Genomic DNA, 72089 nt, shown 5'->3' on the forward strand with positions numbered 1-72089 from the left:
TCTTATGTTGGGGTAATATGGCACTTACATTGGTGGGACAAGGCTGTAGTGTGTACACTGATATCATTACGTCAACATAAACTACCTTACGTTGACCTACCTGAGCAGTGTAGACCAGGCCTTAGACAGGGTGTGACCATGCACATAGCCCACACAAGGGAGCAAAGATGCGCCTTACTCCCCTGGATGGCCACATAGCCAGGCACAACAGTGAGCCCTATGGACCAGACATTCAAAAGTGCTCAGCACCCAGACCCTCCCACTGTGACACTTAAAGCCAGACTTGCTGAACCCTTGAAAATCTGTCCATGTGTATAGTTCCGAGCAAAATGAGACCGTAATCTGAGTTGGGGGCCCCAGGCAATGGGAGAATACAAATACAGTAATTCGTTGCTTAACGTCATCCCCGTTAACGTTGTTATGTTGCTGATCAATTAGGGAACATGATCATTTAAAGTTGTGCAATGTTCCCTTATAACATTGTTTGGCAGCTGCCTGCTTTGTCCACTGCTTGCAGGAAGAGCAGCCCGTTGCAGCTAGCTGGTGGAGGCTTGGAACCAGGGTGGACCGGCAGCCCCCCTATCAGCTCCCCGCTCCCCTGAGTTCTTGCCCTCTGCCTTGGAGCAGCTTCCCAGAGCCTCTGGCTTGCTCTGCAGGAGGGTGTAGAGGGGTGCTAATGTCAGGGTGTTCCCCTCCCCCGCATCTAGGAGTGAAAGTAATACTCAACACTTACTGGTACAGGGGCCTGCTTGGGCCCCCAGAAAAGGCGGGGCCTCAGGCGGAAGGGGTGGGGCTTGGTGGGTCAGCATCCCCCAGCTAGCCCATCCGCGCTGCCCGGCCCGCACTGCCTGGGGCCCCAGCAGTGATTTAAAGGGCTCAGGGCTCTCACTGCCGCCGCTGCGGTAGCAGTGGCTGGAGCCCCGGGTCCCTTTAAGTTGCTGGGCCCTGGCCAGCTGCTCCTTTTGCCCACCCCCCCCGTCGGCAGCCCGGGGGGCCAAAAGGGGCGACGACGTTAAAGCGCTGCCACGGCAAAGGACCCTGCTTAAAGTGCTGCCACAGCAGCGCTTTAATATCGGCTGTTACGGGCCAGTACCGGCGGCTACTTTTTACCGGTATGCCTGACCCATACCAGCTTACTTTCACCCCTGCCCCCATCTCCACAGAGCAGGGGAGGGACATGGCAGGGCTCAGGACAGAGGGAGCTTGCTGGCAGCAGCTGCTGTCTCAACTTGCTGATCTACTTAAAAGGGCAATGCACTTAGAGTGGGTTCAGCGTACTTAAAGGGGCAAAGCATGTCTCTCTCTCTCACACACAGGGTGTGTGTCTCTGGCTCTCTCTGCCATGCTGTCTCCCCTCCCTCCCTTCATGCTGCCTTGTTGAGCGTGAGGCTACATTAACAACATGTTAAGGCTTGAGGGCTCAGCCGAGTGCTAGTTCATCATTGAGCAGTAAGGCATCCCCTTTTGTGGTGGTTAACACCCATTTTTTCATGGTTTGTGTGTATAAAAAGATCTTCTGTACTTTCCACAGTATGCATCCAATGAAGTGAGCTGTAGCTCACGAAAGCTTATGCTCAAATAAATTGGTCTGTCTCTAAGGTGCCACAAGTACTCCTTTTCTTTTTGCGAAAATAGACTAACACGGCTGTTACTCTGAATCCCACCCTCTGACTCACCACCACAACCAAGCTTCACAATCATCATTGCCGTGTACAGTATTAAATTGTTTGTTTAAAACTTATACTGTGTGTGTGTGTATATAGTCTTTTGTCTGGCGAAAAAAATTCCCTGGAACCTAACCCCCGTATTTACATTAATTCTTATGGGGAAATTGGATTCGCTTAACATGGTTTCGCTTAAAGTAGCATTTTGCGGGAACATAACTACAACGTTAAGCGAGGAGTTACTGTAAACAATGTTTTAGTTGAAGGTCCTTTCAACAAATGTGCAGCACAATATTCCTTCCTTGGGCATTTTAACAGTCGTGTTTTACTATAATATGTAATAGTGGTTTTTAGCACCATGTATTTAGGCAGCCTTAACTGTACTAGACATGCTGCATTATATTAATAGTGCTTCACATTGTTATTTAATAAACTCCAGGAAAAAATGTCAACCGGCTGATTATGCTTTCAGCTTGCACTATACCAGTGAGGAGCAGCTATACTGCAATCTAATAAAAAGAGCTTGTACAGCATGGAGTTGAAAACACAATGTGACAGCCTAGAAAAGAATTCTATTGCTTTTCCGGAGGTAGCGTACTTTAAAAAACAATTTAAAATCTCATTTTCAGCAGATGAGGCGGGGTGACATTGATGAGCTGTCTGTAGAGATTGCATCATTGGTATCTGTGGATGGATCCCTCTTCTGAAAGTTGCAGAGTTCATCTTTTCAGTGGCAATATCCCTTTCCTAATTGTGCAGCTTCCTCTTTGCAGAGAAGCAAAGGAAGCTGAGTCTTCAAGGGTATGACACTCCTGGGAAAAACAAGCAAGCAAGGAGGGGATCTGCAGGGAAAAGATTAAAAAGGAACACTAGAAAAGAGATGGGCTGAAGGAGCAAGGCTCTGAAATAGGAAAGGGGTAGGGAAACAAAGAGAATGAGAATCAGGGGTATGTAATTGAGAACACAATTGGAATACCTTAAGAAATAAGGCAAAACCTAGGGGAAAGAAAGGCAGGCAAAAATGGACATCTTTTACGTCTCCAGAGTTTCACAAAGAAACAGACTGTTCAATGAAGGTTTCAAAAGAGTTTCTAACGTTTGTCTAAGTTGGACGTTTTCAAGTTTCTTATCCCTCTTACATGGATGCTGGAGTTCTCTGTGTGTTTACATCCAAATTTACTTACAGTGTAAGTTTATTTAGATGGTCCAATGAGATTGCCATCTTTTAGTTACAGCTGCATAGAATGCTTAGTGCAGTTGAGTCCCAGGCAGGGTTTTGGACCTATAAGTACAATCAATATACTTCTAATAATAGTTTCTGAAAATATGGCTTTGGGTAGGGAGGAAAAAATATCTGTCTTCTAGATTTTGTAAAATTTTACAAAATGGATCCATTTTAAGACTGTATGATCTACTACTTATGTATGTGCTTAAACATTTGCAGAATAGCAATAGCTTTAGGAGCCAAATATGATCACTAGCAGGGCTGTCCCTGGGGGGGGGGTGGGCATGACGGATTAGTCTCTTCCGGGACCGACCACGCTGGCCAATCACACTGGCCTACAGGGCGCCCCAGAGCACAGGGCCTGGAGCAGTTGCCCCGATTTGCCCTACCCAAGGCACAGCTCTGATTCCTAGCATTTCCTATGAGATCAACACTGGTGATTTATTTTTTACTCCAAACAGGAATTATTCAGCATGTCTGAAGTGTATTTCTTAACTAAAAAAAGATGCTTGCTGAATTAAAAAGGAAATAAAGAGAAACCTCCTTACTCCTAGCATTTATATTATGAACCCAAGGTACAAGGGGTCAAGTTGTTGTTTGATCCAAACCAAATCACCCAGGTTGAATCTGGAAACTAAACTTTCCCAGAGACCAGGAGCATTGAGAGCCAGTGATCTGATTCAGTCTATTTCAGAGATATGACATTTGGATCTATATCCATATACTTCCTCCCCACAACTTCATATTAGTTTGGATCTGTGATTTTGCTTCAGACCAATCTGCAGTTGCAGTTGGACCATGATTCACCTACCATTATAGTCACGGCAAAGACTCAGCTGTTTCAGTGAGAGTGGAATCAGGCCCTTGTTGCCGGCACCCAGTGCCGAGAGGCTGAACAACAGCTTGAGTGGTTCGTTACCCGGTGTGCTACACCCAATAATCACAACGGGGTGGAGAAGCAGAAAAGTTTATTTGCAGCTGCAAAAAGGTACAGGGAGAATAAAATCTCAAATCCTGCACAACAGAGCAGGAAGTTACACAGGCTTTTATACATCCTTTTTCCCAGCATACTTATCCAATAGCAAGCTGCTCCAAGTATCCATATAGCCAGCCAATCCAGTTCCCAGCTAGTTCCCTGATTCTCTGTATCATTTGTTAAACTATACATAAAGCTGCTTTATTCAGCATTGTTCTTCCATATCTCCCCTGTTTGGCCTTGCTTAGTTTCAGGCAGTCTGACTCTGCAACATACTGTTGCAGATTCTCAGCATAACTGCTGTGTGTGCCTCCAGGCGGGGGGGCCAAGGACACCGGGGCCTAGCACACAGAGCTGCTGCGAGTGCCTCCAGGCAGGAGGGGGGAGGGCAAGGACACCGGGGCCTAGTGCGAGGGGGCTTCATCGACACTTGTGGTCTTCCATCCCCTCGAGTTACCTAGTGGCCATGCCCCAGTGTTCCCAACACCCTGATGGGTAAAATAAAAATATTCCAAGATTCAGCTAACGGTCAAATAAGACATTCTTGCAAGAATTTTAGTTCTTGCCGTTTTCACTGGGGACACAAATAACGCACAAAAAAACCCTTCAGGGTATTTTGACACTTCTGTTTTTGGTCCTGGTTGGAATGTTCTGTGTGCAAAAATCTCACAGGTGGGATTTTCCCAAGAGTGCAAAGTGTCTACCTCTTTCTGCTCCCTCTGAAATAAATGGGAGTTTCATCAGAAGCACTGTGAGGCCAGTGCTGAGTGCTTTTGAAAATACCACCACAAATGTATATTTTCAAACTGCATTTATACAGAAAGCCACATGTAACTACCTCATTCATGAATGCAAAAAATAAAATCAGTGTGTGTGTGTAAGGGGACCGTTGCCCCCTTACTAACAGTCAGTGGGGGTGTTTTAGTTGCTAGCTCCCAGTACTAAAAAGGGGGAAGGGTCGATGGGGAATCAGGACCCTGAGACTGAAAGCCCCCAGGAACAATGGGGAGAAGCCAATGCTCCAGGTCAGCCTGAATGACAGGGCGGGCAGGCTAATCACGGAGTCAGGAGGCCAGGGAGGTCCTGTCCTCCGTGTGAGCTGGAATTGCCTGGGTCAGACAGAGTGGGGCCGAGCTAAGGAGAAAGCAGGGGCCCAAGCTGAGCTGGGAAGCGGAGCTGGGCCAGATCCAAAGAGAGCAGCCCCTGTCCTGGGAGCAGAGCAGCAGCCCCAAAGCCAGAGGCACAGCCCAGAGAGAGCAGACTTGCCCTGGGAGCAGAGCTGCAGCAACCAGAGCCAGAGGGGCCAGAAAAGCAGCCCAGGAAGCAGGTCAGTGCTGGGAGCAGAGCTGTAGCAACCAGAGCCAGAGGGGCCAAAGAAGCAGCCCAGGGAGCTGGAGGCAGAGCAGCCGTGCTGAGACAGAGTGGTGGAGCTGGGGCTGGAGCAGTCCAGAGCTGGGTGTGGTGAGCAGCTGGGGAGAGCGAGGGGGGATCCTGGGCAGCGGGCCCAGCACAGGGGGAGACCTCAGCCAAGAGGCTCTGCAGGCCAGGCTTGGATCGTAACCCCGACAGGGCGGGGGCGGCACTGGGAAGAAGGGTTCTGCTACTTAGAGCCTGAGAGCGTGAGGCCACCACCAGAGCGAGTGTCCAGCCCACAGCACCCCTGCAGCACAGCCGGGGCCAGAGAAGGAGGCCTGGGACTCACAAGGAACAGACTGTGAACTGCCCTGACATTCCAGAGACACTGTTTGTGATGTTCCCTGCCACAGAGCGGGGTGATGTGTTTCCTTTAACCTTTCCCATTTTTCCTTATTCTTTTTAAAATTAATAGTTGATTAAATAACTTGCATTTGCTTTAACTTGTATGTAATGGTCAGTGGGTCAGAGAAGTGCCCAGTGCAGAGAGAGCACCCCGGAGTGGGGACGCCCTAGCCCCTGTCCTAGGTGACCACAGCAGCGTTGGGGGTTGAGTCCCCCCAGGAATCCTGGGCCCAGCCTTGTTGGGGTTATGAGGACTCTGCCAGACAGGAGAATGGCAGGGGAGTCCTCAAGGGCAGGGAGGCCACTGGGAAAAGGAAGTGGGAGCGAGGACTCAGATCCTTTCGCTAACCCACTTCACCGGGGTAGTGCAGAAGCCAGGAAAGTTCCCCACAAGAGTGGGACTATTCCCCCCCACTTACATGTGCATACAATCTGTTTTATTTGCACTAACACTGGCATGGAAGCGTGTCCATATGAATATATACATGGAGAGTTAGAGTCCAGCAGGGAAGCCATTTTGAGAAAGATTTTAAGACAGTGGAGAGTAGCCTAGTTCTGACATGCATCCTTAATTATAATGCAAAGACTGCAGTTAATTTTCTTCAAGTTGTTGACAGAGTCAACAGGAATACTTTTTAAAAAGGATCTCTATTGTACTATTACTTGCACTAATCTGCTACAATTATTTTGCTGGCTGAGACAATTAGTAAATAATTGCAAATTTCTCTTTAGTCATTTCCATCAGTGCTATTTTAGATTCAGAGACACATTGTTAGCTATGGCAGCTTATGATTAATTCTCCCTCCTTTTCCCCCTAACGAGGCTTAGTGCTCCCAGAAGCTGACTTAATCGTTATTGCATATTGATGAATTGCAGGCAAACAGTACTAATTTGGCAAAAAATATATAAAAATTGTTGGGGAGATCCCTGGGACTGTAAGATGCCAGCAGAAGGCAACTGCATGAGGACGAGAAGCTTGGGTATTAAATATACTGATTTACACCCACCTTGCATGTGAAGTAAATGATCATGATTAACCAGTGTTATGAAACTTTCTAAATGAAATTGTGACATTAGCAGATCATGAAACTTTCCTGAAGAGAAAAAACTAAAGATTTCCTGGCAAGCTTTCCTGATGAACTGGAATGCTGATGATTTGTTTTTCCAGGTGGACAGAATTTCAGAAATAATTATCTTAGTACATTTTCCATACAGAAAATTGACTATGTCCAATCATCTTTCCAAAAATAGATCTTAACTAACTTCATAATACTTCACAATCTCAGAGCACTTTGTAATTGATAAGAAACTTAGCCTCACAGCACCCTTGAAGTGAAGTTGTATGGTATTAGCTTCATTTCATTTGTAACAGATACAAAAACAGGCCGAGATTAAGGTTCAAGTTTTCAAGAATGGCTTTTGTGCACATGCAGAGCCTGAAGTCAAGAGGAGTGGCTGATGCTCATCACCTTGGGGGTGGGAGGAGGGGAAGATTAGAGAGTCCGTTTATCACATAGGAGTCTATAAACCCATCTTTTTAAAAGTGTTGGCTTAGATGTTTCTCCCAGGGTAACACAACACACCAGGGACAGAGACAGGAAAAGAACCCAGATCCCCTGACTTCCAGTCCTGTGCTGCAATAAGACTAATTTCTGGGGACAGAGAACCCATTTTGGATGAAACACCAAATTTATTAATTGCCCGTGACTTCTAGTAAAAATGTCCATAACAAAATCGAAGCCTTAATTGTGAGATATGAATGAGAAGGAAGTCAACAAGTGGGCCAGCAATGCACTGAAGAAGCAACTCAGATGGCAAGTGGTAAAATGGGGATGTATCTAATTGTGTCTGCAACAACTCCTGCCAGCCTCTGAATATGACATATGGGAAGGAATTTAAGAGCAGAGGAGACCTTCGCTGCTCACAAGGGTGCTGTCTTGCAGAAAGGTATATATGGGCACTGCTGTGTTGCATGCTATTCTTGCCAGTCCAACTCTGGTTGGCACCTATTCCTCTTTGAAACTTGTACATCTGTTTGAGAGTTGGCACAGTGCCACCCAACAGATGGCCATGAGTATCAGCATGCTGGAAAGCGATTATATGCATATATAAAGCCAGATTTACTTTAAAAAAAAAATAAAAAAGGCAAGTTGCGTAAAGCTTCTACATTCCTGGTTTGTTAAAATTAAGACAACTCTGAAGCTATCCCAAAATAGCTCACAGAGCAGTTCAAAGTGATCTTTGGGCTCTGCTGTATCAGGGTTAGTTATTCAAAAAGAAAACATTATGAAGTTTCCATCTGTGGAAAGTGTGGTGCTAAGCAAAACCTCATAGCACTCTATGTCCTCCAATTCCTCCTGAGGACCAGGACATGCTGGATGGTGGTGGGGAAACTTAGTAACGTGTGCAGCACTCCTGGGTAATCTTGAATCAAGATCTTATCCTGGTTACAGATGCCTCCTAGCAGGGCCGAGTTAACGCTCCTGCGGGCCTGGGGCAATTAGATTTTGTTGGGCCCCTGTACATAAGTCTTTTTCCTGGGAGGGAGTTTGGTGCAGGAGGGGGTGTGGGGCAGGGGATTGGGACGCAGAAGGGGGTGTGGGGTCTGGGAGGTAGTTTGGGTGCAGGAGGGGATTCTGATCTGGGGCAGGGTGTTGGTGTGTGAAGTGCAAGCTCTAGCCGGGAGGCGCTTCCCACAGGCAGCTCCTGGAAGCAGCTGGCTGCTAGCACGTCTCCAGGAGCATTGTCCAGGAGCTGGGGGGATGGTGCTACGGGTGGGGGCAGCGCGCACAGCTGCCTCCCCCTCCCGCCCAGCAAGGGGCCACAGAGACGTGCCAGCAGCTAGCCACTTTCGGGAGCGGTGTGGGGCTATGGTGCCCCTTTTAGCAGCCTGGAGATCGCTGGCTGTGATTTATTTTTGCAGGGCCCTCCTTGAGCCAGGGCCCTGGGCTGCAGCCCCCAAAGGCCCGCCTTAATCCGGCCCTACCTCTGAGAGTTCCTTGCTCCTGCTTCCCCTACAATACAATAGGAGGCTTGGTACTGTCAGCTTATCTGCCCAGGATATTAAAGAAGGTAAACAGGGTATTTTGCCTCCCAGGATTTAGGCACTACATATAAATTGTGCCAAAGCAAACAAAACAGCAGAACATCTCATTTTCCAGTGGCAAACTGGTGAAATTCATACCCCAAACGTTCCAAGGGAAAAATCTGTAGCTTGTCAGGTTAAATGCCTTCTCTACCATTACCATTTCATTTGGAAAGCAATATTTTTTCAAAGGCAGAGTTACCTAAACTTTTCTCCTTTCCTTGTCCTTGTTTTCAATTTTTCCTTGAGCAGCGTATAGCACAGAAAGTGATTTTCCTGTTCATTGCTGCTGTCCCTCCTTGCTGCCATCAACCTTGGTTATTTTATTGCTTGTTTATCTGCTTATTTCAGCAATCATACTCCCTCCAAGGCTTAAGTTTTGTTTTAGATCTGAATGCTCCCTTTGTTCTAGTAGCTGTCCACAGTTCACCCCCCATACCGATTTGTCTTTTGTCACACAGATCTATGCTATTTGATTTCCTCTGCTTTACCACACTTCTTTATAGCTGGTCTAATCTGATGTCAGGTTCTCTTTGTGGAAAATTGATTCTGCCAGGCTTCTTTGAACAAGTGACTAAGTGCTCCATTCAGCAAAGGGGCATGACTTTCATATCATCCTTTGCAAGAAGTGCTGGAATTACTTCTCCAGCTACCTTATACCTAGGCTCCTAATCCTTATACTCACTATCTCCTCCTTATGTCTCATGCTCCTGTCTTCCTGTTTCTTTCCATGCTGCCTGGCAATCCCTCATGTCATGGTGCACAGAGCAACCTTGCTCTTTTCCCTTTAACGCTTCCTGAAAGCAACCCAGTAATGCAAAGCTCACCTACACACTAACCCACCTCGTTGAAAATGGTGTCACAAAAGAAATCATGCTGTTTTCCAAGGGTCTGATCCTCAATGGGAGTTTTACCATTGAGTTCAATGACAGCAGGATCAGAAACTAAGGCCTTATGTACATAGGGGTGTTAGTGGTGTTCCTTTGCACTTACGTCAGGTTCAGAGCATTAAAATGACCTGCATCCACACAGCACAATTCTTAAAGTGTATTAACTGGCCAGTTAATATGTATTCTGTAATCCATTTTTAAAGCAGATTAAGTTAATTGCAGATTAACATTCATGTGGGAGCATGTCTCCTCACTAGCTTGCTGGTGTTCCAACTGTCACCCCACACTGCTTTGCATTATTCCAAAGACTGTCCTGTCTGTTTACCTGTGTGCCTTCTACTGCTTTGGGGGTCATGATGCCCAGATATCACCTCTGTTTAAATGCTGGCACAAAGCCAGGATCAATCTATTTGCTGCGGCACATTCCTGGAGTCACATATCTCAACATTATACCTTAATATAGCAGCACTACCCCACACTTCAGTTAGCTGCCTCGAGCCATGTGTACACAATTATGGTGGCTTGACTAACCCACAACAATTTGTGCACAAAAACTCACTGTGAAAATACTTCCTGGTTTAGACAAGGCCTTAGAGCTTCATGCTTCTCTCCCCCTGGCAATGTCTGCATGGAAGGGAGCCTTGGCCCACAGAAAAGGGAAATTCTCCCTTTGAGAAATGTGCAGGGTCAGGGGATAGAACCCTGATTTCTTTTACTAATGTGAGTGCTGTAAAATCTGAGTCAGACCTGTGAGCTAGAAAGCTTCAGATTTAAACAATATAGTAAGGAAGTCTCAAATCCTGCTCTCATATTGACCTCAGCTAGAGATGTGAGCAAAAGCAGAATGTACACCTACACCTCTTCTTGCCTTGCCTATTAGAGTTATTGGACGTAATTCATTACAGGGGAGGGATAGCTCAGTGGTTTGAGCATTGGCCTGCTAAATCCAGGGTTGTGAATTCAATCCTTGAGGCGGCCATTTAGGGATCTGGGGCAAAAATTGGGGATTTGTCCTGTTTTGAGCAGGGGGTTGGACTAGATGACCTCCTGAGGTCCCTTCCAACCCTGATATTCTAGGAATCCAGTTTTATGCTACTAGAACTCTATTGAAGGAGCCACACTGACATAAAACTGGCACAATGGAGAGGTCATACCCCATATTCTTTCAACATATTCTGTCCTTTCAATCCTTATATCTCTTAGGCTACCCAATTAAGAGGCAGTGGAAATATCTACTGCGCTTGAACATTTTCAGTTTTACAGAAAGATATTATCTCTAGTGAGGGAAGTAAAACCTCTCTTCCATGCCCCCAGTTTGACATACGAGTCATTCAGAATGTACAGGTGGCTGTGCTCTTACACATATGAGGAGATCAGCAGCAACCTCACTGCCTTCCTAATGCAACACCTTTCAAAATGGCCTGTCCACTGTATGGGATTTAAAAATAAAGACCACTATCCAAGCGTAGAGGAGTGGAGTCACCACCTGTATGTGCCTTTGTGGCAGGTGTAGCAGACTCCTCCTCTAGCACTCCATCCTGAGCAACAGTTGCACCAGCGCTGTAGAGGTCTGCCTTATCTTGTGACTTGGCCCTCTGGACACCAAGTCTCCCCCCTTCTGAGGTAGTCAGCCAGAAGTCCAAACAAACAATAGTTCCGGGCCCTCAAGCCAAGCCTTTGGCCTAAATTCTGACTCGCTAGTTCTTCTACCCCTGGCCTCGAGGGTTTTCATAACATCCTTTCTGGCATCCAAGAGGGAAACTCAAGGTCTCCCCCTCTTCTCTGGATCCCACTCAAGGACCCTGTAGTAAACAGGCAAGGTCTGTCTATTCAGGCCCCCTATTCAGGTTCCCTGGGCTATTCCCATCTCAGCCTGTCTGCAGACCTTTCCCACCAGCCCTTCCTGGGCTCACTGCATTCCTCTCAGACTCCCTAAAGTCTCAGGTTTTACCCTTCCTTCAGGGCTGTGGCTTGTAGGATTATTCTCTGGAATTCTCCTACAAATCCCAAACCCGAACATACAAACTTAAGTCACTTCCTCCCTTCCCAGGCTTGAACTTTAGTCCTTCACAAGTGTCAAGGTTCCTTCCCCACTCTGAACTCTAGGGTACAGATGTGGGGACCTGCATGAAAACCTCCTAAGCTTACTTTTACCAGCTTAGGTTAAAGCTTCCCCCAGGTTCAAACTATTTTACCCTTTGCCCTTGGACTTCCACTGCCACCACCAAACGTTTATCTGGGTTTATTTTTATTAGGAAAGCATTGTTTGGAAACATCTTTCCCCCAAAATCCTCCCAAACCTTGCACCCCACTTCCTGGGGAAGGTTTGGTAAAAATCCTCACCAATTTGCATAGGTGACCACAGACCCAAACCCTTGGATCTTAAGAACAATGAAAAGCATTCAGTTTCTGAAAAGAAGGATTTTAATAGAAGTAAAAAGTAAAAAAGAATCACCTCTGTAAAATCAGGATGGTAAATACCTTACAGGGTAATTAGATTCAAAACATAGAGAATCCCTCTAGGCAAAACCTTAAGTTACAAAAAGACACACAGACAGGAATATCCTTTCTATTCAGCACAATTCTTTTCTCAGCCATTTAAAGAAATCATAATCTAACGCATATCTAGCTAGATTACTTACTAAATTCTAAAACTCCATTCCTGTTCTGTCCTCGGCAAAAGCATCACACAGACAGACACAGACCCTTTGTTTTTCTCCCTCCTCCCAGCTTTTGAAAGTATCTTGTCTCCTCATTGGTCATTTTGGTCAGGTGCCAGCGAGGTTATCCTAGCTTCTTAACCCTTTACAGATGAAAGAATTTTTCCTTTGGCCAGGAGGGATTTTAAAGGTGTTTACCCTTCCCTTTATATTTATGGCAACAAGCCTTCCCCAATCCTCTGCTCCTCAGCCGCACACCAACCTCCCAGGATTGTCTCACCACAGACTTGCCCCTATTTTGAGGCTGACCAAAGGTGCTTGTTCCCCTCCTGTAGCTTTTCTCAATTCTTCCTTTTCCTGGCTTCTATCAGATTATTCTCAGAGAGCGGCAACTCCCAACCTCCTCCTCCCAGGTCTCTGAGGTTTCTCATTCTTTTTTGGAAACCTGACTCCTTTTCAGATGGACCTGCTAATTGATCTACTTAACACCCCTCCAGGTGCTGGTGGGTGGGTTAACTGAGCTCTCAAGTTACTGTTAACCCTCTCAGTACCAGTGTGAGGCTTACTCCCCATCATACCAAGGCTTTAGGCAACCTATTGTGGTGTTAAGGATGTTAAAGTGCCAGCAGCAAAGTAGTTATTTCAGCAGGAACTCAGCCAGCCAGATAACTACAGAAACCTTTCCATCCCTCAGCATTATGTGAAGCATATCCTCAGCGCTCTCCTCACACCCTATCAAACAGATGGCTTGTGCAGTGTCCCGAGAAGGTCACCATATTTATACTAGTCCTTCTGTTCATGCTACCACTTGGATTTGGAAGCATTTTACAACTGCTTTGTTCACATGTGAATGACAAACCCATTATATTTAGACACAACACACAACATTTGGGGATTACTTTTGTTTAAATGAAAGGAGCTACACAAAATAAAGTTGATTTGATTGTGCATTCCACTCAGAAGTCGGGGGAGCAAGCACATAGCAAGAAATATTGGTATAAGTGGGAGTTATTGATTGTGTGTGTTCAGGGGAAATTCTGAGCACATGAAGCATGCAGAGGGTGAAATATATTTCTAAGTGGGTTATCTGAGGGTACATAAGGAAAGTAATTGTGAATTCTTTCTATGCGTGGCACATTATCAGTCCAGGAAAAGACAGTCAAGACCTGGGCTGCACTTAAAAACCTCTATAGCTATGTGGTTAAAGGTGTAAATTTTACCTACTTAGGGTTTCTCTTCACTGTAGCATTAACTTGAGTTATTTATGCTCAAGTTCCTACTCTCAAATCACTGTGACCATACCGTGTCCACACTGATACACAAAGGAAGGAAAAGTACTACTGTTTATACACCTTATAGGGTTCTAAATTAACTGAATCAACTGAGTTAAGGGACTAGCACATTATTGTGCTCAGTGCACAACTACAGTAAAAAAAAAGCAAATGAGAAGTTAAATTGTATAAGGAACAGGATGGACGATAGTATAGAAAAAGTTATAATGCCATAATATCAATTGTGTGGCCAGTACTGCATCCCATCTCAAAAAGAAATATTGCAGAAATTGAGGGGGTTCAGAGAAGGAAAAGGAGAATTAGGGGCATGGAGAAAACTCATATGAAGAGAGGTTGAGGAGACTGGGGTTGTTTACCTTAGAAAGGAGACATAAGAGGGGACATGATGAAAGTATATAAAAAACTGAATGGTATAGAGAAGGTAGATTGGGAACTTCTGTACCTATTTCTCATAACACAAGAACAAGTGGAGACAGTCGGTGAAACTGAAAAATGGCAAATTAAAAACTGATAAAAGGAAATACTTTTTCATAGAACCATGGAATCATAGAAGATTAGGGTTGGAAGAGACCTCAGGAGGTCATCTAGTCCAACCGCCTGCTCAAAGCAGGACCAACCCCAACCAAATCATCCCAAGCTGGGTCTTAAAAACCTCTAAGGATGGAGATTCCACCACCTCCCTAGGTAACCCATTCCAGTGCTTCACCATCCTCCTAGTGAAATAGTGTATCCTAATATCCAACCTAGACCTCCCAAATGCAACTTGAGACCATTGCTCCTTGTTCTGTCATCTGCCACCACTGAGAACACCCTAGCTCCATCCTCTTTGGAACCCCCCTTCAGGTAGTTGAAGGCTGCTATCAAATCTGCCCTCACTCTTCTCTTCTGCAGACTAAATAAGCCCAGTTCCCTCAGCCTCTCCTCGTAAGTCATGTGCCCCAGTCCCCTAACTATTTTCGTTGCCCTCCTCTGGACTCTCTCCAATTTGTCCACATCCTTTCTGGGTGGGGGAGGGGGGAAACTGGATGCAATACTCCAGAAGTGGCCTCACCAGTGCCAAATAGAGGGGAATAATCACTTCCCTTGATCTGCTGGCAATGCTCCTAATAATGCAGCCCAAAATGCTGTTAGCCTTCTTGGCAAAGGGCACACTACTGACTCATATCCAGCTTCTCATCCACTGTAATCCCCAGGTCCTTTTCTGCAGAACTGCTGCTTAGCCAGTCAATCGGCAGCGTGTAGTGGTGCATGGGATTCTTCTGTCCTAAGTGCAGGACTCTGCACTTGTCCTTGTTGAACCTCATCAGATTTCTTTTGGCCCAATCCTCCAATTTGTCTAGGTCACTCTGGACCCTATCCCTACCCTCCAGCGTATCTACTTCTCACCCCAGCTTAGTGTCACCTGTGAACTTGCTGAGGGTGCAATCCATCCTATCATCCAGATCATTAATGAAGATATTGAAGAAAACCAGCCCCAGGACCGACCCCTGGGGCACTCTGCCTGATACCAGCTGCCAACTAGACACTGAGCCGTTGATAACTACCCCTGCATCCTTGAGCAGTATTTGTATACTCCTCCCTAGTCATCTGTCCAAGTTTCCTCTTCTTGTAAACTTCCTTTTTGTGCTTCAGCTCACTGAAGATTTCTCTTTTAAGCCAAGCTGGTCGCTTGCCACATTTGCTATTCTTTCTGTACATCAGGATGGTTTGTTTCGGTACCCTCAGTAAGGCTTCTCTAAAATACAGCCAGCTCTCCTGGACTCCTTTCCCCATCATGTTATTCTCCCAGGGGATCCTGCCCATCAGTTCCCTGAGGGAGTCAAAGTCTGCTTTTCTGAAGCCCAGGGTCCATATTCTGCTGCTCTCCTTTCTTCCCTGTGTCAGGATCCTGAACTCGACCATCTCATGGTCACTGCTGCCCAGGTTGCCATCCACTTCTACTTCACCTACCAATTCTTCCCTGTTTGTGAGCAGCAGGTCAAGAGGAGCATGGCTCTTAGTTGGTTCCTCCAGCACTTGCACCAGGAAGTTGCCCCCAGCACTCTCCAAAAACTTCCTGGATTGTCTGTGCACTGCTGTATTGCTCTCCCAGCAGGTGTCATGGTGATTTAAATCCCCCATGAGAACCAGGGCCTGTGATCTGGAAACTTCCGTTAGTTGTCCAAAGAAAGCTTCATCTACCTCATCCTTCTGGTCTGGTGGTCGATAGCAGACACCCACCATGACATCACACTGGTTGCTCTCACCTCTAAACTTAACCTAAAGACTCTCAACAGGCTTTTCTCCAGTTTCATACTGGAGCTTTGAGCAATCATACCGCTCTCTTACATACAGTGCAACTCCCTCCACCTTTTCTTCCCTGCCTGTCCTTCCTGAACAGTTTATACCCATCCATGACAGTGCTCCAGTCATGTGATTTACCCTACCAAGTCTGTTATTTCAATCACATCATAGTTCCTTGACTGTGCCAGGACTTCCAATTCTTCCTGCTTGTTTCCCAGGCTTCTTGCGCTGGTGTACAGGCACCTAAAATAACTAGCCAATTCCCTACTTTCTTAGTATGAATCAGGAGGCCTCCCCTGTTGCACCCTCCTCCTTGTGTTTCCTCCCGGTATCCCACTTACCTGAGGACTTAGGTCGCCATCCCCCGGCGAACCTAGTTTGAAGCCCTCCTCACTAGATTAGCAAGCCTGTCTGCGAAGATGCTCTTCCCTCTCTTCGCTACATGTAGCCCATCTCTTCCTAGCAATCCTTCTTCCTGGGACAACATCCCAAAATATTTTTTACACAACATAATTAGACTATGGAACTCATTGCTACAGAAGTCAAGAATTTAGCAAGTTCAAAGAGGGATTGAGTGATTATATGAATAACAAACATATCCAGAGTTACAATAGTTAATACTAACAAGAAGTACTGGAGGCAGATAAAACCTCATGTTACAGGGTATAAGCCAGTCTCTGATTACTGAGAATTAGGAGACCACCTTCACAGGCGGCAGATGCCAGTGAGGTTTCTTGAACCTTCTGCTGGCAGCATCTGGTACTGGCCACTGTAAGAGACAGGTCAATGAATAGATGGACCACGGGTCTGACTGCGTGCAACAACTCCTATGTTCCTAGTCAATCTGAGAGTCAGGCTTATTAGCATTGTATTGACCTGGTTTCCTCATTACTGGTGGTAAATTTTCCATACCATGGCCAATGGACTTTCTAACAAGCATCTTTTTCAATACTGCTCTTACTGAATTTTGGATCAGTTCACAGTAACATGACAGCAAAGCAGATGGTGCAAACGCCTATATCCAAAACACAACCCAGTCATTACTTTCCTTTCCAAAATCCAGATATGAATCATCCCCCTCCCACAGGAAAAAGCTTTTGTACCAACTTCAAGTTCTCTTAAATGTACCTTCAAAGCGAAAACTTGCAGCAGAGTCCTCCTCTGCATGTATCAGTCTAGAGCAGGGATCGGCAACCTTTGGCACATGACCTGTCAGGGAAATCCGCCAGTGGACCGGGCTGGTTTGTTTACTTGCAGCGTCCGCAGATTTGGCTGATCGCAGCTCCCACTGGCTGCGGTTCACTGTTCCAGGCCAATGGGGGCTGTGAGAAGCAGTGGCCAGCACGTCCCTTGGCCCGCACTGCTTCCTGCAGCCCCCATTGGCCTGGAACATTGTACCGTGGCCAGTGGAAGCTGTGATCGGCCGAACCTGCGGACGCTGCAGGTAAACAAACTGTCTCAGCCCGCGAGCGGATACCCTGACGGGCCGCATGCCACAGGTTGCTGATCCCTGGTCTAGAGGTACAGCCGACCCTTAATAGGACCCAATTTTTGGGAATAGTACTTAAGCCATTTAGATCTCTAGTACTTAATTAGCAGACACAGTTTGATGGCAGAACTGAACTGTGGTAAGGGAGAGTGAGGAGAGGAAGGTGGGAGGAAATAAAGATAGAAGGGGTGTAATGATTGTGGGGGTCTGTCAAGGTTCCTCCCCCACTCTGAACGCTAGGGTACAGATGTGGGGACCTGCATGAAAACCTCCTAAGCTTATCTTTACCAGCTTAGGTCAAAACTTCCCCAAGGTACAAAATATTCCACCCTTTGTCCTTGGATTGGCCGCTACCACCACCAAACAAATACTGGTTACTGGGGAAGAGCTGTTTGGAAACGTCTTTCCCCCCAAATACTTCCCAAAACCTTGCACCCCACTTCCTGGACAAGGTTTGGTAAAAAGCCTCACAAATTTGCATAGGTGACCACAGACCCAAACCCTTGGATCTGAGAACAATGAAAAAGCATTCAGTTTTCTTACAAGAAGATTTTTAATAGGAGTAAATAGAAGTAAAGAAATCCCCTCTGTAAAATCAGGATGGTAGATACCTTACAGGGTAATTAGATTCAAAACATAGAGAATCCCTCCAGGCAAAACCTTAAGTTACAAAAAAGATACACAGACAGAAATAGTTATTCTATTCAGCACAATTCTTTTCTCAGCCATTTAAAGAAATCATAATCTAACACATACCTAGCTAGATTACTTACTAAAAGTTCTAAGACTCCATTCCTGGTCTATCCCCGACAAAAGCAGCATATAGACAGACAGAGACCCTTTGTTTCTCTCCCTCCTCCCAGCTTTTGAAAGTATTTTGTCTCCTCATTGGTCATTTTGGTCAGGTGCCAGCGAGGTTACCTTTAGCTTCTTAACCCTTTACAGCTGAGAGGAGTTTTCCTCTGGCCAGGAGGGATTTCAAAGGGGTTTACCCTTCCCTTTATATTTATGACACGCCCCCCAAATCTCAGCTAGGGTGAAACACTGGCTGGGATTTCTTCCTGGAGCTCTAGGAAAAACAGAGTTAATAAGACACATGCATCTCTAAATATACTACCAAGTACATAAAGACTAACAATATTTTCCACATCTCAAGGAAGATTTTAACCAGTTGATTCTGGGAAACTTTCATGGGAGAGTGCATCAGCCACTTTGTTAGAAGCTCCTGAGATGTGTTGGATGTCGAAATCAAAATCTTGGAGAGCTAAACTCCACCGAAGAAGTTTTTTGTTAGTTTCTTTGATGGTGTGAAGCCACTTCAGTGCAGCATGGTTGGTTTGCAGGTGGAAACGCCGTCCCCAAACATATGGGCGTAGCTTTTCCAGAGCGTAGACAATGGCGTAACATTCTTTTTCACCGACTGACCAGTTGTTTTCCCTCTCAGACAGTTGTTTGCTGAGAAACACTACAGGGTGGAATTCTTGATCAGGTCCTTTCTGCATTAAAACTGCTCCCACTCCACGCTCGGACGCATCTGTGGTTACTAGGAACGGTTTGTCAAATCTGGGGCCCTTAGTACAGGGTCAGACATGAGTGTCGCTTTAAGCTTGTTAAAGGCCTTCTGACAGTTGGTCCACTGAACAGCATTTGGCTGTTTCTTTTTGGTTAGGTCTGTCAGTGGGGTGGCGATTTGGCTGTATTGCGGTACAAATAATCTGTAATAACCAGCCAAGCCTAAGAAGGATTGAACCTGTTTCTTTGACTTTGGGACAGGCCACTTTTGGATAGCATCCACTTTGGCCTGTAGGGGGCTGATAGTTCCTTGGCCCACCTGGTGTCCAAGGTAAGTCACTCTGTTTAGGCCTATTTGACACTTCTTAGCCTTAACAGTTAGTCCTGCCTCCCTTATGCGCTCAAGGACTTTTTGTAGATGTTCCAGGTGGTCTGTCCAGGAATCCGAAAATATGGCCACATCGTCAAGGTAGGCGACTGCATATCATTGGCGAGTAGTAATAAATTAGCCCATAAATTCAGGTCAACAGTAGTTTAGTCACTTGGCCAGTGGGTAGTTTCCAGTCAAACTTGAAGAATAGTCCTTTCCTTCTGAAGTCAACAAAAGAAGGACACCATAGGACTTTCTGCAGTTCAGAGCAAAGAAAGTGAAAAGAAACAGAAGAGGAATTTTCTCCAGCTACTCCCCCCAAAAGAAACAAACCAAACTGTTTAAGCCATATTACTCCACTGAGCACCTCCTGTGCCTGTCTCAGCCGTTCACAGGGTCCTGCCCTTTGGCAACCTTGAACCTTCTTCTCCAGGACACTCAGGAGGAGCGTCTTCCTCTCCAAGACCTTTTATAGGGTCCTAACCAACTCCCTCTACGCCACCTCCTGGCCTGCATTAACACTTTCCGTGCTCTTCAGCTAAATGGGTTTCTGCAACCCAACACATACATATAAAGAAGTATGGGACGCAGAAGTGCAAGGATAGAAAGAAAGATAAAGGTTCTGATAAGACAGAATAAGTATCCAATCTTTTTAGTACCCGTCTAAACTGAACCTCTAGGCCTTTCACCTGTCATTTCCTCGAGAGATAAATTCAGTTGTCTTTACATATAATGGACCGTTGGAAAAGCCAGACAAATGCTGATTTCCCAAACATACCTGACTTCCTGTGTGACCTGCCTATCACTGAAGCCTTACACCAAAAGTTATTCATAATGTTTCCACTCCCTTCCCCTGGTATAGGATATCCCAGAGCCCCTTCACACCATCTGCATACTTCCTACTTGGTAGCTTCCTAATATGACCCCCCTCACCTGCCCACCAAGAGAGCACCCCTATTTCAGAACTTGTGTTCAGCTAAAAAATGTCTGAATGTGAAGTTTAAAGCCAGGTGGCATCCCCTAGCAGAACATCCAGGGCTAAGTCATGACTGGAAGCCACAGCCTACATTTGGGGACTGAGTAGAAGCATACCACCCCAAAGGGAGCTCCAGGCGCCATTGTGCTGTGTGAAAAGCAAGTCTGCTGTGCCACATTTTGACAGGTTGCAGAAAGCACTTCCCACCCAGCAACCAGCCTTCTGTCAGAAGGAGCTCAGGGATATGGATCACCCCCTCCTATCCACGGATGTCATTATTTTTGTCAACTATCTGCACTCAGATAAGCTCAAGAACTCAGCTGTGCCTTGTCCCTGCATAGGGGCCCACAGGAGTGCAGAGAGGCACCTTTTGTCATCATCCTTTCTGACACACTGTGAGATGGTGCATCAATGAAAGGTGCCCCCCGGCCAAACAGGGAGCATGGCTCCAGCTCACTCAGCTCAGCAGGGCTGTCAGGCCACCCCTGGTGTCCAGAAATCTGGAAACCCTCTCTATTCTCAGATCTGCTATGGGGTGCAGGGGCTGGTAGGGGAACCCAGGCCCACCTACACCACTGGGTTCCAGGGTTCCAGCTCAGGGACCTCAAGCTAGACAAGGAGAGTAAGGGTTTGCTGACTGACAGTGCCCTGAGCTTCTTTCTGCCTTCCCTCGGGACTCTATGGGCTCTTCAAGCTGTTGGCCTGTTTGCCCCTTACTGGGGTGTTGTCCCCGGGTGCTAACAGGAGTTCCTGTCTGCTCACTCCTTTGTTAGCCACCCTCTTATCCTCCCAGCTGCCATTAGCCTGCCAATCAGCAGTGACTGGAGGGCTTGTAGTAACTCTATGGTTGCTGGGCTAGCATTGGGTACATACATGACTCACAGTTGGACATGGCTGGGCACAAACTTACTCCAGAGTTGAGTCAGCAGTTGTTATACTCTGTTGCCATGGTGCACAAAGTCATCCATTTAAACAAGGGCACTGCGAAGCTAAGAGGTGCAGGAAGTTAGCAGGCAGTGATTAGAAAACAAAGATATTCTATAGTGGTAAGTGAGCTCTGTTCCTAACATCCAGAGCCCAGCACATGCAGTGTTACATGGGTCCCTGAACTGACCGTGTTCCAGCTGGGATGTAGGCAGTTGGCACTTCTGCCATATTACTCATGCTTGGTGACATATGTAGACCTGCAAGGAGACCTTATGTTCAATTGGTGAACCACCCGAGCTTCCCTGGTGGGTAACGTGCCATTCCTAGAGTCTGAGATTCAGAAATAATTGGGGGGGGGGAACGGGGGCACGGGTAGAGGGAGAAGAAGGGAATCAGAAGTGCCTAAGTCCCATGAAAAGCCAATGGGATTTAGGCTCCTAAGTCAATTAGGCACTTTTGAAATTTTATTACAGCATCTCATCTCTAGGAAGCTATTGTCACTTTGTATAGACAGGTTCTTGCAGAACTTGGGTTAGCTAATAATTAGCAAGGGTACCCAAGAGTATTATCTCCCTTTCCCAGGGCTGTAGCAGTAGAATCGATGGCTGCACACACAAGAAATCTGAATGCAGCACATGGTCTGCCCAAAATAGGCAGGTTTCTTAATATAAAATAAGTAAGAGGAACTCAACCTCATAGTCAAAGTTAATGGAAATAACTATAACATATTCAACACTTCCAGTTGCTGCTCTGCATGCATAACAAATACAGCACAGAAGGAAAAGCCTACCTGTAAAATAAGCTGCTCTGACAGTCCCTAGGGAGTCACAATCCCACCTGAAAACATTAATTAACCTCAGTAGTGATCTGCATTGCTTATATGGAGGCAGGGGTCCATACTCAATGAATGCAATAATACAAGAATAAAGGGAAATGAGGCTAGTAACAGAGCATGCAACAGCAGTGGGCATTGATTCCAATCCATCTTGGAGCCTGATCCGGAGCCCATTGGAATCATTCCAATGAGTGGCTCCCCTGAAGTCAATGGAATTATGTTAGGGTAAGATGAGAAACAAGCCCTTAATTTTCAAGGTGGCCTCAGCTCACCCTCCCCTTGGCACACCCATAACACTGTGCATATGTGCTGTTCAATCCTGTTTGCATGTGCCAGGGATAGGTTTCATATGAATAAAATCCTTTTGGAGATGTTGTCAAGGTTCCTCCCCCACTCTGAACTCTAGGGTACAGATGTGGGGACCTGCATGAAAAACCTCCTAAGCTTATCTTTACCAGTTTAGGTCAAAACTTCCCCAAGGTACAAAATATTCCACCCTTTGTCCTTGGATTGGCCGCTACCACCACCAAACTAATACTGGTTACTGGGGAAGAGCTGTTTGGACACGTCTTTCCCCCCAAATACTTCCCAAAACCTTGCACCCCACTTCCTGGACAAGGTTTGGTAAAAAGCCTCACCAATTTGCCTAGGTGACTACAGACCCAGACCCTTGGATCTTAAGAACAATGAACAATCCTCCCAACACTTGCACCCCCCCTTTCCTGGGGAATGTTGGATAAAACGCCTCACCAATTTGCATAGGTGACCACAGACCCAAACCCTTGGATCTGAGAACAATGAAAAAGCATTCAGTTTTCTTACAAGAAGACTTTTAATAAAAATAGAAGTAAATAGAAATAAAGAAATCCCCCCTGTAAAATCAGGATGGTAGATACCTTATGCTTTGTCTCTACAAAACATAGAGAACCCCTCTAGGCAAAACCTTAAGTTACAAAAAAGATACACAGACAGAAATAGTTATTCTATTCAGCACAATTCTTTTCTCAGCCATTTAAAGAAATCATAATCTAACACGTACCTAGCTAGATTACTTACTAAAAGTTCTAAGACTCCATTCCTGGTCTATCCCCGGCAAAGGCAGCATAAAGAAAGACACACAGACTCTTTGTTTCTCTCCCTCCTCCCAGCTTTTGAAAGTATCTTGTCTCCTCATTGGTCATTTTGGTCAGGTGCCAGCGAGGTTACCTTTAGCTTCTTAACCCTTTACAGGTGAGAGGAGCTTTCCCCTGGCCAGGAGGGATTTCAAAGGGGTTTACCCTTCCCTTTATATTTATGACACGCCCCCCAAATCTCAGCTAGGGTGAAACACTGGCTGGGATTTCTTCCTGGAGCTCTAGGAAAAACAGAGTTAATAAGACACATGCATCTCTAAATATACTACCAAGTACATAAAGACTAACAATATTTTCCACATCTCAAGGAAGATTTTAACCAGTTGATTCTGGGAAACTTTCACGGGAGAGTGCATCAGCCACTTTGTTAGAAGCTCCTGAGATGTGTTGGATGTCGAAATCAAAATCTTGGAGAGGTAAACTCCACCGAAGAAGGTTTTTTTTAGATTCTTTGATGGTGAGAAGCCACTTCAGTGCAGCATGGTCGGTTTGCAGGTGGAAACGCCGTCCCCAAACATATGGGCGTAGCTTTTCCAGAGCATAGACAATGGCGTAACATTCTTTTTCAGTGACTGACCAGTTGCTTTCCCTCTCAGACAGTTTTTTGCTGAGAAACACTACAGGGTGGAATTCTTGATCAGGTCCTTTCTGCATTAAAACTGCTCCCACACCATGCTCGGACGCATCTGTGGTTACTAGGAATGGTTTGTCAAAGTCTGGGGCCCTTAGTACAGGGTCAGACATGAGTGTCGCTTTAAGCTTGTTAAAAGCCTTCTGGCACTTGTCGGTCCACTGAACAACATTTGGCTGTTTCTTTTTGGTTAGGTCTGTCAGTGGGGCGGCGATTTGGCTGTATTGCGGTACAAATCGTCTGTAATAACCAGCCAAGCCTAAGAAGGATTGAACCTGTTTCTTTGACTTTGGGACAGGCCACTTTTGGATAGCATCCACTTTGGCCTGTAGGGGGCTGATAGTTCCTTGACCCACCTGGTGTCCAAGGTAAGTCACTCTGTTTAGGCCTATTTGACACTTCTTAGCCTTATCAGTTAGTCCTGCCTCCCTTATGCGCTCAAGGACTTTTTGTAGATGTTCCAGGTGGTCTGTCCAGGAATCCGAAAATATGGCCACATCGTCAAGGTAGGCGACTGCATATTCTCCTAATCCCGCTAGGAGACCATCTACAAATCTTTGGAAGGTGGCGGGTGCATTTCGCAGCCCGAAAGGGAGTACATTAAATTCATACAGCCCGAGATGTGTGGTGAAGGCTGACCTTTCTTTGGCAGATTCATCTAGCGGTACCTACCAGTACCCCTTGGTTAAGTCCAAGGTAGAGATGAACTGGGCCCGTCCCAGTTTCTCTAATAGTTCATCTGTGCGCGGCATTGGATAGTTGTCTGGGCGAGTTACAGCATTTAGCTAATGGTAGTCCACGCAAAAACGTATTTCCCCATCTGGTTTGGGAACTAGAACCACTGGAGATGCCCATGCACTTCCAGAGGGGCGGATTACACCCATCTGTAACATATCCTGGATCTCCCATTCTTTAGCAGTTTTAGCTTGAGGAGACACCCGGTAAGGTTGGACCCTAATTGGGTGAGCATTACCTGTGTCAATGGAGTGGTATGCCCGTTCAGTCAGTCCTGGGGTGGCTGAGAACGTTGGCGCGTAGCTAGTGCACAGCTCCTTGATCTACTGTCGCTGCATACGCCCAAGGGTCATGGAGAGGTTCACCTCTTCCACATCACCAGCACTTTTCCCTTCGTAGTAGACACTTTCAGGCCACTCAGCGTCGTCTCCTCCCTGGGCTGTAAACTGACAAACCTTTAATTCTCTGGAATAAAAGGGCTTTAGGGAATTAATATGGTACACCTTAGGCTTTCAGTTGGAGGTGGGGAATGCTATGAGATAATTAACAGCTCCCAGGCGCTCCTGGACCGTGAATGGCCCTTCCCACGATGCTTCCATTTTATGGGCCTGGAGCGCCTTTAAGACCATGACCTGGTCTCCTACTTTGAAGGAACGCTCTCTGGCATGTTTATCATACCAGGCTTTTTGCTCTTTTTAGCATCCTGTAAGTTTTCTCTAGCAAGGGCTAAAGAGGTTCGGAGGGTGTTTTGTAGGTTGGTTACAAAGTCCAGAATGTTAGTTCCTGGAGAAAGTGTAAATCCCTCCCATTGCTGCTTCACCAACTGCAGCACCCTTAACCCTTAACCTCACAGCCATATACAAGTTCAAATGGGGAAAACCCTAAACTGGGGTGTGGTACAGCTCTGTAGGCAAAGAGCAACTGCTGCAACACTAGGTCCCAATCATTGGAGTGCTCATTTACGAATTTACGTATCATGGTCCCCAAAATTCCATTAAACTTCTCCACCATGCCATTTGTTTGATGGTGGTAAGGAGTGGCAACCAAGTGATTTACCCCATAAGCTTCCCAAAGGTTTTCCATAGTTCCTGCCAGGAAATTAGTCCCTGCATCTGTGAGGATGTCGGAGGGCCAACCTACCCTGGCAAAAATGTCTGCTAGTGCCTGGCACACACTTTTAGCCCTGGTGTTGCTTAGAGCTACTGCTTCCGGCCATCGGGTGGCAAAACCCATGAAAGTCAGTATGTACTGCTTTTCTCTGGGTGTCTTTTTCGGAAAAGGACCCAGAATATCCACAGCTACTCGCTGAAATGGAACTTCAATGATGGGGAGTGGCTGGAGAGGGGCTTTGACCTGGTCTTGGGGTTTTCCCACTCTTTGGCACACCTCACAAGACTGGACATAGGTAGAAACATCCTTGCCCATTCCCTCCCAGTGGAATGACCCCCCCAAACGGTCTTTGGTCCTGTTCACCCCAGCATGGCCCTTCGGGTGATCATGGGCTAAGCTCAGGAGCTTGGCCCGGTATTTAGTTGAAACTACCAACTGTCTCTGAGGATGCCAGTCTTCCTGGTGTCCCCCAGAAAGAGTTTCCTTGTATAAAAGTCCTCTTTCTACAACAAACCTGGATCGATTAGAAGAGCTGAGAGGCGGTGGGTTGCTCCATGCTGCCGTCCAAGCTCTCTGGAGGCTTTCATCTGCTTCCTGTTCGGTCTGGAACTGTTCCCTTGATGTTGGAGACATCAGTTCCTCATGGGATTGTGGACCTAGGCTTGGTCCCTCTGGAAGCGATATAGGGGATGGAGCTGTTTCTGTTGACTGTGAACCGCTCTCCGCTGGTGCACTATGTTGGGATTCAGGCTCCAGCTGAGCCTCTTGTGTAGGGTTATCGGCTGCTGCCAGTTCAGGTTCGGTGGGGCCGTCTGGTGTTGAGGTTGCAAGTACTGGATTCAGTGCTGACACTGGGTCTGGTGTTGGTTGTTCGGCTGGTTCCGGTTCTGGGACTGGTTCCGTCTGGGTCTCTGGGACTGGATCCACTACTGCTGTTGCAGACATTGGCCTGGGGTCCGGGTCCATCACCTCTGACCGGGTCCTGATAGAAGTTTCCGGAACAGAGCTAGGCCTCACGGCTTGTTTAGCCTGGCTGCGGGTGACCATTCCCACCCTCTTGGCCTGCTTCACATGATTGGCTAAGTCTTCCCCCAACAGCATGGGGATGGGATAATCATCATAGACTGCAAAAGTCCACGTTCCTGACCAGCCCTTGTACTGGACAGGCAACTTGGCTGTAGGCAAATTGAAAGAGTTGGACTTGAAGGGTTGAATCGTCACTTGGATCTCTGGGTTGATTAAATTGGGGTCCACTAAGGAAGCATGGATAGCTGACACTTGTGCTCCAGTGTCCCTCCACGCGGTGACCTTCCCGCCCACACTCACAGTTTCCCTCCGCTCCAAGGGTATCTGGGCCTGCGGATCTCTGGTGTGATTCCGGTGCAATGAACTGTAATCTGTTGGGGTTCTTGGGGCAGTTGGCCTTTACATGCCCCAGCTCGTTACATTTAAAACATCGTCCAGCTGATGAGTCACTGGGGCGTGGTGGGACGATAAGGGGTCTGGAGGGTTCTTTGGGAGATAGGTGGGGCCTTGGACGGCCCCCGGTAATAGGGTGTGGTCTGGGGTTGTCCCTTCTGGTCTCCGCTCCAACTGCGACCAGTTTTCTTCTTCTCTGCCACCTCCACCCATCTGGCTCCAATCTCTCCTGCCTCGATTACAGTTTTGGGCTTCCCATCTAGGATGTATCTTTCTATTTCCTCAGGAACACCCTCTAAGAATTGTTCCATTTGCATAAGGAAGGGCAAATTTACTGGAGATTCAACACTTGCTCCTGATATCCAGGCATCCCAATGTTTCACAATGTGGTAGGCATGTCGGGTAAATGACACGTCTGGTTTCCAACTTAGGGCTCTGAACCTCCGACGAGACTGCTCGGGTGTTATCCCCATTCTGACTCTCGCCTTGGATTTAAACAGTTCATACTTGTTCATGTGTTCTTTAGGCATTTCAGCTGCCACCTCAGCTAAGGGTCCACTGAGCTGCGGCCTCAGTTCTACCATGTATTGGTCAGTAGAGATGTTGTACCCAAGGCAGGCCCTTTCGAAGTTTTCTAAGAAGGCCTCAGTATCATCGCCTGCCTTGTAGGTGGGGAACTTTCTGGGATGGGAAGTGGTACTTGGAGAAGGATTACTAGGGTTTGTTGGGATATTCTGCTGAGCCTTTATCTTCTCCATCTCCTCCACATACTTCCTCTCTTTTTCATTCTCCTCCAGTTCTTTGTCCCTTGCTTCCATAGCTCTCCTGTGAGCAGCCGCTTGGTGTTGTTCTGCCTCTCTCGCTGCCTCAATTTCTTGTTCCTTCTCCTCCTTCTTCAGCCGCATGAGTTCTGTCTGTCTTTCATGTTCCCTTTCTTTCCGCAGCCTGAAATCTGGCTAATTCCAGCTTGTGTCGAGCCGTGGATTTTGTCATTCTAACCTCTCTGTTTTAACTAACTTTACACCCAAGGTTTAGAAATAAACAAAACTTGGCTGTAAAATTTTGCTGTGCTGGAATAGAATACCTATTCTCTGATAGTGATGGTCAGCCTACAGAAAAAGACAATTCCCTTGTCTCTGCTCTGGGCCCAAATCAAAGCAAAAAACCTCCAACTACTTGGAAACCTGCTTACCAGCAGCCCAAAGGAAAAAAATATTCCTTTTCAAACCTGTGCTCCTTGTAAAACAAAAAAATCAAAATCCTAAAAAAAAACCTGCCACTTTTGTCTCCAGGCAAATGGGTAGAACACCCGCCTCCCTATTTACTTTTAGGGAAAAAAAAAACTCTGGGTTGGAAGACTGTGAATTTCCCTGCAGCAGTTAAGTACCCTGCCTCCAGGTAAAGAAAACCTGCAATTCACAAAGATAATCCCCTTTTGTCTCAGCTCTGGCTCCAAAGCAGAGAGAAAACAAGCTGCTTTTCTAGCAGCTCCAAAGGAAAAAAAATTCCTTTTTAAAATCTGTATTTCTAGTTCAAAAAAATCTCAAATTGATCTCAAAATGATTTCAGGTTAATCCCACCACTATGCCACCATGTCAAGGTTCCTCCCCCACTCTGAACTCTAGGGTACAGATGTGGGGACCTGCATGAAAAACCTCCTAAGCTTATCTTTACCAGTTTAGGTCAAAACTTCCCCAAGGTACAAAATATTCCACCCTTTGTCCTTGGATTGGCCGCTACCACCACCAAACTAATACTGGTTACTGGGGAAGAGCTGTTTGGACACGTCTTTCCCCCCAAATACTTCCCAAAACCTTGTACCCCACTTCCTGGACAAGGTTTGGTAAAAAGCCTCACCAATTTGCATAGGTGACCACAGACCCAGACCCTTGGATCTTAAGAACAATGAACAATCCTCCCAACACTTGCACCCCCCCTTTCCTGGGGAATGTTGGATAAAACGCCTCACCAATTTGCATAGGTGACCACAGACCCAAACCCTTGGATCTGAGAACAATGAAAAAGCATTCAGTTTCTTACAAGAAGACTTTTAATAAAAATAGAAGTAAATAGAAATAAAGAAATCCCCCCTGTAAAATCAGGATGGTAGATACCTTACAGGGTAATTAGATTCAAAACATAGAGAACCCCTCTCAGCAAAACCTTAAGTTACAAAAAAGATACACAGACAGAAATAGTTATTCTATTCAGCACAGTTCTTTTCTCAGCCATTTAAAGAAATCATAATCTAACACGTACCTAGCTAGATTACTTACTAAAAGTTCTAAGACTCCATTCCTGGTCTATCCCCGGCAAAGACAGAATATAGACAGACACACAGACCCTTTGTTTCTCTCCCTCCTCCCAGCTTTTGAAAGTATCTTGTCTCCTCATTGGTCATTTTGGTCAGGTGCCAGCGAGGTTACCTTTAGCTTCTTAACCCTTTACAGATGAGAGGAGCTTTCCCCTGTCCAGGAGGGATTTCAAAGGGGTTTACCCTTCCCTTTATATTTATGACAGATGTGGTTTATGTATATAACAATTCCGTCACCTGTACACACAGGCTAGAGTCTACTAGAGCATCCAGGAGTTAGAATACAGAAAGCATGGCAAGCAACAGAAGTGGAAACCACCATGTGAAATTCAGACCCTAAACGTTTCCAGTGGTGCAAATTGTCCCTCCTCTTTTGAAAAAGAGCTTTCAGATCCGATTGAAAAATCTCTGTGAAATGTATTAAAATATGGGAAAAGTGCTAAAATTCAGCCCTTACTGCAACTGCAGCAAGCTTATACGTAGCTGTTTCCAACACTGCAGGCTGGTACCAAAGAATCAGGCATTCCACTGATAATGCTTGCATGGGGCTCATGGGGAAAAAAACCTAATGAGTCGTCCCTGTCTGATTTCCATAGCACGGTCCAAAATTTCTAGACTCGCTGCAAGCACCAGAAATGATCCCATTGGGTTTAACATGCAGCACCCGTTGTGTCATTGTGATCGTCCATTGTGTTGGAGCTCATCAGGTTCAGGTGAGGAAAGAGAGCCAAGGAGTTGAGGCATATTATGTATGCAACATGGCTAAACAATAACACAATATTACAATACGTTCAAACTGCTGCGGTCAGATCTTCCGTTGATGTAAATCAGCGTAGGCCCATTGACCTCCAACGAGATGGTCTCTGACACAGCTGGAACCAAGCCACCTGTGGTCTTACAAAGATTTGGATCAGGTGGCCTACTCATCTGCCCCAGGAAGCTCTGAGAGAAGTGAGAGGAAGCTGGTGTCAAGCAGATTGGAAGAAGAAACTCTAGAAGAGCTGGAATGGTTATATACTCCTTTACTTGAGGGTGTACAAAAATTCTTTTAAAAGCCTCGCAGACCTTTCCCAAACTGCTTATGTAATCTAGGCCTAAACACAGACTCCCCATATCTCTGTTTCCCCAGCTGTGAAATGGGGATAATAACATGTGTTTTTTGTGAGAAAAGCTGGAGGACGGATTATGGCTGGCATGGTCTGTAAAGCTGTTACACTCTTGTCATGATTGCATAGTTTTAATTTACAAGCAGTCAGGCTATGCACTGAAAGTTTCTCTTTCTCTTCAGTCTCGTTCATGCTTCGTCACAGATTCTATGCCAGTTTTCACAGTTCCTCTTTCTTAGGCTCCTAAATTGACCCATTCATTACTTCAATGTTTTTTAAATCAAAATATCCCTTTCCGCAGTGCTGTTCCATCTGTTGCTATTGAAGGATATTAGCACAATAGATCAGTGTTTATTGCTGTAATAAAGGAAAAAAGAAATAATCTGAAACAATTGATATTGGAGGCACTCGTTCCAATACCCACTGTAATATTTTAATATGAACTCACTTTATCCATTATTTATGAACACTACATCTGCCAATTTGTTCTCCTCAGAATGAACTTACTACAGCTACTATCAGTCATCCCAAGATAAATAATCCAAGGTTTGACTGGAGAGTATTAACAACAAAACATAAGCTTCCCAGAGCTATATCTCAGCTAAGAAGGACTTCCACAATTTATACCTCACTTGTGTGCTTTCATGAGGAACATCTGGCAATTTGTTATATCCCTAGACTGAAAAATAGAATTTATCTATAGGAATTTCTAGGCACAGAGCCACATAACTCTCTGAGCTCTTCGCATGTACTCAGTCTAATACTTTCTGAACTCATTGAAATGTTCATCCTCTGCATATCAGTCAGTTGTCAGCTGCTATTTTTAAACTAAGCATTTGTCAGGGCCTAGGTACTACTGTGATAGGCATTTTAGGAATTCTTATGGCAAGAATATATTTCACCTGAAAGTCAACCAGTGCTCTGCTCCATTTTTTTGGAATGGTGAGACAGAATAACAAAAGCAAAGGTATCTCCACATAATAGCATATTTATTATTATTATCTGTATTACAATAGTGCCCAGAGGCCACAGCTGTGACTGGGCTTCACTGTACTAGTCCTTATACAAACACATTGGACTCGTCTTCACTGTATTGTCAGCTTGAGTTATAACTTGCGTTTTGTTGCCCATCTGATTCCCATCCACACACAAAAATCTCTAGTTCCTGTGGTGCTTTAAACTCAAACGAGATGGCCCACAGTGGGAAGCTGAAGTGTTGCTAACTGAGGAGGTAGTAATCAATGCAGATGCAGCAGCTCAGATGACAGCAACTCATCAATCACAGTGTGGCTCCAGCGTTTCAGTATGGTCACACTCACTCCAGTTAGTGGAGTAACTCAAATGCATTAACTTGAGCTCACTGTTGCAATACAAACAAACTCACAGTAAGAGACAGCTCCTGCTCTGAAGAGCTTTATTCCACTATATTAGTGACATCACAGCAGAATTTTCTAAAGCCTTCATGAACCATTGCTAACTAAATAAATGATCTGGAGGATGGTGTGGATTGCACTCTCAGCAAATTTGCGGATGATACTAAACTGGGAGGAGTGGTAGATATGCAGGGATAGGGTACAGAGGGACCTTGACAAATTGGAGGATTGGGCCAAAAGAAATCTGCATATGCAGTAAGGATAAGTGCAGGGTCCTGCACTTAGGATGGAAGAACCCAATGCACAGCTACAGACTGGGGACCGAATGGCTAGGCAGCAGTTCTGCGGAAAAGGACCTAGGGGTGACAGTGGATGAGAAGCTGGATATGAGTCAGCAGTGTGCCCTTGTTGCCAAGAAGGCCAATGGCATTTTGGGATGTATAAGTAGGGGCATAGCGAGTAGATCAAGGGACATGATCGTTCCCCTCTATTCGACATTGGTGAGGCCTCATCTGGAGTACTGTGTCCAGTTTTGGGCCCCACACTACAAGAAGGATGGGGATAAATTGGAGAGAGTCCAGCGAAGGGCAACAAAAATGATTAGGGGTCTGGAACACATGAGTTATGAGGAGAGGCTGAGGGAACTGGGATTGTTTAGTCTGCAGAAGAGAAGAATGAGGGGGGATTTGATAGCTGCTTTCAACTACCTGAGAGGTGGTTCCAGAGAGGATGGTTCTAGACTATTATCAGAGGTAGAAGAGGACAGGACAAGGAGTAATGGTCTCAAGTTGCAGTGGGGGAGGTTTAGGTTGGATATTAGGAAAAACTTTTTCACTAGGAGGGTGGTGAAACACTGGAATGAGTTACCTAGGGAGGTGGTAGAATCTCCTTCCTTAGAAGTTTTTAAGGTCAGGCTTGACAAAGCCCTGGCAGGGATGATTTAATTGGGGATTGGTCCTGCTTTGAGCAGGGGGTTGGACTAGATGACCTCCTGAGGTCCCTCCCAACCCTGATATTCTATGATTCTATGAAATTAATTTGCCTTGCTGTGATGCCTGCAGCAAAGACAATGCTTTTCAGTGGAGAATTCAGTCCCCTTTGCCACAGCCAAGGAATTCTTTTAATCAACCTTCATCAGCAGCGATACAAACATTGGTGGTTAAAGTTCCACTGATTGCTGCCAGCATGTCCCCAGGAGCAAAGCCCATAGTGGTGAGAAGTCTACCAGGGTAGAGGATGGGCTGGTACAAAATGAGAATGGGGTGTTTTGGAGGACCACTGCTTGTGCTCCTCTTGAGAGACCTTCCTGGGGTACAGCAGGCCAGGCTGCAACATGCTTCATGCAACACTAGGAAGAATGAATTTGGTTTTGTGTGATAGTCTGAAAACAGGTTAGTTTCAAAGCAGTTGAAGAGGTGCTGATGTGGAATTCTCAGAGGCAAGGTACTTACACATGTGGCTAACTTTATGCAGGGTGGAGCCACACTCCTGGGGCAGGTCCATACTATGGGGCAAAGTCGACCTAAGTTACGCAACTCCAGCTACGTGAATAATGCAGCTGGAGTTGACATACCTTAGGTCGGCTTACTGCAGGGTCTACACTGTGCTGGGTCTAAACTCTCCCGTCGACTTAACTTCTGAGAGTTGTATAGGATGGTTCAAAAGACCTCTAGAAAGGACGCCTTTCGCTATTAAATTCTATGAGTTTTTAGAAATATTTCTTTGGGCCTCTACTGGCTGATCCCTAGTCAATTTAGGACATTTCCATCAGGCTTTTATTATTATTACAAGTGTTTATAAAACTTCCATCCCAGTGAGAGTTGGCAACTTTATGCACAACAGGCCTGGCATTTCAAATGATTCTCCCTCCTCTGTAATGTACTAAAACCAATATCCGATCCTCGTGTTTGGCATCAGCCACTCATTTATGCACCCACAGCATGAATTGTTGTTCATTTGCCTTTTAAACAACGTTCCATCTCCTTCAATATGCTTTAGCTTCTTAAATTTCTCTGCAGTTTTTTCCCCATTAAGAAGTGCAGATGAAGATGGCAGCACAGCATTAGCCTGTTGTTATCAAATTTATATGTTGAGAGCAGAGGTTTGCTTAAACAGATGCAAAACAAAAAAAGGAATCCAGCATCCTTCATTATTATTTAAAATGCTATTTATTTTCCTGCACAATATAACACTTTTCCTTCCCCCCTGTGCCTTTATCTTGTTTCCTTTATTCTGTAGCCAATGCATAATTTCACACCTGCACAATTTCCAGTCAACCAGAATTTTCCTTATCAGTTTAAACAATAAAGGTAGACTACTGAAAAGGAACAGAGAATCATAGAATCATAGAACTGTAAGGGACTCGAGAGGTCATCTAGTCCAGTTCCCTGCACTCAGGGCAGGGCTAAGTATTATCTAGACCATCCCTGACAGGTGTTTGTCCAACCTGCTCTTAAAAATCCCCAATGATGGAGATTCCACCACCTCCCTAGGCAATTTATTCCAGTGCTTAACCACTCTGACAGATAGGAAGTATTTCCTAATGTCCAACCTAAACCACCTGTAAAGGAAAATCTAGTAGGCCTAAATTTCTAGGCCTAAAACTTTGGTCAAGCTAATTGTGTATATGAAGCATAAGAAGAGAGTGTGGAAAATTCCATTAAGGGTCGATTGCAAACAGCACAGCTTAAGAAATGTAAGCATAACCACTAGAAGTTAGAAAAACCATTAACCGCAAAGAAAAACACCTGTCAATATCAGGAAAAGCTTGTTTTTGCTAAACTCCAAATAAGGCAAAGCTACTGTTGAAGCTTACACTATATGCCAAATAAGGAAAATGCTGCTGGGTTTGACAAATTGTGGTTTTCAGCAATATAAGCTCCTGTATTTCTGTTTATGGCAGAGCAGCTCCAGCTGACTCTCCCTGTATGCGCATGCTTGAATAAAGCTAGCTTTCAGGCTTGTTCTGAACCAAACACAATGTGTGGTGATTTTTCCATGACGCACCCTTGCTGCAATTTAAGTCCATTGCTTCTTTTCCTATCCTCACAAGGAGAAGGGAGAAAAATTGTTCTTCTTAACCTTTAACAGTTTTCAAGTACATAAAAGGTTGTTATCATGTCCTCTCTCAGCCTTCTTTTCTCCAGGCTAAACAAACCCAATTATTTCAATCTTCCCTCATAGGTCTTGTTTTCTAGACCTTTAATCATTTTTGTTGCTCTTCTCTGGAATACCTACCAGTGCACATTCTGAACTGAGTGGTCCTGGGTTGTTTATGCCTGCAAAGTTCTCTCCTTCACAACTCGCTGAAAAGTTATTGTACCTCTAATAATAATGTTGGCAGATCAAGAAAGCAAAATTAAGTGAGCAAAAACCCACAAGAGACAGAAAGAAGGGCCCAAAGGATTTCATGTGTTGGGTAAGCATCAACCAAGTGTGTCTTGGAGTAGTTCCCTGGAAATTGGAACAAGATCCTTTCTTGGAGTCCTGCTAGTGGCAGTTATGCTCTGCTTCTATCTCACATGTTCTCTATTCAGATGTGTACATATTGTTAATCAACAACACTAGATTATAGCACTCAGTGTCTTTGTCCAGTTAAATAACTCTGCTGCTGAAGTGCAGGCCTTCTTGAAGACTCAGAAGGAATAATATTTAGGGAAGGAGGTTAAGGCAAGATTCCTTCATTCACTTCCCAGCTGTGCCACAGACTTCTCCTGTAATCCTGGGAAAGTCATTTAGGACCTGATCCAAAGCCCACTGAAGTCAGTGGGAGTCCTATGGGGAAATATGATAGTTAGGCAGCTAAATGGGAAGAAAGACATTTAGGAACTACACCAGGAACATGAGCATGATGGTCTGGTCACTAAACAAGCAACAATCTTTCACATAGCCTGTTATTATGCAGCTACTAGGAGTCTGGTGCATCCCACTACAATGGCTTCTGCATTGTTGGCAGGGTTACAGAATGGCCAGCATGATCCTAGATGCTTCAGGAAGTATAAGGCCAGTACTAAGTACTTGGCATTTGTGAAACAAATGATTAATTACACTGTGGTGTCGCATTTCATAGCCTGGCCCTTACCTTTCTCCCTGTAAAATTGACCCAAGATATTTCAAAAGTGTGACCCACCTTGGAACGTGTCAGCTCCTGGAATGTTCGACTGAGCCTCCCTATGGGCAACAGTGGCACCAGAGCCTGTGAACACCATTTCTCAGCCGGGAGCGGAGACAAAAGAGACTGGAAACTCCTGCAAAAACCAATCGGGAGACTTCGGGATGGGATGATCTATACAGACGTTTGCTGGACCAGTGAGGAGACAGAACTGCTTAGTCCCTACAGTTTGACTCAGAGACCAGGGACAAGGTTTTGTTTCACTTTTGGAGCTTCTGATTTAGCACCGAGAGGAAAGCAGAGCAGGTCAGAGAGTGGCTGCTTAGCTCCCGGGCCCCATAAAGGGAGACTTGGAGCTGCTGGTGGGATTCAGTGCACAGTCGGACAGTTCCACTCCTGCCCTGGTGCCAGCAACTTAAAGTCAGCCATGACCTCCACAGGTCACCAGTCCAGGCAGTCAGGAGAGGACCTTGCCCCATACGCGGCTGAAAACACTGTATGGAGTCCCCTTTTGTTTCCTTTAAGCCAGTCCGCATTTGCTGCTCCCATCTCTGGACACACCCTAGACATTCCATGTGCTGGGAAGGTGCCAGGGAGGAAGCTGGAGCTGGAACTATTGGGAGGTGGCGCATTTGTTATAGTGTAGACATTCTAGTGTTTTCGCTAACCGTAACCCTTTCCTTCCCTAGAGCCTCTTTTTTTCTGTCCCAAATAAAGTCCTCTTTGTTGTAGTTTTGTTTTGGGGTGTGCCATTTCATTTGATGGGGTTTGTATTAATGTATGTTGTTGTTTGTGTGCTGGGTTGTACGCCTTGCTACGAGGGATAGCATCAGTCATTTCCCCAAAGGACAGCGCCTCTTACCTTGTAGGTACAGGGGATGGGGTGGAGGGTTACCTTGGGTGGAGACACCAGGGGTTGCAACAAAGAACTCGGGATCTAACCCCCTGAGAGGAAATAGGAGAAGCCGCTTCAAGGAACAGCTGTCAGGCAGGAGAACAGAGCCACACATGCTAATTAGCAGTTTGCATCCATGAACATCCTAGAGCCAAAATTTCAGACATCTGCTAAATACCACAGCCATGATACCTCTACTGTGTGCTCCAGCCAAGGGAATTTTCAGTGCTGTTATGGGCTACAGGGTGTGAACTGGAGAAGTGAGACAAGGAAGAGTTAAGTGGAAGAAGCCCTTAAAATAACTTTCATCGTGCAGGATATTTGCCTGCATAATGCTTTGTCAATATGTATTCCTGCACAAGGTTGGATTCCTCACCCTCTACCTGAGTGCATTTGATACAGTGAAGTTTCTACAACACTCCAAAGGCCCAGAAACTCAGTTAACTGAGTGTCCTCACCAGATTTACAGTTAGATACAAGAACGTAATATAGTAGGAATGTATTTAGTATTTGAGCAACTTAGAATGTAAAGAGCAACTGCTGGGATATTTTGCTACAAGACCAACAGGCAGCACTGAGCATCTTCCAGCCGGCTGTGACCATGAGAGTAGAAGGAAGCATCCGTGTAAATCAGATTCCGTAAACATGACTTTGTAATGGGAAGGGAAAAACAAACAAACAAAGATTACAAAGGCACATCCCTGATGAGCCATAAGAAGCTACAATAAGAGCTTGAATTTTTCCTAAATTCAATAGGTGGCTCAAAAGCTTCTGTGGGATGCAAATGGAAACTCTATGCTGCTGATAAATTGCAGCTGCTGTATTGCTGAAATATGATCACAATATACAGCAGAGGGGAAAGCTCCAACTGCAGAGAGGTCACATTATTACAAAATAACTCATGTGAGGAGCAGGCCAGCCTGATATTGTGGAAGCAGTTACGTTTATTGACTGACCCCATACTGCTGTGAAGCGTGCACTGCAGTAGCCGTGTTTTGACAACACAGTAACCTAACACTGCTGATATTATTGTGGTCATTGTCTCATTTAAAATGCTTGAAAACAAAGAGACATCCAGGGAAGGGTATTGATTCTGTTAATACAGTGATGTCTGGTACATGCCTTTACAGTTCCATTATTTATTAGACTAAAAGCCCTAAGGAACATTCCATCATTCACATTTCAGATTGTGATGAGGGGGGATTATAAGAATCATTTGGGGAATAGGATCTGCCAGGATTAATACTGGACTGACTTGTGAATTCTTCCTCATATTCAAACTGTAGATTAGGCTGGATATTCCAAAGAGACAACACTAACGTGCAGCTGAGAGAGCATGGAAGAGCATTACTGTTTGTCAGCTTTGTGATTTTTGGACACAATAACAGCAGAGTTAGGGTAAATTGCAGTTATGCAAGAAGCTATCCTAACAAGTTTCTTGCCAACATCTATTGTGTACCAATCAGAAATTGGAATGGTCATAGTCTACAAAGGGAACCACAGGACATTACATATGGATATATCTATCATGTAATTTATGTACATCTGAATTAGCTATAAAAGGTTATCACTAAATGTATTGTGTTTGTGAAGTCCTTACCAACCAACGATTGGATATGAGCCATGTATTAAGGAATTTATCAGGAACACATGTTGGCCCTGTAGGCATGACATTCCTGGCACTTCAGTGGACACTGGATATTGACAAACTAGAAATGATTCAGACTTTGTCTACAAGAATGGCTTGAGAGCTGGAAAACATGCCTTGTAGTGAAAGACTAAAGAAGTTCCATCTATTTAGTTTGTCCAAGAGAAGGTTAGAGGCAACTCAATCATGGTATCTATGTGGGGAAGAGATTTCTGAAAATAGACATCATTTTAATCTAGCAGGAAAAGGCGTAATGAGATCCAATTGTTGGAAGCTGAAGCTAGACAAATTCAGACTATAAATAAGGTGCATATTTTTAACAATGGGGTAATTAACCTTTGAAACAGTTTACCTAGGATACGGTGGATTCTCCATCAAGACAGAATATCTTTCTAAAAAATGTGCTATAGCTCAAACAAGAAGTTATGACTTGATGCAAAAATTACTAGATGAGGTTCTTTGGCCCACATTATGTAGGAGGTCAGACTAGATGATCATAAAGGCCTTAATATCTATGGGGATGCCAAAGACCATAGGTTCTTTTGCTACGCTCTGTCTGATAATGAACTTGGTATCGGAATAATACTTGTAAGCAAATAGATCCTGGAGTTAGAAGAAGATGTAGTAGAATAGCTGTGGGGAGACATGGGACCACAGAGCAATTAATAATTAATTGGCAACATTTTAGCTTACCTGAAAAATAGAGGTGTTAAATTTAGTGTAACTTAACTTGATTGCTAATGTGTACCTTGCCTGGATTTTACTAAATTCATCTTGTAGATATGTGATGGTTAGAATGCTACTGGAGAGTGTAGTTTCAGTGCTATCTTATTAAAAGCACTTCACTGTCTGTATGGTTAGTATCTTTTATCTATGTAGGTTATTGTGGAAAATATATGTCCTCTGTATGAGGCCTTCCATGGGTTTCATCTGCAATGAAGTGGCGCAGTTAAGACTTCACCATTGAACCAATAAATCATATACTGTCCCAGGTGTCTCTGAAAATTATGCCTTGGGCATGACCTGCTTGGCTAAGGAAAAGTTTAACAATGAGGAGTCCAATGGTACCTTAAAGTCTAACAGATTTATTTGGGCATAAACTTGCATGGGTAAAAAACCCCACCTGAAGAAGTGGGGGGTTTTACCCACAAAAGCTTATGCCCAAATAAATCTGTTCATTTTTAAGGTGCTACCGGACTCCTCGCTGTTTTTGTGGATACAGACTAACACGGCTACCCCTCTGATACTTGAAAAAAATTAAAATTCCATACACCTGTTTATCTTCAGTCTTCCCCTCTTGGATAAAAATGGCACTTAGATACTACAGTGATAGATAATCTTGAAGTTCCTTAGATAGACAGGACAAAAACTATTCAAGCCCTCCTTTTGTGTACCAAAATTACTATCACCCAGTCACAGAATAGAAACAGTATTATGTGACTAAGGTGACTCATCATAACTCAGTTCATTCCAGTCACATAATACTCACTACAAACTGTTTGGGAGCAATCCATAGGTTCAAAGATGTAGCATAAAAACATGTAAATAATGAACAAACTCAAGAGAACTGTGATCTGCTTGTGGGCATGTGTGATGCTGTATAGAAGAAAGGTGACCACTTATATTACGACTGTTGTTACGACTGTTGCCCAATTGTAATAACTCTTGTACAAAGTATGTCATATAAGGGATCAATAGAAAAGTTATGATTTGCTGAATATGATCATCCTGTTAATATCTACGTATCATCTTTGTATTTGAAGTTATCAGTATTTGCTATGTGTCTGTATCTGAAACATGTTCTGTTCTTGATAACTCTGACCAGACAAATCTACGTTCAGACTAGCCATCACTGGTTGATGGGCCATTCATGTGGTGATGGGCCGTTGAGGGAAATCAGCTCTTTAGTGACCCCCTTCCTGAGGATGCCTCAGACAGCATGGAGCCAATGGCTACTCTTATGATTCAGCAAAGTATGTATGGACATATGACCTAAGACTCCATCTTTTTTCCAGTAAGTTTCCATGCTCTTGGGCTCAATGTATCTGAGTGGAGACTTTGACATCATTCTTTTGTCTTCGTTTCCTGCTTCATTTCTCAGGACTGATTTCTAACAAGGAAGCTTTGAACAAGGGACTGATGACCCCGAACTAGTCTGAGTAATCAGAGAGATTGAACAAGCTAGCAGATTTACATCACTGCTACGCTCCTGACCTGCATCTCTGAAAATCAATTGTAATGTATATGATTCCTTAACCATTTAATACTTTCTTTTCTTTTTATATTATTAAACCTTTAATTTTTAGTTACTGAAGGATTGGCTCTAAGCATGGTATTTGCATATGATTTAAGTCGTATATTCACCTGCTGAGGTGGCTGATCCTTTGGGATTGGAAGAACTTTATGAGTGATGAATCTGGTTTTCAGTAATCTCTCATCATAAAGTCTAGTTGTCTGGGTGGTGAACCAGGGACTGGAATGCCTAAGGAGACTGTGTTTTTGGCTTCTTGTTAATCAGTGTGGTGATACAGAAGTCCACTTTAGTTACTGGTTTGGTAAACTCTAATGACAGAATAACCACCAGTTTGGGATGTGTCTGCCCTGTTTCTCAGCAGTCTGTGCTGAGTTGGCGTTCTCAGCTGTGACCCATGTAGGCACCTTGCATCTCCAGATAAAGACCATTTAATGTGCTCTGAGATTCATGTTTGTATTTCAACACAACCAACCTTCCAGGCTTCATTATTCTTTCTGATAGAAGGATAAAATTTGTAACAAGGACCTACCTGGAGTGCGTCAGTTAGAAAGCCAAGATACCACCAAAATTTTTGTCTTCCACACCTGGTGAGCTTGTATAAATAGACCCTAATATGGGACATATATTTGTCCTAAAGGAAGTCACATCATAGAATCATAGACAATAGAGAAAGAAACGCCGTAAGTCATTTTGTCCATCCCTTTACACCACTCTTAAAAATGATAGTGATAGACACCCTATAAATGCCAAGGATAGGCTATAGTACAATATTATTCCCAACAACATATGATCATTATTAACTGAATACTGACAGATTGCTCAGTATGTATTCTTAAACGCTGAACGGAATACCCCTTGTTTGTCACTTTTTACAAAGCATGTATATGTTCAAAGTAAGTAGGATTAATTTTATCTTCCCCCATTGCATCACAGCCTAGACATTACAGGGCCCTATCTGGAAATGCTTTACTTAGGAAAAGCTTTTTTGACTTCACAAGAGATTTTCCTGACAAGGGCCAATATCTTTTCCAGATATTCAATTTATATTTCCATTTGTTTAATGTCAGATATTGCTCCTAGCCTTGCCCCATTAGAAATACCCTAAACTAATCCTGTGTGTCTTTGGTGTTTAGTACTTTCATATATCAGGTACTACTCCTCATTCCTGCTCTTAGTCAATTTTTGCCATGCTAGAAATGTGTTTTGCTTTTAAGTCTTTCCTGGTCAGTTACCCTCTCCAGACTGCTCCTCATCACTTTTGGAAGGTGAAATCTCAAGCCATAGGTCTAGAAAAGGGATCAGGGAAGGTGGTCTCAGAATACGGGTCCCTATAAAAAAAAACCTCTCACCTATGTCTGAGCTATTGAAGTCCTCAAACCATGGTTTAAAGACTTCAAGGAGCAGAGAATCCTCCAGTAAGTGACCCGTGTCCCATGCTACAGGGGAAAGCGAAAAAACTCCAGGGCCTCTTCCAATCTGCCCTGGAGCAAAATTTCTTCCTGACCCCAAATATGGCGATCAGATGAACCCTGAGCATATGGGCAAGATTCACCAGTCAGATACCCAGGAAAGAATTCTTTATAGTAACTCAGATCCCACCCCATCTAACATCCCATCACAGACCATTGGGCCTATTTACCAGGAATATTTAAAGATCAATTAATTGCCAAAATCATGTTATCCCATCATACCATCTCCTCCATAAACTTATTGAGTTTAATCTTGAAGCCAGATAGGTCTTTTGCCCCCACTGCTTCCCTTGGAAGGCTATTCCAAAACTTCACTCCTCTGATGGTTAGAAACCTTCATCTAATTTCAAGTCTAAACTTTCCGATGGCCAGTTTATATCCATTTGTTCTTGTGTCCACATTGGTACTGAGCTTAAATAATTCCTCTCCCTCTCTGGTATTTATCCCTCTGATATATTTATAGAGAGCAACCACATCTCCCCTCAACCTTTTTTTGGTTAGGCTAAACAAGCCAAGCTCCTTGAGTCTCCTTTCATAAGACAGGTTTTCCATTCCTTGGATCATCATAGTAGCCCTTCTCTGTACCTGTTCCAGTTTGAATTCATCCTTCTGAAACATGGAAGACCAGAACTTCACGCAGTATTCCAGATGAGGTCTCACCAGTGCCTAGTATAATGGTATTAACATCTCCTTATCTCTACTGGAAATATCTCGCCTGATGCATCCCAAGACCGCATTAGCTTTTTTCATGGCCATATCACGTTGGCGGGTCATAGTCATCCTGTGGTCAACCAATATTCTACAGTCCTTCTCCTCCTCCATTACTTCTAATTGATGCGTCCCCAGCTTATAACTAAAATTCTTGTTATTAATCCCTAAATGCATGACCTTAAACTTCTCACTATTAAATTTCATCCTATTACTATTACTCCAGTTTACAAGGTCATCCAAGTCTTCCTGTATGATACCCCGGTCTCGCTCTAAATTGGCAATACCTCCCAGCTTTGTGTCATCTACAAACTTTATTAGCACACTCCCACTTTTTGTGCCGAGGTCACTAATAAAAAGATTAAATAAGATTGGTCCCAAAACTGATCCCTGAGGCACTCCACTGGTAACCTGCCTCCAGCCTGACAGTTCACCTTTCAGTAATTTTCATATTGATCCCCATTTTTTCCAATTTAACTAATAATTCCTCATGTGGCACGGTATCAAACGCCTTACTGAAATCGAGGTAAATTAGATCCACTGTGTTTCCTTTGTCTAAAAAATCTGTTACTTTCTCAAAGAAGGAGATCAGGTTGGTTTGGCACGATCTACCTTTTGTAAACCATGTTGTATTTTGTCCCATTTACCATTGACCTCAATGTAGTTAACTACTTTCTCCTTCAAAATTTTTTCCAAGACCTTGCATACTACAGATATCAAACTAACAGGCCTGTAGTTACCCGGATCACGTTTTTTCCCTTTCTTAAAAATAGGAACTATGTTAGCAATTCTCCAATTGTATGGTACAACCCCTGAGTTTACAGATTCATTAAAAATTCTTGCTAATGGGCTTGCAATTTCATGTGCCAATTCCTTTAATATTCTTGGATGAAGATTATCTGGGCCTCCCGATTTAGTCCCATTAAGCTGTTTGAGTTTCGCTTCTACCTCAGATATGGTGATATCTACCTCCATATCCTCATTCCCATTTATCATGCTACCATTATGCCTAAGATCCTCATTAACCTTATTAAAGACTGAGGCAAAGTATTTGTTTAGATATTGGGCCATGCCTAGATTATCCTTAACCTCCACTCCATCCTCAGTGTTTAGTGGTCCCACTTCTTTTTTCTTTGTTTTCTTCTCATTTATATGGCTATAGAACCTTTTACTATTGGTTTTAATTCCCTTTGCAAGGTCCAACTCTACTTGACTTTTAGCCTGTCTCACTTTATCCCTACATGTTCTGACCTCAGTAAGGTAGCTTTCCTTGCTGATCCCTCCCATCTTCCACTCCCTGTATGCTTTCTGCTTTTTCTTAATCACCTATCTGAGATGCTTGCTCATCCAGCTTGGTCTACAACTCCTGCCTATGATTTTTTCCCCTTTCTTGGGATGCAGGCTTCTGATAGCTTCTGCAGCTTTGACTTAAAGTAATCCCAGGCCTCCTCTGCCTTTAGATCCACAAGTTCTTCAGTCCAATCCACTTCCCTAACTAATTTCCTTACTTTTTGAAAGTCAGCCCTTTTGAAATCAAAAACCCTAGTCGCAGATTTATTTTTGTTTATCCTTCCATTCAGTTTGAACTGAATTAGCTCATGATCACTTGAACCAAGATTGTCCCCTACAACCATTTCTTCTATGAGGTCCTCACTACTCACCAAAACCAAATCTAAAATGGCATCCCCTCTAGTCGGTTCAGCAACTACTTGATGAAGGAATCCATCAGCTATCGCATCTAGGAAAATCTGAGTCCTATTATTATTACCAGCACTCACCCTCCAGTCTATATCTGGGAAGTTAAAGTCTTTACTTCATTAAAAACATTAAAGAGGGCTTTATCCATATCCAAATTAGATCCCCATGGTCTATAGCACACCCCAAGCACTATCACAGGGGAGGCTCAAGTAGTTTTCTTCCCCAATGTGATTTTTGCCCAGACGGACTCTGTCTTATCCATTCCATCGCTTCTGATTTCTTTACATTCTACCTCATCATTGATATACAATGTTACTCCACCACCTTTACCTTTATTTCTGTCATTTCTAAAAGCACATACCCTTCAATAGCTGTAGTCCAGTCATGACTACTATTCACCATGTTTCTATTATCCCTATAATATCTGGTTTCACTTCCTGCACCAGGAGCTCTAGTTCCTCCATTTTGCTACCTAGGCTCCTCGCATTGGTGTACAAACATCTTAATTTTTGCTGTTTGGCCTCACTCACATTCTGTACCGGATTAGGCATGGTCATTCTACAGCCAGTGTGACCTATAAGACTGGTATCCAGACTGCCCTTCCTCCTTATGTCCATTCTCCTACCTACGGCTGTATCCTTGCTTACTTTGTTTTCTTCCCTCTCAATGCTAAAATCCGGCGTGGAGATTACCTGGACATCTCCCAATCATCTCCCCCAAATTCCTAGTTTAAAGCTCTCTTAATCATCAGTTGAAATACAGTTGTGTTTGGTCCTAGTAGTACTCTCCTTTTTATGAACTATTCTTCTATGCATTTTTAGAAAAATACTGTTGGCCAGATTCTGATCTCAGGAATCTCTCCTAGCATTGCAGTGTTATTCAGCCTCAGATGACTACATGACACACGTACTAAGCAGCCAGCTGTAGAGCACTCTCACTACAGTCAGTGCATTGGGATGTCATTTTCAAGATACCTAAGTTACATTCTATTTCCAAATTGGTTCTGCAGTGGGATCATCAAACTGTCATTCTGGATGGTAATGAGGATCAGGAAATGTAGTCAGGAGGCATGAAGTCCAAGGATAGCTAGTATCACCTGGATTAGAAAGTGTAACATTACCACAATGTGTGTCACACCACACAGCCCTGTCCTGAATACATGACAGCCCAGGTACAGCCACACTCATTTACACAATATGTCTCAGGCCATGGCGGCAGCACATGGCATAATGATGCTGAAATTTTACCCATGATCATTTCCAAATGCCAACCACTGTGTTGCCTTTCAGCAGGTTCTAATCTACATAAGTGTAAATATATAGAACATATATCCTTTTGTTGTGGATATTCACTTAGCAAGCAGCCAGCATTAGGAGACATGTACTCTAGAACAGTGGCTTCCAAACTATGATCCATTGATTGCAAATGTTCCATAGACAACTGGCCACAAAGATATGGCAGGGCAAAAAGTTTTGGCTCCCCTCATTGAATCCAAATCGCATTGAGAGATGGCTAACAATTCACTTGATCCTCTACTAATATTATTTTCCCATGTGAGCCATTGTAGCAGTTGCCATAAAGGCATGCCAGTGGGAAGAGGGGTCATTGCAAAGCAGAGGGGTGATGCATTGCAAGACTTTCCATGTTAAAATGAGGTTACTGGGCTCAATACGGGAGTACCTGGATGAAATTCTGTCTTAATAATGAAAAAGTCTGAGCCCTCCTTCCCTAGACAATCCTTCAGCACAGAATATGTTTACACTGAAGCTGGAAAGTGTAATTTCAAGATCAAGTAGACATACCCATGCTAGCTCTATTCGAGCTAGCTAACTAGAAACAGAAGTGTATCTGCAGTAGTGTGAGGGGCTAGCCAACCCAAGTACATAACTAGGAATTTGGTTAGGTACATATTTGGGGGTGATTAGTCCCTCCTGCTACTTGCACCACTTCTATTTTTAGCATGATAGATGTCTACACGAGCCGGAAATTACATTGTATAACTCCAGTATGAACATACTGTGACAAAGTTCCTCCTCTACCTTGGTGGGTCTTGCACTTATTAGCGGATTTGCTCGCCTTGGAGCTTCACAGCAGTCCTCAGATTGGCCGTTTTCATAAACCCACAATCCAGGTCAATTCCTCCTGTGTCTGACCAGGAATTGGGAGGTTTGGGGGGACCTCAGGTCCACCCTTTACTCCGGGTTCCAGCCCAGGGCCCTGTGGAATGCAGCCATCTAGAGTGCCTCCTGGAACAGCTGTGCGACAGCTACAACTCCCTGCGCTACTTCCCCATGGCCTCCTCTCAACACCTTCTTTATCCTCACCATAGGACCTTCCTCCTGGTGTCTGATAATGCTTGACAGTCCTTCAACAGTATGCGTTCTCACTCTCAGCTCCTAGCGCCTCTTGCTCCCAGCTCCTTACATGCGCACCACAAACTGAAGTGAGCTCCTTTTTAAACCCAGGTGCTCTGATTAGCCTGCCTTAATTTATTCTAGCAGCTTCTTGATTGGCTGCAGGTATTCTAATCAGCCTGTCTGTCTTAACTGTCTCCAGAAGGTTCCTGATTGTTCTGGAACCTTCCCTGTTAACCTTACCCAGGGAAAAGGGACCTACTTAACCTGGGGCTAATATAGCTGCCTTCTATTACTCTCCTGTAGCCATCTGGCCCGACCCTGTCACAATACCTGTAGACCCGTTAAGTCTATGACCCATGTGCTAAACTAATCCACCCACCAGCAGGGATATTCTACTCACATCTTTGGAGGGTCCTCAACTATTCTCTTCCAATGGAAATGTTGTAAAAAGTGTTTGTTAGTGATTCATATCTTGTATAACTGATGAATAAGAAATAAATAAAATTGCCATCCTCTTTTTACTGACAGGTTTCAGAGTAGCAGCTGTGGTAGTCTGTATCCGCATAAAGATGGTCACATAAACACCACCCTATACTGGAAACCTACTGACCGCTATACTTACCTACATGCCTCCAGCTTTCATCCAGACCACACCACACGATCCATTGTCTACAGCCAAGCTCTACGATACAACCGCATTTGCTCCAACCCCTCAGACAGAGACAAACACCTACAAGATCTCTATCAAAAGTTCTTACAACTACAATACCCACCTGCTGAAGTGAAGAAACAGATTGACAGAGCCAGAAGAGTACCCAGAAGTTACCTACTACAGGACAGGCCCAACAAAGAAAGTAACAGAACACCACTAGCCATCACCTTCAGCCCCCAACTAAAACCTTTCTAGCGCATCATGAAGGACCTACAACCTATCCTGAAGGATGACCCATCACTCTCACAGATCTTGGGAGACAGGCCAATCCTTGCTTACAGACAGCCTCCCAACCTGAAGGAAATACTCACCAGCAACTGCACACCACACAACAAAATCATCAACCCAGGAACCTATCCTTGCAACAAAGCCTGTTGCCAACTGTGTCCACATATCTATTGAGGGGACACCATCATAGGGCCTAATCACATCAGCCACGCTATCAGAGGCTCGTTCACCTGCACATCTACCAATGTGATATATGCCATCATGTGCCAGCAATGCCCCTCTGCCATGTACATTGGCCAAACCGGACAGTCTCTATGTAAAAGAATAAATGGACCCAAATCAGACGTCAAGAATTATAACATTCAAAAACCAGTCGGAGAACACTTCGATCTCTCTGGTCACTCGATTACAGACCTAAAAGTGGCAATTCTTCAACAAAAAAACTTGAAAAACAGACTCCAACAAGAGACTGCTGAATTGGAATTAATTTGCAAACTGGACACCATTAAATTAGGCTTGAATAAAGACTGGGAGTGGATGTGTCATTACACAAAGTAAAACTATTTCCCCATGTTTATTTTTCTCCCCTACTGTTCCCCACATGTTCTTGTTAACTGCTGGAAATGGCCCACCTTGATTATCACTACAAAAGGTTTTTTTTCTCTCCTGCTGGTAATAGCTCGCCTTACCTGATCACTCTCGTTACACTGTGTATGGTAACACCCATTGTTTCATTTTCTCTGTGTATATAAAATCTCCCCACTGTATTTTCCACTGCATGCATCCGATGAAGTGAGCTGTAGCTCACAAAAGCTTATGCTCAAATAAATATGTTAGTCTCTAAGGTGCCACAAGTACTCCTTTTCTTTTTACTGACATACCCTTGTCTCAATAAACCATTACATCACAATTACAAACTTGCAGCACATTCCAGTGCAGTACCCGTTCTCTGACATTGCCAAAGTTTACTTTAATCAAACCCTTTTTTCACTTGGGACATTAAGAAATCTACTAAGATTCATAGACTCCAAAGCTAGATGGGACCATTGTGATCATCAAGTCTGACCTCCTGTATAGCACAGACCATAGAACATCCCCAAAATAATTCCTAGAGCAGAGCTTTTAGAAAAACATCCAAGCTTGATTTAAAAATTATCATTAATGGAGAATCCACCACAATACTAGGTAAATTATTCCAATGGTTAATTACTCTTTCCACTAAAACTTACGCCTGATTTCCAATCTGAATTTGTCTAGCTTCAACTTCCAGCTATTAGATCATGTTTTACCTTTATCTGTTAGATTGAAGAGCCCATTGTCAAATTCTTGTTCTCCATGTAGGTACTTACAATTGTGATTAAGTCACCCCTTAACCTTCTCTTTGTTAAGCTAAATAGAGCTCCTTGAATCTATAACTGTAAAGCGGAGGTTCTCAAATTGGGAGCAGGCCCCCCTGGGATGGCACAGAATGTATTCTGGGGAAACGTGAGACGTTTTAGGGGGAAAAAAAACATACAGTGCACATTTTACCCACAGCAATGAATAACTAGCAAAGCTGATTGCTCCAGACATATCAGGTCCTCAGATGGCACCGTGCATTTGACTCTACATGGTGCTGTGCATTTTGATGGCTTTCTGTTGAGCTTGCATAGCATTAAACAAAGTCATTGCCATCTGTACATTAATCCATTTGCTACGACGCAGTGTGCACATTTAACTGCAAGCATGGACCACAATCACAGTTTTGCTTCTGCTCTTATTTACATTATTTGTTTCCAAGACACTGGTAATCAGAAGAAAATTGAATGCTCATGGATCAACGTCATAACAGACAAAGCACAAAATGGGGTATTACTTAATGTCTGCTACAGACCACCAAATCACACTAGGGGACAGGACAACTGTTGCTTCATTCATACAACAGAAAATATCCCAACTCAACAGAGAAGCTGAAAGTGATTCAAGTGAAGCAAGGTCCCTATCAAAGGTCCCTTCCAGTCCTACATTTATGTCACGCAGATTGAAACCCCACACGACCACGCAGTTTTTCCATTCAGATTATAGATAAGTGTGTAATGAGCCAGTCGTCCTGTCTCCTAGTGTGATTTGGTGGTCTGTAGCAGACACAAACTAATACCTCTTCTTGTGCTTTGTCTGTTATGACATTGATCCATAAACATTCTATTTTCTTCTGATTACCAGTGTCTTGGAAACAAATAATGCCATTTCTGACTCCCTCCCTTTTTGCCCACTCATTCCTTCCTAAATAGGTTATAACCATTTATTTTAACATTCCAGTTGTGCGAACCATCCCACTAGGTTTCAGTAATAACAACTAAATTGAATTTGTGCTCATAAATGAGCAATTCCAATTCCTCTTGTTCGTTACACATGATCCAAGCACTGGTATATAACCAATTAAAGAATTTATTCTCTTCATATCCTCTGGGTCATTGTTTAGTTTTGTTCTCAACATCTTGATTCTGTGATAAATGAGAACTCAAATCTTACCTGTTTTTACCCACCCCTTTTGTAATTAGTTTAATGCCCTCCTGACTACTCTAGCCAGGTCATCCCCGAGGAGATTGGTTCCCTTTCTAATGAGGTGGAGGCCATCCAAACTATACATCCCCCTCTTCCCATAGAAAGTGGACCTATGTTCTAAAACTCCCAAATCCTCCACCCTACACCACTTGCCTCACCAGGGTTCACTTCCAGAATCTTCTATCTTCCTCGCTTGTGGGAAGTATCCCCAAGAAGATTGCTTGGACATTATTTTATTTATGAGTTCCCTGAAGTAATATATTATCTGTGAGATATCCCATAATGCAGTTTCATTAGTGCTGATATGAACCAATGGATTCTTGTCTGTCGACTTCCGAAGCCTATCCAATCTTAGCGTGACATCTTCTTTCTTGTCTCCGAGGAACCAGCATGCCACCCTGTTGTCCACCTGTGTCCTGCAGAATGTTCTTCTGATTCTTCTGAGTATAGAATCTGCAACAAAGATCTTCTCTCTCCCTTGGATGTTTGGAGAGTATTTGTGGGCAAGGTCGATTTCCTTACCAGTGGCGTTGAGCTGCCATCCACAGATGTGTCCTGTACATCTCTCCATTCCCTTGGACCAGCTGGATCTTGAGAGATACCTTCCATAGTTTCCATGTTGAGGACCTGGTATCAGTTTGCAATTTCAAACTGTGTAAAATTCTTCCTTCTGGAAGAATGATCTGGAAAACGGGGTAAACGGTGAGGTGGCAAAATTTGCAGATGATACAAAGATAGTTAAGTCCCAGGCAGAATGTGAAGAGCTAGAAAAGGATCTCTCAAAACGGAGTGACTGGGCAACAAAATGGCAGATGAAATTCAATGTTGATAAATACAAAGTAATGCATATTGGAAAACATAATCCTAACTATACATATAAAATGATGGGGTCTGAATTAGCTGTTACTACTCAAGAAAGTGATTTTGGAGTCATTGTGGATAATTCTCTGAAAACATCAACTCAATGTGCAGTGGCAGTCAAAAAAGTGAACAGAACATTGGGAATCATTAAGAAAGGGATTGATAATAAGACAGAAAATATCATATTGCCTCTATATAAATCCATAGTATTTCCACATCTTTAATACTGTATGCAGATGTGGTCACCCCATCTCAAAAAAGATATATTGAAATTGGAAAAGTTTCAGAAAAGGGCAGCAAAAATTATTAGGGGTATGGAACGGATGCCATATGAGGAGAGATTAATAAGACTGGGACTTTTCAGCTTGGAATAGAGACGACTAAGGAGAGATATGATAGAGGTCTATAAAATCATGACTGGGTGTGGAGAAAGTAAATAAGGAAGTGTTATTTACTCTTTCTCATAACACAAGAACTAGGGGCCACTAAATGAAATTAATAGGCAGCAGGTTTAAAACAAACAAAAGGAAGTATTTTTTCACACAACGCAGTCAACCTATGAAACTCCTTGCCAGAGGATGTTGTGAAGGCCAAAACTATAACAGGGTTCAGAAAAGAACTAGATAAATTCATGGAGGATAGGTCCATCAATGGCTATTAGCCAAGATGAACAGGGATGGTGTCCCTAGCCTCTGTTTGCCAGAAGCTGGGAATGGGCGACAGGGGATGGTTCACTTGATGATTACCTGTTTGGTTCATTCCCTCTGAGGCACCTCGTATTTGCTACTGTCAGAAGACAGGATACTGGGCTAGATGGACCTTTGGTCTGACCCAATATGGCCGTTCTTATGTTCTGGTCTTCTTCTCTGGTGGCCAGAGCCTGTCATCTTTCTCTGTCTCCAGCTATGTGTAATGCTACAGTGACCACTTGCCTCTAATGGTTATGAACTGCCAGGGCTCCTCTCAACTTCTTTCTCTTTATGATTCCTGGGTGGCCAGCTCCTGTCTTCCATGAAGCTTTAGAATTCATCTGTGTCCATCTTCCTGGTAATAGAGGTCTTCTGGGTTCACTCATGAATTGCTGAGGTCCTTCTTGATTTTCCAGGCAATCCAGAAAAGTAATAAGCTAGTCTTCTAAGCTATGGAAGAACTAAGCTTGATTCCTATATATAATAAATCCTTTCTTTCAGGAAAGCAAAGAATGATCCTTTGTCTTTTAACAATTTTCTTTTTACTGGAATAAAATGCATTCTCCTACTTTGACTGGCAGCACAGACATCAGGGAAGACTCTCTTTTCTCCTTATAAATTATAGAGTCCATGTGACAGGTTAATTTTCAAACCCTCTATTTAGCTTGGAAATTCAAGAATATTATCATCACTGCTGTTGGTGTTTTATCACCAATAGGTTCTGGTAAAGGGCTGCAATGTTCTTTTTCTCATTCAAAATGCAGGATACAAGTCCTTTCATGAAAAGATTTCTTATAGAAAGCTATTTAAAATTGACAGCATCGCTCCTCCTCCTTCCCCCTCAGCAAGACATAGCAGCCTCATATTCAGCCTTTGTGTTCTGTCTTTCAATTTTTCTTGGCATTTTGTTGATTCAGGTTGATTTCTGCTCATTTGAGTTGGAGCTGTAATTGCTTCATCTTCAACGACCCCTGTCATAGATATTTAGGTCAGAAGGGACCATTATGATCATCCAGCTCTTTGCTTCTGAAAGTCTTTCTTGGAAGTCCCCATTACCATAGTAAAGATCATTTAATGCTTTGTACATAGAAATAATCTGTTCTATTACAAGGTACATACTGTTTTTGCATTTCCTTTAGAGATTTCTGCATTGAAGATTCAGGATTTCTTGTGTACCCGCCCAGATGGAGGCATGTGCATCTTTATATTGTTATTTATTTATTTGTATTGTGATAATGCCCACAGCCTCAGTCACAACCCTGGGATCCATTGTGCGATGCACTGTGCAAACACAGAACAAAAAGATGGTCCCTACCCCATAGAGCTTACTATCTATGTGCCATTCTTAGCATATCTCATTTAGAAAAATAGTAATATTCTTGAAGTAATATATAGGGCGAGGTATATAGAGAATTAAAATATTATGTATTATGCATGAGACAAGCTGGGTGAGGTAATATTTATTGGACCAACTTCTGTTAGTGAGAGAGACAAGCTTTTGAGCTCATACAGAGCTCTTCTTCAGGTCTGGGAAATGTGCTCACAGTGTCATAGCTAAATACAACATGGAACACAATAGCAAGGACTGTATTTAGCTGTGACACTGTGAGTACATTTCCCAGATCTGAAGAAGAGCTGTGTGTAAGCTTGGAAGCTTGTCTCTCTCACCAGCAGAAGTTGGTCCAACAAAAACTAGTACTTCACCCACCTTGCCTCTCTAATATCCTGGGACCAACATGGGGCTACAACAACACTGTGCATACATGTATCATATGTGGCACTATTCTGTTAGGAACATGGAGTTTCCTTAACCTAACATTCTAACTTTGTTCTCTGTATGATGAATATTTACAGTTGCCTATGGACGCCCAGGAGACTTCAACGTATCCCATAGTGTTTGGGGTATATCAGAACATGCAAGCAGTTCTCAAGGAACTGCAAAATGCAAGTGTGCCATGACCGCCGCCATATGTTGAGTCCCTGCTTGGAGACACCAGCCAAGACTTGTGTAGCAAGTTCAGGGGTGCCACAATCTCAGCCATATCCAGCAATGCTATGTTAGGGCCTTATAAAGTGTCCTTAGATGTCCACTCTTATTTGGCCACACTTCTGTAATGGATGAGAAAACAAAGAGGTTGCAAATCACCAGCCAGTAGGGGAGAGAGTCTGTCTATAACTCCTAACCTACTAAGAAAGATTTAGATGAAGGAGAAATCTATTACAGTGATTCAGAATTGAGTCCACCATGCTTCTTGTCCTCTGGTGGTGATGTTTACGTTGGCGGAAGAGAGCCAAGTGAAGATGCAGGGCAATGCCTCGTGTATTCAGGGTATTGGTCACGTGTCTTTGCGCCTTAGTGAGACAGGCAGAGAGGACATTAGTCTATTCTGTTCAGGCTTTTAATCTGTACCCTTCCCCCTGCCATCTGAATACCTGGCCCTGGACTCCCACAATAGCTTTGATGGAAATAGCTGGCCCACAGCTGATGTGATGTGGTGGAAGGGGTTGTTCTGTGTGAGCTTTATGACATACACTGGCATCAGCTAGGCAAACAGTAACAAAGGCTAGAGGAAGGTGTTCAGACATATGAGGAGTTTTCTGTCAAAGGTTGTTCTTGCCTCTGGCCGTCAGTCTTGGCAAACACAATTGACAGGAATCAATAGGAACACATCCACAGTGACTGACACAATGCTTGATATTTCCAGCTCACTGAAGGAGAAAAGCATAAATATAACCATCTTCTCTCTCATGATGGAGTCCTAATGGCAAATCGTCCAGAATAAACTGGATTATGGAGCTAGACACTGTACTGCTTTGCTGGACTCAAGAGAGGGGAATATGAGAGAGGAATCCTAGCCTGAAAATAGGGTATGATTCACTGTGCAGTTTTCCATGATAAATATTTGAGAGGAAAAAAACATAGATGAGCTGTAATCCTGAATCTGAAGAAAAGCCAATGCCTGGGGAAGCTGAATGAGAACAGTTCATAAGTTACCCTTGCTGTAGTTGCCAAGGTATGTTATATAGCTGTGAGCCAAATCCTAAATCGATGACACATGGGTCGACTGCTGCAACCATGCAGCCCTCCGTTGACATTAGTGACCTCTGCGGAGACTGAGCAGTCAACCCACATTCTACCAATTGCAGAATTGGGGAATTCAGCCCTTCTCCTTCACTAGTGAATGTTACATTCAGTTTTCCACATGGGTCACAATGGCCTGTGATCACTCTCATTTCCATATTCAACACAAGAAGCAGTGACAGCTCACAACAGAATACTGAAATGCGAGGGTATTCGCTGATCTGTCACTATCAGCATAGCACAAGCTGCCTGCTGGGCTTTATGCATCAAAGAGTTTATTTATTTTCTTAAAGTAACTGTAATAAAGAAACACCTTTGTATAAGAAATAGAAAATATATTACACAATGGACACTTCCACACAGTCTAGCAGAAGTTTTCAAAGTCAAGTAAAGGAGATTGGATCACAGTTCTCTTTTTCTTGCTGCTAAGATTTACACACATGTATTCAAGTAATTGCATTAAGCTACTTGATAAATGAGCAATTCAATGTATATTTCCAGTGGCTCATAAGAATTCTCTGGGCAACTCTTAGACTCATAGGCTTTAAGGCCAGAAGGGATCATCATGGTCATCTAGCCACAGAACCTCACCCACTCACTCCTGTAATAGACCCCTAACCTCTGACTGAGTTACGAGAGACCTCAAATCATGGTTTAAAGACTTCAAGTTACAGATAATCCACCATTTATTCTAGTTTAAACCTGCAAGTGACCCATGCCCCATGCTGCAGAGAAAGGTGAACCCCCTTCCCCACTCCCAGGGTCTCTGCCAATCTGACCCAGTGAAAAATTCCTTCCCAACCACAAATATGGCGGTCAGTTGGACCCTGCGTGTGTGAGCAAGACCCACCAGCCAGACACCTGGGAAATAATTGTCTGTAGTAACTCAGACCCTTCCCCATCTAGTGTCTCATCTCCGGCCATTGAGGATATTTGCTATTAGCAGTTGCAGACAGGCCACATGCCGTTGTAGGTAATCTCATCATACCATCCCCTTCATAAACTTATCAGGCTCAGTCTTAAAGAGGTCTACCAATTTTTTAAAAACATATGTGGCTATACCTATGGGCATAGCGTTTAGATTAGCGATTCCTAAGGACAATGCAATATCAAGGTCTAAGGGCTTGATAGTAACATACCAGTATATGAAGTACATGACACTAAGTACAGATGTAAGGAAGTAACTGTCTTTCTGACATGAAATATACATTTGATTGTGATAATCCAAGGGAAAGCTGAAGCCCCATTGCCTAGCCCTTTGAGGCATCCATGAAACAAAGCATTAGTAAAGGTACAATGGGGAATCATTGAGGGAGAGGACCTCATGGGCTTTTATGCCTCTAGACTTTACATTCTTTCTACCAGCACTTCTTTCTGCCTACTCTGCCCTATGGACCAAATTCTCTGCTAGTTTAACTTCCCTGGTGTCAGTGGTGTTATGCTGGAAGAGAAAGTAGCTCTTTCTTAAGAATGCATTTCTGAGACAGAATAGTAATTCCAGCTAACAGAGCAACCAGGACTCTGGGCAGTGTGACTCTATCCAGTTCAAACCATTTTTGTTGCTGCATACCCCTAATTCTGAACTCAAGATAGGTGATTTCATCCAATGTTCTTCAGTGGAGCAGAATCAGGTTCTTGAATTAATTTTTCTTTAGCTTTCATGTCCCTCCTTGCCAGCAGAGTCACATTTCTTCAAGTCGATGTTTTCCTTCTAAGCCCTTCTCAGTCCTTCATTTCTTCCTAGGGATTTGAGCACTAAGCAGAAGAGCTGAAGTAGTACTGTGCTTCATTAAAAGATATTGTAAACACAATTAATCTTCCTTACCTTGCTTTTCTGAGTCCCACCGCTTTTCTGCTTGTTTCATCTTTCACTAAATCTGTTATTTTTCTTCTTGAGTAAATGACACCAGTTAAAGTGGGATACAACTTTGGACCAAACTCTACTCTTGCATGCACATGTGGATTGAAATCAATAGCAGTTGCTTGCTTGAGTCAGAAGATGGAATGTGTCTGTCATTAATCAGTATCCCCTTGAGACGTACATGTTCCTCTGGACATATTGTCCAGCTAGTAACCAGAATTTTGTGAGAGTGTAATGCCCTCTTCAAGAAATTTTTGTCTCTGAGCAATGATCTGTTTTTTCCCCCCTCCCTTGCTTATCATCACATCTTGGCCATAGTTATTCTGTAATAATAATGTTGGCATGATGTTCCAACCATATTCTAGCTTGGGAAACCCATTTATTAACATGTGCCTTTTAATCCACTTTAGACAGAGCAAATGTCTCAGTCACGCATCTCTCCCATGAAGCTCTTGCGCCTTTTGACAAAGAGCTATGATTGCCCAAGTAGTAACTTGTCAGTCTCTTAACTAAAACAATTTCCTCAGTGATAGGCTGCTTTTCTAGAGTGGAAAACTAAAATTCAAAGTTCCGCTTCCCTGACTTCAATGTCTTTAATGAAAAATTGCAAGAAATCCTCAGTTCTCCACTCTCATTTGCAGACTCCCCCCGCCCCCAAAGAGATGTTTGAGAAACTTAAAATATTGTTTATCAGATAGCAAACAAACCAAGCTCTCTTTGCCCTGTCATCATCATGTCCTGGTTAAGAAGGGCAGGGAGTTAGGGTGGGGTGAAAGGCCATAGTGGTTGCTGCCAGGATCAATATTTTCATTAGTTACCCTCATTTCAGAAGAGTATTCTCTATGGGCAATTTGACTCCAGGGCTTAAGATCTTTCAGTGCATTGCAAATGAATAAGGAAGTTATACTATCTTTCTCATGGCCTCTTGATCTGCATACATTATCCTCCAACTCTAATTCTTTCCAGAGCTGACTTTCAGGTGCTGAAACTATTGAGAACTTCACTCTAAATATTTTTCCAGAACAATTTTGAATAAAGGAACAGGCAAATCTTCCATCAGTTCATTTTTTTCTTGGAAGCAGGTGCCAGGCTTGAAACAATACAAGGCAAAGGCAAAGGAAACTTAATTGGCCAAAATCACTGATGTTTTAACTCCATTGGAGTCAATGCAGATGCAGTTATACCAGGAATAAATTTGGTCCATTTATCCTGAATTTAAACAATCCATTTCTGAATCTTAGTTTGTTGGGCTTTTTCAAATGAATAGAATCTTTTTTTGTCACATGAAAATGAGCTATTACTGCTTTTGGGATGCCATGTTTTGGGGAAGACTCCCTACTATCAGTCCAAATAAGAGGCTATTAATTATCAATGCAAATATGTGTAGCCTTTAGTGTTTATCTCCATTGCATGATATAATTCAGATCACATTACACCTACCAGCACTATTGGGAGCATATTTCCTTTGTAGTTAATTTTCCTTAGACCACCCCTCTATAAATGCTACACCACCGGTACTGATCATAATTATGTGTCACCCAAAATATTAGTTACTATCAGTGAAAGAAATAGAAAACACTTGAGTGTAGCAGTGAGGCATTACTATTTGCACTGCTGGTAAAATAAAATATCAATCTTGTGGAAAATTCCCACATTTCAAATTTTATTTTGATCCCAAATTAGGATGAACGTTAAATATTTGCTGCTGAATGGAAATTCCAAAATAGTTCCATTCAGAAACATCAAATTGATCAGAAATCAAAATGAAGTATTTCATTTTGTTTGGACTTTTATAAACTATGATATAAAAGTGAAAACAAAACAATCCATTTTGATTTTGAATTGTTTCAAAACTTTTCCATAGTAAATTGTCAGAATAGAGATGTTCCTGCCAACTAATTTGGTTTTGCTGAAACAGCCTTTTCCAACAGCCTGTTCCATCAACGTTTTCTGTCCAACCCCAGTTAATACGTATTCTTTAAAAGATGGAGTTGCAAAGACTGAATGGAGCAAGGAATGCATTCAGTTTAGTTACTATAGATTGTAAAGGTCAAGGGGGAGCTGAGAATATGTAACATACACAGGATCTCTAGCATTAGTGAACTTATAGTATGGTAGCTTCCTTTTGCTCTAATCTTCAGACCAAGGAGCTAACACTGATACCTTGGTGTATTTTTGCACATTCGTTTGATTAAGATGCATTTTTTTCCCACCTGTTCTCCAGGACTTAGCCGCTAGTCTTTCCTCATCACTAGAAATTTCCAAAAGGAAATAAGTCATTTTAGCATGATCCAAAACACACATTCTCTCCCGACACCATCCTAAATCCCTTAATCCTAGACAGGAATGTCTGAGCCCTCTATAAAAATGCTGTCAAGGGAACAGTGCTGAACATGTTTTCTGTTGTATACAAATTGATGTTTACTTCAATGTCATAATCCCTTTCTAATATTGTTAGTTATATCCACTGTCTGCTTGGATAGCTTTAATCATCTTAAGTTGCTACTAACAGTTACCGTCAGATATCAGGATTTCCCAACACTAGAGGGCTGACATCTGGAAGAGTTAAGGCCTAAAACCCATCAGTGCATTTTAGTTCCAACTTCAGAAACACAAAGTAAAGCAACTTGGGTAAATTCCATCCGATGTAGTTTATACTTGCTATCTGTCCACATCAGAATACAACCATGCTGTTTGCTCCAATTTTTATACTTTCAAGAAAGGCTTACATTGGAATAGCAGATGTAGGTTACAGTTTCAGAGTGGTAGCCATGTTAGTCTGTATCAGCAGAAAGAACGAGGAGTACTTGTGGCACCTTAGAGACTAACAAATTTATTAGAGCACAAGCTTTCATGGGCTAAAGCCCACTTCATCAGATGCATGCCCTGGAAAATACAGTAGGAAGATAGATAGATATATACAGAGAACATGGAAAAAATGAGGGTTGCCATACTAATTCTTAACGAGACCAATTGATTAAGGTGGGCTATTATCAGCAGGAGAAAAAAAAAGTTGTAGTGATAATCAGGATGGCCCATTTCAAACAGTTGATAAGAAGGTGTGAGTAACAGTAGGGGGAAAATTAGCATAGGGAAATAGTTTTTAGTTAGTGTAATGACTCATCAACTCCCAGTCTTTATTCAAGCCTAATTTAATGGTGTCCAGTTTGCAGATTAATTCCAGTTCTGCTGTTTCTCGCTGGAGTTTGTTTTTGAAGTTTTTTTGTTGAATAATTGTTACTTTTAGGTCTGTAACTGAGTGTCCAGGGAGGTTGAAGTGTTCTCCGACTGGTTTTTGAATGTTATAATTCTTGACGTCTGATTTGTGTTCATTTATTCTTTTATGTAGTGACTGTCTGGTTTGGCCAATGTACATGGCAGAGGGGCACTGCTGGCTAATGATGGCATATATCACATTGGTTAGATGTGCAGGTGAACGAGCCTCTGATAGCGTGGCTGATGTGATTAGGTCCTATGATGGTGTCCCTTGAATAGATATGTGGCCAGAGTTGGCAAGGAGCTTTGTTGCAAAAAACTTCAAAAACAGACTCCAACACGAAACAGCAGAACTGGAATTAATCTGCAAACTGGGCACCATTAATTTAGGCTTGAGTAAAGCCTGGGAGTGGATGAGTCATTACACTAACTAAAAACTATTTCTCCATGCTAATTTTCTCCCTACTGTTACTCACACCTTCTTAAGACCTGTTTGAAACAGGCCATCCTGATTATCACTACACATTTTTTTTCTCCTGCTGATAATAGCCCACCTTAATCGATTGGTCTCGTTAAGAGTTCGTATAGCAACCCCCATTTTTTCCATGTTCTCTGTATATATCTATCTTCCTATTGTATCTTCCACTGCATGCATCTGATGAAGTGGCCTTTAGCCCATGAAAGCTTATGCTCAAATAAATGTGTTAGTCTTTACGGTGCCAGATGTAGGTTAGACTCTGTACTAATTGGTAAATCTCTGTACAGAAGTTTGCACAGGACTTGTAGCTAATGGGCCAAATTCTCCTCTCACAATGAAATAAAGTGAATTGAATTTCTCCAGATTTGTTATCAACTACTCTGGGTTTACACTAGTCTGAGACCAGAACATGACAGAATACTGTCTGTGTGGCCCTAGAAACTAAAGTGTATGAATCATACTAGCAAAAAGCATGTTACTTCCATTCACCAATCACTACACTGGCCCAGCAGCTTAGGCATGCTGAGTTCTCAACACTTTGCATATCATGTACCCCAGGCTGAAGGAGTTCAACTATATCTTTAGGGAAAGAATGCTACCTGGATGAAGAAGCACTGGTGACACATGTGGGGAACAGTCCCTCACTCATCCTCCACTGGGTGGAGAAGGTTTCCTGGGTTAAATCCTAAACTATTTAAGACCAGGTTTTGTTGCGGCTACATGCAGCAAGGAAGTCATCTCTCAAGGGCCACACATAGGGATATATCACACAGAACAAAATTAAAATAACTGCACAATTACTAAAATGTGATATTTTATTTATGGGGTTTTTTTTAAACACATCATTACAATCTTTGCTGGTTCATTGGTTAGCAACATTCGCTGGCTATGCAGTCTGTCCTATCGGGTTATATAATGTTTCTAGTGAATTTGAGGGGGTTTTGTTTGTTTATTTTTTAAACTCTGCTTTTTACAGGACAATTACCAACAGGCAAAGCTAAAATGTCAATGATTCATCAGGACTTTTAACATATTTTTGTATGTTTTATTGATGTAAATATACTGTAAGTAACTGGACATTAAAAGGCAAATAAAAGTTTTTTCTTTAACAGACAATTTAGAAATGAACCGTATAAATATGTCACACAACAGTCATCACCACTTTATTTTATGTTATTCAGATCAACTGTTAATTTTTTCATATACAAATTCACCTTTTTCCGTAATCTGTAAATACCTAGAAATTTTGCATAATGAATCATGCTATTTACACTGTGTATGACTCACAGATATTAGTTACAAAGAAAAAGTGTACCAAATGATCAAAAGATATTGTTGCATGAAAAGCAAGGAAGATACACCGGATGTTTTGTTTAACTCTATAAATGCTTACATACTTGTACATGTACTTCTAATCTCAAACTGCTAGTGACAATAGACATATTTGATCATTTCATTTAGGAATACTGGTTCGTATTCCTGTACTATTAGAGAAGGGAAAATATTTTCCAGACACTATAGGAACCATTTTTGGAACTGGACAGATTTTGAGTTGCATCTATTTTAGAAAACAAAAACAAAATATATCTGACATTGCAAAATATAAACTATTTAAATCATGCCCTACAGATACATTTGTACATTAAACCCAGGTTGTATGATGTCATTGTAAGTAAAATATGACATAGCTAGAACATTCTAAAAAGAAACAATTCACAGGACATATATTTGTATAATAAAATAGCAGATGTACAATATTATTTACACTGCAAACCAAAGAGTTAACCCCATGAAACTGCAGCAAACAAATTGGTCAAGATGTTGAAAGTCACAGACCTGATTCATAAAATATATGTATGTAGTCTAGTGTGGAAGAGACATCTGTATTAGTTATTTTGATTTATAATGAACAAAGCCTTACAAATCTTACCTTTTATTTGAGAAGGATATTGAACGTGTAGCTCCTCCACAACCACCAACAAATGAGGTATGTGTGGAAATATATCAGGCCCAGTCCTGCAAATCCTTTATTCACTTATGTAGTCTCCTTCAGCCTGATTCAAAACACACTGACATCAATTGGAGTCTTTCTGTTGACTTCAGTATACTTTGGATGAGGACCGTAGACTTCGATGGGATTATTCACGTAAGTAATGTACCCACACACCTAAATATGTGGAAGGGTGGGGCCTAAATGAGCCATGTAACTAAGCCCGAAAGAAAAATGCCAGTTTTGGGAAAGTGCTCTTTGCTATTAGATGGAATGATTTATCCAGTCAAAAGTCAGAATATTTCTCCTTATAGTGGCTCAGATATGGCCGAGTTCTTCTTGCTCATTTACAAGGAGTAGCATTTCCTTATGCAGAAAGAATTGCAGAATTGACCCATAGTTAATAACAGTAATCTGTTTTGCTCTGCAGTGCACCCAGGGTATAGTTCCAAAGTTTTTTTTGCAGTGTGTTAGCCAGGGAATTCCTATTAGCTATAATGAAAGTCACATGGGTTTTACTTCGTAAGGCCCAAAGCTTAGGAGTCAGGAAGTCCAAGGCTGTTCAAAACCTCAGGTTTCTGATGTGGCAATACTTCCTCTAGCCCAGGTTTCTAGTGAACTGCTGTACTGTCTGAAGTCTAAACTTTCAGCTTTATGGTCCCATTCTAACACCCTATAGTGGGATGGTGGGTTCAGGTCCCGCAGAAATCAGAGTAATCCACAGTAATGTACAAAATTGTAAAATCTTGTTGGGGGGAGGGAGGAGTGACATTTACTTGTGACCACTGCCTGTACACTGTCATTCATATGCTCAATTTATTTTAGTGGCTGCTGTTAAAAAAGAAAATCACCTATCTAACATCACTGTGATGTTAGATACACAGAATAGAAATTAACTGTGGGATCTCAGGTACTACTGTGTAGAGACAGTTGGTAAATACTGGCTTTACTAGCAACCATTGTGCTTGAATGGTGTAAGCTCAATAAATGATAACAGGGGCATGGATCAGCATTCACATTGCACTCCCTGTCAGTACCTGGCCCAGGTCGGGGAAGCTAATGATCCAGACTGTGGATCGAATCGGTGATGAATCCTGGTCACGTGCCACCCAAGGCATGTTGAATATACTCTAAGAAGAAGAATGTATGGTAATGGTAAGGAGGGGAGATGGCACATGCCATGCAGTAGGATAAGCGGTCTTTTATCACCATGCTTGCATTTTTTCCACTTTTCGTTTGTTGTTATAAAAGGTTTATCAGCGAAAAAAGAAAAAATGGAGAAGGAGGAAGCGTGTCAACATGTGCATTTGGACCACATGTCTCATACCTGGAGTAATAACTAGATGTACATTTTGTCTAACATCTTTCTTTTAAAACCAATAGGAAGACTAATACTAAGCATGGTCTGTTTAGTTGGTGTTCCATTGAGTACATGCTGATTACTCAGTACCAGTGCAAACAATTAGGAGATTTGTTTAATGAAAGTAAAAGGTAGCTCAAACTCAACCCATTCCCTGCCTTACCACTTTTCTTCCTGGAACATCCAAGTTTTCTGTTTCAAATCTGTGGCTCTGCTTTATCGTTCCATCTGATCTGACCAGTCTTTTTGGAGGGGAGTTGCCTACCCTAGAGATGCATCGCAGAGACCTGCCCATAATCAGGTCACAATATGTTTCACTTGAGCTACCTATTCAGTTTCCATAAATGAGATCTTTCTGGGTGTTAATAATGGGAACAAGAGAAAGTAATGTGAACGATGGACAAGCAAACTAGTCAGACAAAATAAGCATGGTCATGAGCCAAACCTGAACTATAACCAAACCCAAGTCAAACCTTTCTGAGGAGTGTGAAGATTTCTGATTTTTGAAAACCAATTATTTCTCCGTTTATATTGAACTTCCGGTGAGATTGGAAACAGGAGTGATAAAACACTTCAATAAAGGTTGCTCTCCTAGTGCACAAAGAAGGAAACCATACATGAAGCTTCATGAAATAGCTTACAGTAATGAATCAAGAATTTCAGAGAGCCTGAATAAGCACCCAACCCCTTGAATGCTTTTCCAAACCGAACCTCTGAGCCTTTTGCAGATTTGCCCATCATTAATAACCCATAAACGAGATATTGGATTTATTTTTCTTTTATGAATCAGGTACTGTGTCAAGGTCATGCAATAAAGTAGCTCATTCATTTTCCCTTTCCTTTCAAAATGCATTTGTGGGGTGGTCATAAAGACGATAGAGCCTATCGTGAATTAAACAAGTGGGAGAAACAAGTGTTTGTTGAATTAAAGTGTTGTTACATTATTATTTCGACAAGGCAAAGCGTCTCTGCTTCGTCCAGTGAAGAACATTAAAGCCTACATTTTATGTAGAAACATTTATATAAGTACTAGCCTAAAAGTAGAAGATAACTAGTATATTGTATATTGCTTTCCTTATAGTATACACCTTAGGCATCTAATATGTCAACAAACAACGAAAAGTCTTCAGGACAAACTAACAAACAGCATTACAGCAGCTTGCACTGTGAAAGCAAGATGTATAGTCACAATACATAGTGGGTGAGTTATTACAAGATAATCTTGGGCATTTTTTTTTTAATCCTGGCATTTTCTATTAATAACTCACCCACACTGAGTTTGTAAAGTTTGCTCTCCTTGTTTGAGGCATGAAGTGACTTTGGGAAAAGGAATCATGTAAAATAAGAGGAACCATTTTTGCCCCCAAACTACTCACACCTTACAGAAGTCAGATCACAAGTTGAACATAATCTGCTTGAAAAGAAGTGGAAGGAAGGACAATAATAAAATTGGCAGGGGCTGAACAACAGGAGGCTGTTTAAAAGGGACTATGCTCAAATAAATTGGTTAGTCTCTAAGGTGCCACAAGTACTCCTTTTTTTTTTGCGAATACAGACTAACACGGCTGCTACTCTGAAACCTGTTCATCCTATCTGCCTCATTTTCTCTAACACGTTTAAACAATGCTGTTTATCATTAAAAGATTTAGGCTCCCCAGGATGGACATTCACTGCTCTCTTTAGCTACAACACTTGCAGATAGCATCTGCCCATCCCTTCCCCCTAACACCTGCGAAAAAACATCCTGTAAGGAGACCCATGTGCACAAAGGCTCAGAGAATGGAAATGAAACAAGAAGAATAAACTTCAGAGCAATTTTTTTTTAGTAGCTCAAAGGTCACAGCTATCAAAATATACATTCTACTATTATGAAGAGCAGTACAGATGTTAAAGCTTTAAGACCATGTGTAGTTCACTGCACACACAATTTTCCCATGGCCTATACATATGGCACATAAATGTATTACATAGATTCATGTCCCCATACAGGGATTAACACTGAATTCTGTTATTATATTTTACTGGTGCTGCGACCTTGAGTAATTCTTGCTCAGTTTCATTCATACTACAAAGCAGATTTCGCTGGTATATTTATTACGTACTTTAACTACTACCAGTTAAAGACATCATCATGGAACCAAATTCTATTAATTTTCAGGTAGCTAATTCAACTCTTTGGTTAGAGACAAATTCACTTAGTAAGGAAGCAGTCATAAGTTCTCATTTTTAATCAGACAGAACTACTGTCACTTCCAGAAAGCACAGACTTTTAAGTGAATTCCAGTAAACAAACTATTTTTATGAAATGGGATGTGGAATACTTTAGGTAGACTTTTTTGGCAGGTGGATTGCTTTGTTAAATTGTTGGGGAAATTAGGCAATTTTTTCCCATGTAACTCCATTGGTTTAAATGGGGTTATACCACAGAAAAGCTTGGCCTAATAAATTCATCAGGAAGCTTTTCTGTCCACACGAGAGTTCATAATGGTAAAACCAACACATTAAGGGATTGACCTGCCACATGCATATACCACTAGAGGGCAGTTTGCTCGTTTACATGACACTAGAATGATGTTTTTACTATTAAACTACCGGAAATGGCTACAGATACTCATTCACTTGCGAAATGGGAATTATTCTGGCCAATTATTTTCTCCTAACCCAGAAAGCTAATGCTATATGAAGAGAGCAGTGTATCAGACTGCAAAGTCAACAGTGTTCTAAAAACCAATACTGATAGACAACTTTAAAATTGTTGAATGAGACTCAATTTGATGTCCAGACAAGTTCTCTCCTGGCACTACTGCAAGATTCCACTTTTTTGTTTCACATCTCTCTAACTGCTTGTACAAACAGTGCATAAATCTTTACTGAAAACATTTAACTAAATCAAAATTGTATGGAGCACATTAAAACTATGTTATGCAGCTATAAACAAAAAATGATCACACCAGAGTGAAACCAGTCAATTTCCACTTGAATGCACACACATCTCCGGCATTCCACCTTCATATTTTGTAGTGCAGTACAATTTCCTCCCCCCACCAGCTTTCAAAATATAAACACTGCTTTTCAGGCCCAATGACCCTCTCATGACAATTCACACAACTGACATTGTAGCCATCACTCTGCTCTGGACAGACCACAGGCTGGGAAGATTTCATAGAATATTCCACAGCCTAGAAACGAGGAGGAGGGATCATAGAAAGACCCCTCCATAATCAAAAGTTTTCACTCATACCCAAATACTATCTTTGGATACACATGGAGTGCTTCTATTGAAGCTGCATGTGAGCATATCGGAGCAGGATTTAGTCCTCAGTCTTTACACAAACAAAAATTCCACCGAAATCAACGGGACCAGACTAACATCATCAGCACTGGGCCAAACTGGCCTGAACCAGTCAATGACTTCAACCAAGTTGAATCAGGCACTATAAGAGAAAGGAAGGGAGAGATAGGATATTCCTCAACTCAGCATCAGCAGTTTGGGGCTTTGCCATGCATGGTTTTCCATTGGCATGGAGTTTGGGACAATGGAAGTAGACAACTGGCAAAAATATTTTTTGCTAAGCAAAATTTTGTACATGAAATACAATTAATTGTCAAAAATGTTTGGGAAGTGAACACACTATGCCTTGCTGCAGCTCTGTCCCTGAAGTCCACACCACTAGTCCCGGTTCATTTTACAAAAACTTCTCATAATTCATAATTCAAAAGCCCCACTCCATGAAAAGAAAAACAAACCACAAAATGATCTGTTTGTGGAACACAGATCCCTTTCTTCAATCAAAGGTAACTGCACAACCTGGACCCGATTCCCTACTCCCAGCAGTTTCACGTGGGTGTACAATGAAGGTATAGCAGTGTAGCACTGGGATAACAGAGTGGAGAATAAGCCCCTACAGAGTCTCATCAACACAATATGGAACTTTGTACCTTAGCAAAAAGTAACTATATGTGAAGTAAGTCACAGCACTGAAGACCATTATATTAAAAGAAAACAGTGCCAATACATTACAGTATTTCTTTAAACATTACCTTCTATTAACTCTATTATGTTTTAAAGAAGCATTTTAAATGCACCCTAATATGGCAGTGATTAAGGACCCAATCTACAAGCTCGTGTGCTCATAACTCCAGTAGAGGCAGGGCCTTACTTCCCTGGCTGGGCAATCTGTATGTGGAGTTTCAAGGTGTGAGGAGAGCAGCTTCTGCAGGGACGATGCTGCCCTTTCCATGCAGGTCAGTGGGGCATGGGCAGAACCTTGAATCTGCATGGCCTAACATGGTGACCAGCTTAATCTGCACTGGGTACCGGACTGGCACAGCTTACTTCTCCCTCCACTGGAGCAAGATATGGGCCAGACACCCTATTGTATCACAGGTTGGTCCACCGTTTGATCCTGAGGCAGCACAACTATGTGCTAACACTTTCCTAGGGCAGGTATTAAAACCAAAATTAGCTCTGATGCATCCGATGAAGTGAGCTGTAGCTCACGAAAGCTCATGCTCAAATAAATTGGTTAGTCTCTAAGGTGCCACAAGTCCTCCTTTTCTTTTTGAAAATTAGCTCTGTTGAATTAGAGTTAAGGCTGCAGTGTTAAGATCACAACCAAGAGCTGCAAGAGGTAGGATCCAACAGCAATCTTTACTCTGCTGAATTGCACACATCTCATGTTTCATATTCCTAGCTATCCTGTTAACGGTGCAGCAAAGTATGCCATTTATGTTATAAAACAAATACCACGAAACCTAGAATGTAGAATGCAGCCAGGTTAATGGTGATGGAGTCTTAACCTTTGCGTTTCCTGGGATTTTGTTCTTTTAATTGTACAAGCTTAATAGTAATACTGTTATATAGTTAAGTGCCAGTCATGTTGTATTAATACTAGTTAAGTCCCACACCCGATGCAGTCTTCTACTCTCTGTTGTGGTTAGATTTCTAATAGCACACAATGACCAAAAATTCATACACTACTCGGGCCCTTTCTGTTGATAATACACTATTCTATCGGAGGTGCTAACGTAACACTGACAAACCGCAGTCATCGGCGGGCAGAAATGAACCTAGGACCTCTGGAGTTTAGTGCATGAGCCTCCACTGTATGAGTTAAAAGCCACCTGGCTGTTAGCTAAGGCTGTAGAGCAGACTCATTAATCTCTAAGTGATCTCAGTGCCATTATGTGGGACCAGTAGCGTAGCTGGGGTGGGGGGAGCAGGGCAGTGGCTGCTCCCCCACCGAGTAGAAGTGGTGCCTTTTTAATTCTTTGGCGCCTTTTAAATTTTTACTCACTTGGCGGTGCACTGGGTCTTGGGTGGCGGGTCAGGCGGCACTCCGGTTCTTCAGCGGCACTTTGGCGTTGGGTCCTTCACTCACTCCAGTCTTTGGCAGCATTGCGGTGGCGGGGTCCTTTACCCGCCGCCCAAGACCTGGAGTGCCGCTGGGTGAGTACTAGCGGGTGCCATTTTTTTTTTTGGTTTTTTTCTCTGCTCCCCCTGTTTTCTCCACCTGGCTATGCCACTGCATGGGACGGGGCACCACATTCAAGAGGTGTGGGGGTTAGATACTTCCCCTAGCTGAGGAAGCACATCCAGAGCTTCAGAGACATCCCAGTTGATATCCTGGACAAGCCCCCACTTGTAACGCCGACAGACTCCAGTCATCAGCAGGCAGAATTGAACCTGGGACCTCTGAAGCTTAGTCCATGTGCCTCTACTGCATGATCTGAAAGCCACATGGCTGTTAGCTAAGACTGTAGCAGACTCATTCATCTCTAAGTGCTCTTGGTGCCACTACATGGGAGAGAGCACCACCTGCAGGGTTACACTCACAACACTCAACACAGATTCTTTACAAATATGTTTCACAGTGATTTGATGACCTAATTTAAAGATTATTAACGGAATGTACATTTCAGTGCTTGGATTTGAAATGTCAGAGTTGAAGAAGAAGATGAAGTTTGTGGATCAGAAATACACAGTAGAGGGAATTTCTACAGAAAACAGGGTCAATTCTATCTGAAACAGACAAAGACTAATTCCTTTCACTTTTACATTCAGAAATAGTGAAGGGGAAGTCACTTGACTTTGGGTATGTGCGTGTGCATGTGGAAGTGCCATTGTTATCTTTTCCAGGAACTGAACCCACTTCCTCTAGAGCTTATAGTCTGACTCTCTCCTGCCTGAGCTAAAAGACTCAGTTCCCTTAGCTGCAGCAGATTAATAGGCACATTAATGGATCATGCATAGAAGAGGGGCACACAACACACTGAAGAATAGGTTACACATACAGAATATACATACGAACTTAAGAGAAAGTCATGGATGCAAATTAAATGTTGCCAAAAAAGCCAAACAAAAAGTAAACCTACTTCACAAAATTGGCAAAATCTTAGCGCTAAAATAGGCAAATGCTCATATATATATATATGAATATGAATAATATGAAAAATATGAATGTTTGATGTGAATGTTAAAAGCAAAGGACTCCATTTTCAAACTTTTGACTGGCTTTAAAGTGGTATGTTTGGTTTTAATTCACTCATTTCATATCAGTTTTTGGCTTTGGTTTATGTCAGTTGAATCACTTTGGCCATAGACATTTCAGACTTGTAGGGGTTATGCAAGGTGCATAAAAATTGTTGATTTTGTTGAAAAAAAAATTAATTTTTTAAAATTTAAATTGTAATGATTTTCTTTTTAAAAATAAACCTCTTTAAAATGAAATCTGAATTTAATACAGAATATGTTAAGGCCTAAACTTATTATAACATTAAACTTAAAACATTTAAATAAAAAAATAAATAGGCTGAAGCCGTGAGGCTCTATCAAAAACTTTGCCTTAAAAAGCTGCTTTGCTATGTAAAGATGACTCAGGGGGAAAACACCTAACTTTTGAGGTCAAGTTTTATAAATATGGCACAATGTACTGTATTAAGGGCTTGATTTTTTGAGGACCCAGCAGCTGTGCTACTGGTTGCAAAAGACTGGCAAAGTCATCACAGGCATTGGGACCTGGCCTCTGACTCCAGGAGATACCATCATGTATCTTATCAGGATCATCCACTGAGCCCACCTCGGTGGTCTCATTCTCCTAGTTTATAGCTTCTCCCTCCCTAAGCTCTGACTGGCTCAGTTCTCAAATTACGTAAGAATGACTCCATCCCCCATGGAAAATTACTCTAGTTATAGTGTGCCCTCCTACATATCAAAAAGATGTACCAAATCTAGTGTAAAGTCTGTATTTAGTTGTGAATCAACATGTTTTAATGGTTATATCAGCCAATGAGAATGCATCTTTCTTTAGAAATAGCTGAAGTACAAATGGAAAAGGTGATTAAAACTGATGATTTAAATCTAGGTTTTCCACTTGGTGATTTAAATCATAATTTTTAACCGGGTTATGTTAAACCTCAGGATCCATATTCTGCCATCTAAACAAATGTCCTGATTGGCAGAAGTGCTGAGCACCAGCACTTCCATCTGAAGTTTTTGGGAGCTCAATATCTCTGAATTCAGTAGTACAGCCTCTGGGTCCCCCACAGGATCAAGCCCAAATTAAGGCACTCAAGTTTGCCATTATGGCAAAAGTGATTCAACTGATCAAAGCAACCTGAAGTTGGTATGTAAGGAATAAAAATTAGAATCAAGTCTAAATCTTGTCAGTACTCCACTTGGTAGTTCATGTTTATTTTATTTTAATCTCTGGAGTGTGTTTCTTTGTATTGAGGATTCTTTGTTGCTCTTTCTCCAGATGTTCTGACATTTTGATTTACCTTCTCTGTTACTGAATTTAGGCTTCTCTGCCAAGTCCATAGATGATCTATTTTTATCCCTGTGAGTTACTAATCCAGTCCCTCTAAAGAGTAGATTTGTTGGAAAGAAGACTGGTGTTGCCTTGTCTCAAAGCTACGCACACCACTTGGGAAATTAGCTTCTTAGCTGACCTTCAAAGTGAGTGAGAATAATAGCCAGGCGATTCAACACCGTTTGGGTTTCATTATCACAGCAGTTCATGTCAGATGGGGTGCCACTATCTTAGAACTTTGTTTTTTTCCTAGTAATTACAGGAACCATTTACTGTACAAAGAAAATCTGCAAGGTTTCTCAGCTTTTAGGCATGATAGTATTTCTAAATTTCATGTCTCTTGAGGAAATGATA

At 42.9% G+C, this 72089-nt stretch overlaps 1 long non-coding RNA gene across 2 annotated transcripts; it reads left to right on the top strand.

Annotated features, from left to right (window-relative positions):
* The first annotated feature begins 4988 nt into the window (after nt 1–4988).
* On the top strand, nt 4989–48635 carry LOC311513060. 2 transcript variants are annotated; one of them, XR_014709640.1, is made up of 4 exons: nt 4989–5192; nt 40243–40431; nt 40519–40652; nt 47432–48635. It is a non-coding gene; the product is annotated as an uncharacterized lncRNA (long non-coding RNA). The 2 variants fall into 2 exon arrangements; XR_014709641.1 differs by having other exon boundaries at nt 40243–40390.
* Nucleotides 48636–72089: the final 23454 nt, after the last annotated feature.

This window comes from Lepidochelys olivacea, assembly GCF_965140295.1.
Source record: "Lepidochelys olivacea isolate rLepOli2 genome assembly, chromosome: 1".
Classification (NCBI taxonomy): Eukaryota; Metazoa; Chordata; order Testudines; family Cheloniidae; genus Lepidochelys; species Lepidochelys olivacea.